General features: G+C 32.0%; 4 protein-coding genes across 11 annotated transcripts; 2 read left to right on the top strand and 2 right to left on the bottom strand.

Annotated features, from left to right (window-relative positions):
* Positions 1-10,984: 10,984 nt before the first annotated feature.
* On the top strand, positions 10,985-24,218 carry LOC103492948 (uncharacterized). 2 transcript variants are annotated; one of them, XM_008453547.3, is made up of 12 exons: positions 10,985-11,132; positions 11,800-11,889; positions 12,996-13,124; positions 13,378-13,675; positions 13,844-13,962; positions 14,761-14,893; positions 16,966-17,042; positions 17,348-17,545; positions 17,885-18,074; positions 18,173-18,345; positions 23,648-23,751; positions 23,829-24,218. In XM_008453547.3, the coding sequence occupies exons 1-12, from the start codon at positions 11,115-11,117 to the stop codon at positions 23,977-23,979; spliced, it is 1,680 nt and encodes a 559-aa protein (XP_008451769.1). In that variant the 5' UTR covers positions 10,985-11,114; the 3' UTR covers positions 23,980-24,218. The 2 variants fall into 2 exon arrangements, with proteins under 2 accessions (XP_008451769.1, XP_008451761.1); XM_008453539.3 differs by having other exon boundaries at positions 23,642-23,751.
* Positions 24,219-30,850: 6,632 nt separating this feature from the next.
* On the top strand, positions 30,851-36,534 carry LOC103492935 (uncharacterized). 7 transcript variants are annotated; one of them, XR_007821281.1, is made up of 7 exons: positions 30,852-31,231; positions 31,740-31,854; positions 32,072-32,710; positions 33,038-33,143; positions 35,065-35,126; positions 35,680-35,764; positions 36,220-36,534. XR_007821281.1 is itself a non-coding variant. In XM_051085397.1 (6 exons), the coding sequence occupies exons 1-5, from the start codon at positions 31,149-31,151 to the stop codon at positions 35,088-35,090; spliced, it is 969 nt and encodes a 322-aa protein (XP_050941354.1). In that variant the 5' UTR covers positions 30,852-31,148; the 3' UTR covers positions 35,091-35,126; positions 35,680-35,925. The 7 variants fall into 7 exon arrangements, 3 of the variants coding, with proteins under 3 accessions (XP_008451732.1, XP_050941353.1, XP_050941354.1); XR_007821280.1 differs by lacking the exon at positions 36,220-36,534 and adding an exon at positions 36,086-36,137; XR_007821279.1 differs by lacking the exon at positions 35,065-35,126 and having other exon boundaries at positions 30,851-31,231.
* A 736-nt stretch (positions 36,535-37,270) lies between these two features.
* LOC103492927 (DNA repair protein XRCC3 homolog) lies at positions 37,271-38,443 on the bottom strand. The gene has a single exon (XM_008453498.3). It carries the CDS (start codon positions 38,259-38,261, stop codon positions 37,380-37,382), a length of 882 nt encoding a protein of 293 aa, XP_008451720.1. The 5' UTR covers positions 38,262-38,443; the 3' UTR covers positions 37,271-37,379.
* Positions 38,444-60,782: 22,339 nt separating this feature from the next.
* On the bottom strand, positions 60,783-63,039 carry LOC103492920 (auxin-responsive protein IAA33). Its single transcript, XM_008453486.2, has 2 exons — positions 62,635-63,039; positions 60,783-61,115 (listed from the first exon to the last, which is right to left on the bottom strand). Exons 1-2 carry the CDS (start codon positions 62,988-62,990, stop codon positions 61,040-61,042), a joined length of 432 nt encoding a protein of 143 aa, XP_008451708.1. The 5' UTR covers positions 62,991-63,039; the 3' UTR covers positions 60,783-61,039.
* Between the last annotated feature and the right edge of the window lie 6,893 nt (positions 63,040-69,932).

The following is a 69,932-nucleotide window of genomic DNA, read 5'->3' as shown; positions in this document are numbered from 1 at the left end:
TAGAGGATATATTTTTAGAATACGAGGGTGATAACGATGATATTGTGAAATTAGCTTTAGTCTACTTTATAGAGATATCTTTGTTGGGAAAAGATAGGCGAACCAAAGTCAACATTGGTTTTTTCAAGATTGCTGATGATTGGAATACATTTAATAATTATGATTGGGGTCGGATTGTTTTTGTACGCACGCTAAGTTCCTTGAAAAGAGCCTTGGACAAGCAATATGCCAAGGGAAAGAAGAAATCAACACAGACAAAAAAATATACTATCAATGGATTTTCGCATGCATTACAGGTATGTGACTTCTTACTTCTTACTTCAAAATTATGCATACATTTAAAATTAAACGATCGTAACTTACTTAAGGATCGCATGATTTTGTGTTTATTTCTTTGTCCTAAATACATTTGCCTTTTTCTATTTGCAGTTTATAATTAAGACGGTCATTGAGATGACACCTGAAGAGGAGCAATTGAAAATTGCTTCAGGTGAACTTTTTGAAAACTTCTGCTCATCTACCATTATTCAGTCGAAGAATGGAGGTTCAAAAAGAGTAAGAGAAGTTGTTAATGATGAAGATGACTTCAAAAAGAGTAAGAAACAGAAGTCCAAGACTAAGATGAAAAAGGCTATTCGGAATCTCCAAGATCGAGTAGCGGTTGTTGAAGGGTAACTTACTAGTATAAAATCAGATATTGATGAATTGAAGGGCATGATGTCAATCATATTGAAGCACATTGGACTTCAAAGAAAGGTTAGGAAAGAAACTGTTAAGTGTATTGACGTTAGTTGTTTCATATTTGGTAATTACTCATACGTTAAGTTGCATGTTCTCGCTAATTCATTTTGAGGTTCCATAGAGTGACGAAGGAGACCGCAAGGTGTCTGAAGGCTTAGTAGATCATACATTAGAAAGTAAAGAAGTGGATAATGCTAAGACCGAAGATGTTGACACAGGCGATACCCCTAATTGGTTGAGGATGCCAAAGGAGGATGAACACATTCAACTTAAAAAGAAGGTTTGGTTCCATGTTCTTGCTAATATTGATGTTTAATTTCTATCATTATCCACACTAATGCATTATGAGCTTCCATAGGCCGACGAAGATGTTCATACCGTCGGTACACCTCCTTGGTTGAGGTTTAATATTGAGTTAGAGAAGCCAATCGATGTGTTGGAGAAGAAGGTTGATATTGGTTTAGAGGAGCCAATAGATGTCGTTGACGATGAGGTTCAAATTGAGGACAGTGGGAAAAAACTTCGTACTCATTTTGATGAAGACGTCATAGAGATATAACTATTTCTCCCTCAACGACCACACGTTCGGCCCGCTCGTAGGAAGTGTGCAAGTGTTTACCTATCAACCCCATTCACAACTCTACCTAAACGGTCTGTGACATCAACCACCAGCACCTCTCAGTCTGAACCAATTGTTTATGATCCTATGCACAAAATACTTGACGTCCATTTAGATAGACTTCGAGCTTGGATTACAGACAAGCGTACAGACGATGAGGTGCGTGAAACCTTTCTTGGGAAAAATCGAAGGTTTTTTTCAGAGACTTGTTTATGTGTCGCCGGTGGTTGGCGGATGAGGTAAGGGATTATCTTATCATTTATGCCATTATAATTTTTTCATTGTTATGGTTCTATACATTTACTGCTTACTTTTGTTTCTATTAGCATTTGGATGCACTTTTTCTTTTCATTCGCTTGAAGATTAAGGCAGCTGGGATACCTTCTTCTCAGAACTTCACAACTGCAGACACAATCTTTATGGTTTGGAATCGTCACGTTACTTTATGTATGTATTTGCGTTTGATATTTGTCTTTCGGTCTGATATTTGTGTTTGTATGTTTTTCTTTGCAGCACATTTTAGTTGCGAAGTGGCCCCTATACAAAGAATGTATTAAAGAGAATCGCCCGTTTGACTGGGAAGAAGAGTATAGGTTGGTTGACTATGTTGTCGGGTCAAAAGAGGACTTCCAAGATCCTTGGGCAAGTTTGATTACGTTTACTCTCCATTCAATGTCCATGGCAACCATTGGGTTCTATTTTGCTTGGATTTGGTAAGTTGTCAAGTGAAGGTATGGGATTCGCTTCCGTCACTTACAGCTGCCGAAGAGATGACAAACATATTACTGCCCATTCGAGAGTTGGTGCCAAAGTTGTTAGATAGTACTGGCTTCTTTGATAGGAGAGGTAGATCATCGACATACAAGGAACCTTGGCCAGTTGTCATTGTTGACTCAATTCCACTTCAACGAAATAATAATGATTGTAACGTATTCACAATTAAGTATTTTGAGTACATAGCTGCTGGTGTTGGTTTAGATACATTATGTCAAGAAAACATGTCCTACTTTAGAAAACAATTAGCATTTCAATTATGGACTAATACTCTTATGTATTGAAATATTTACATAAATCACAAGTATCAATTGGCTTTTCGATTATTCTCTATGTTGCATTTCAATTAGTATCAATTGGCATTTCAATTAGTAGTATCGATTATTCTCTATGTTACAAAACTACTTTTAGCTAAACGATCGCTTAATATTTTTTATGATTTTAAGAAGATCGTTAAGACTTTACTAAACGATCGTGTAAAGATATGTGCACGATCTTTTACATTAGTGTCATACATATAAACGATCGCTTAATACTCTTCACTTGAACGTTTAGGAAATCGCTTAAACATCGTTTATTAAGAAGATCGTTTAGACTTTACTAAACGATCGCTTAAACATATGTACGCGATGAGTATTTCTCTACACGAATGTTTTGTGATATGTATCTAAACGAATACAAATATTAACTCAAAAGTACAAGAACCAAATATATATTTTTTTATTTACCAAAAGTATTTATTCGCCCAAAGTTCCAGCACATATTGTTGTCTAAACAGTTTCATGTTTGGCACAGTTAGACAACCAAGGTCACTACCAGTTACAAGGCATTCAACAAATTTAGAACAGAAAATTCCACAATCCAATGAACGCTCTTTCTGTAATGTGGCCTTCGATCTGCGTATTGGCCAAGGGCCATATATGAAATGATCTGAATGGAGGTTGACTCCAATTACAATTGCGAGTGAGGCGATGCATCGTGCAGGCATTTGAAGAGCTTCATCAACAAGTTTTTGCTCAACATAATTTGGCATTGAGTCGAACACGTAGATCTTGCATTTTCTCATATCAGCTGCAATAGCCAACCAGTGTTCTTTTATGTTGATGCAGCAAATCACGTAGTTGACATCTCCCCACCCTGGTATTTGGTCGTAATCACCAACAACTATGTTGAAATAGTATTCCACATCTTTTTCTGTCCATATAGTTAGGTGTGTCGTTGGGTCTGTCCATTCAGCTTTATTATTATCTGGTGTCACCAAATGAGTATCGAAAATATGGTTCCAAACAATGCAGTCTGGTTTATTGATTCCAAGCTTGAAGAACAAGTAAAAAAATTTAGTCAGAATATAATGATGCAATTTAACTTCTATACAAAAAGAAGTTAAAGAATAACAACTTACTAGAAACGAGGAATGTAATATTCTAAAAGAACGCTTGCAAAGTTGCTTGAGATGCAGCATTTTATTCTGCAAGTGGGATAATAGCAAATCCAATGTCTACAAAGAAAAAATAAACGATCGTTTAGTGAATGAAAGGAGAGTATAAGCGATCGCTTAAGAAATGTACATGTGATCATTTACTTACTAAGCGATCGTGTAATATTAACTTAACGATCATTTAGTTAATAGAAGCGATCGTTTAGTTAATAGAAGCGATTGTTTGGGAAGAGTACTTACGTCTCCATGTACCCATGTGTTTTCTTCAAGCTGTCTGAAAAAGTCTTTCTTTCTGGTTGTGGAGACTACTTTCCTTTGTTCATGGGTTATTTTTCTTTATCTTTCCCATTGTAAGTATTCCTTCCATAATTTTGGATCCACTTGCCACATTGGATTATATCTATCTACTTCTCTGATTTCCACATCTGGGACAGTTATTGTAGATTCTGATATGATCTTAGTAGATGTTGTGGGTGGATTATCTTGTTCATCTTCATCTTGCACCTTTTTATTTTCTATTTTACATAGCTTTCTTCTCTTTATTGGTTTTTCTTGTTCATCTTTATCAGGCACAGTTACTGGTTCTTTTTCAACCAAAGTAACTGCTTCATCATTTTTTTGAATCTCAACCTGTTTTTTTGTTGTTTCCTGCAATGTAATCGTATTAAACAAGTAACAAACTATTAATTCAAACGACTACAAATTTGTTGTGTATACATACCAATTGAGATTCTTCATTTACAATTTGTACAATTTGATCCAATGGAGCCAATTCACAAAGAGTAAGAGGTTGACTCACAAGTGGAAGGGTGGTAATCAATTGTGGCAGGTCTGTTTCTTTCTGAATTTTAGCACTTAGACTATCCGATATATCTCTTATAGCCATTAGCAAGTCTGCATCTCTGCCGTCTATGCTTATATCACTACCACATTCCTGTTGATGTTCCCTAAACAAAATGAGAAAAAAATGAGAATAAGAAAAAAAATACAATTGTTAGGTATTTGTAAACTAGTAAACAATGAATGAAATGTTAACCTTTGGGTTTCCTCTTGATGTTCAGTATGTTGTTGTTCAGTATGTTGTTCTTGAACAACATACTCATTGTCATTCTGATGAGTATGATCATTCCCTTGATTTTCAGTTTGATTCTAATAAACAAATAAAAACGAACATAAAATTAAAAAAAATAATGTATTGTTAAACGATCGTGTATATAAAAGTAAACGATCGCGTTGATAAACGATCGTCTATCAAAGTTAAACGATTGTGTAACTTTGATAAACGATCGTCTATCAAAGTTAAACGATCGTGTAACTAATGTATTATGAAAACAAATTTTACCTGGACCAATCTCTCGAGCATCTGCTTCATTTCATACAGCTCCAATGACTGCTTTGTGATTGTGTCATCCATCCTACAGACTATAGAAGTCGGTGTGGATAAATCCTTACGAACTTCTTTTATTTCCTTCTTCATTTTCTTGTAGGATTTTGAATGACTTTGTTCTTCTTTGTCATTGGACTTCTTTGATCTGCAATGTTTCTTCTTGGTGATTGGATGCATTTCAGACTGGTCAGCCACTGTTTGACTTTGTTCTCTTTGGGGTGACAGTTGTGGAGATGAGTATGATTGCTCCAATGATTTGTTGTTCATTGCTCCAATGGATTCATCGTCCTCCATTTGCATGTTATCATCCCCTCGAATTCGACTCTCCATGAAAGCCTTCTCTTGGGTTGAAATCTTCAGTTTAGGTTGAACAACAGTCTGCAATGTAATTATATTAAACGATCGTGTAATTGTATTAAACGATCGCTGACAAGTTTTACTTACATTTTTGTTGTCAAATATGTTCTTCTGCAGCATTTTGTAAGATGGAGCTTGCGTACAATTCCATCTTAATATCCTAGGGATTAATTCCTTACTGTTTCTTGTGGTCAGGTGCTCATTTGTAGTTGAGAGTACTTCATAAGCAAATATGTTAAACTTTGATGTTCAATTGGCATTTACTTAAAGTGTATGAACAAATAAAAATCACCTGAAAAGCAAGCACGTAGCCTTTGATGTTGTAGTATGACACTGCTTTGGAACTTGTTGTCTTCTTCAGCTCGTATGCTTCTTTTTTTCCTTAGAGACTTGTCTTTAAACTGTTGAGCAGATGAGTGTAGAAGAAAGTTGACCAATCGAAGCTTTTAAATGCTTCTTCATCATCAACTCTTCCCAAAATATCCATGTCAAAATGTGTTTTCTTATCCTTCCCAACCATCACAGTTTCTATAAAGACAGCCAAGGCGACCTTCACAGCATCGTCATCATTTGTAAACTCAAAATTCTTGAAAATTTCCTCAATTTCCAAGCATGTTATTAGTTTCTTATTTTCTGATCCGAATAGAAGACTTTGTAGGCGCTTGCTATCGCAATCTTTCTCCAATGGATTGTTTGTTGGCCACAATCCAGTTATGATGTTGAATTCCTTTTGGGTAAAACGGACGTTCTTCCCCCAAACTGAGAAACAGATTCCATCTGCGTTACCGTCTTCAGGTATCTGCCTCAGCAAGAAATGATGGATCAATTGGCCGTTGAAGACCATGTTCACATTTAGCAATGGACCAAAAATTGTTTTGTCGAACATTTGCAACTGTTCCTTGGTCAGTTTATCCTTAATAAGACTGTCAATCTTGTGCACTTGGCATGACACAGTGGCAGGGAAATACTTGTCGCTAGGTACAGCCATCTTGAAAATATAGTTAATCGGAAAGTAATAACTTTAACAATCTGGAGAACTATATTGAAGACAGAAGTCGAATCCGAAACCCTAAACACTTCACAATAATAATTTAAGAACACAATGATAGATTTTCAAAACAGAAGTCGAAACGTTTGAAATATAAAGAAAGGAAAAGTGTAACGTTATAGTAGGAAAAGTTCGGGAAAATACCTTTTGATGTTGACGAAAAATATGGACTGAGACAAAAATGGTCTGAGAGAACAATGGACTGAGAGAAAACGAAGGTGAGTGATCAGTGCGGTTGTGTATTGCGAAGTGACAAAAAACGAAGAAGGCGGAACGTATATATCGGTTGTTTTTACCAAAGGGGCAATATTGTAAATTCGCGTACTTTTTTTGAAATGTTGAATCGCGGTTGTAAACAATTCGAGGGTGTGTTTCGTTGTTTTAAAAGATCGTTTAAAACTAAAACGATCGTTTAGTTGTTTATAATCGATCGTTTAGTTAATTTCAAACAATCGATTGGTTGTTTTAAACGATCGTTTAGTTTTGTTTGACCGATCGTTTAGTTTTGTTTAATTGATCGTTTAGTTTTTTTCAAACGATCGTTTGGTTGTTTTTACACGATGTTTTGGTTGTTTTTAATCGATCATTTAGTTTTGTCCAACCAATCGTTTAGTTGTTATCAAACGATCGTTTACTTTAGTTTTGTTTAACCAATCGTTTAGTTGTTTTCAAACGATCGTTTGGTTGTTTTTAACCGATCGTTTAGTTATTTTTAAACGATCATTTAGATATTTTTAAACGAACGTTTAGTTATTTTTAAACGATCCTAAAACCAGTTTCTTGTGTTCCTAAATGAATAAGCCAATTGTTATTTTCGTCTTCTTCATCCATCTGGAAGCATAGAAAGTAAGAATGTTGGGACAAATCATTAAGAAAACACATCATTAACAAACATTCATTAATTAGTGTAATAATTAGTACATTGGTAGAGAAATTTCTAATCTTGTATGCTCGACTTGTCGGTATATGAAATTGGATTGGTACACGTTAATCTGTTGTGACCTATTTGTTTACACCGACCACACTTATGCAATTTTGGAGCTTCACCAACACTTGGAATCCTCTTTTTCTTCGGTCGACCAACTCTTTTGACTACTTTTGAAGGTAAAACAGTCATATGTACGCAGTCTTCGCTTGTCTTCCAATCTAACTGATTCCCAACTGGGTAGACGGCCTCCGCATATGCAGCCAACAAACATTCATTAGTGTAATAATTAGTACATAAACTATAAACATTTATATTACGATCCCGTGCTGCAGCAATGGCATGTGAGCATGGTAGTTGCTCAGCTTGAAACCCCTTGCAAGTGCATTCTTTAGTCTGAAGATTTACGACCTCCTCCTTATATAAATCTTTGACATGAAATTGGTAACAGTCAATTGGGTTGACCTTCATTGTCAAAGCTCTTTCTTGTTTCTTTTGAATAACTAACTCTGCCCATTTGGTCAATGTAGACGTCACTTTAATGCCTTCTTCTCGACGCTCCCAAAACCAACGTTGTAGCAAAGCTCGAATATTTTCAAGGAATGAAGCAATAGGTAAATCTCTAGGTTCTTCCAGTATAGAATTCATGGACTCTGCTATATTTGTTGTCATCATGTTATATCGTCTTCCTGGGCAGTGAACACGAGACTACCGTGCTATTCCAACATCATTTAAATATTTTCCTGAACCATTAGGAAATGCAAGAAGATGTCTCCACGCTTCTACAAACGTTGATTCACGATATGTTCTCAATGCATTATAAAACAAAGTAGCAACCATGTCATTTTTATATTTATCATGCAAATTTTGACTCAAATGTTAGACACAAAGGCCGTGGAATGCAGAGGGGAAAACTCATGAAATACCCTTGGAGAAGCATGTTTTCCAATTTGTCACGAAGCGTAGATTAGGCACCTCCCCTATTGCACCTTTCAATTTTTTTAAGAACCACTGTATTGAGTCATCTGTTTCTCTATCAACTACTCCAAAGGCTAGTGGATAGATCTGATTGTTACCATCTAAGCAAACGGCCACTATCAACTGACCTCGATATATGTTCTTAAGAAATGTTTCGTCCATGACTATGACCGGTCTAATGCAATTTAAGAATCCTCTAACACATGGACTAACAGCCATAAAAAGATATTTAAAGAAACGATCATCTTCGAGTTCCATGTAAAATATTGTACCTGGATTTGTAAATTTGAGTGCTTCACCATATCTACGCAAAAGATTATACGACTCTTCAAGAGACCCTCGCACTCGTTCATATGCATTTTCTCTGGCATGCCATGCTTTCTCATAACTCATATTTATGCCATAGTCTTGCCTCATGTCTTCTATGATATCACGTGGTTTGTATATGCGACCGGGTCCCTTGAATTTGGACTTTATTAATTCTCCAACAACCCAAGATTTTGCTTGCCTATGGTCACGATTCAAAAACTCAAGAGAACATGAATGAACTTTCACATACTTTTTAATCTTGAATATATTTGAATCCTTCAGTCAACCGCTCGCAATCTCCAACCACACTTGTTGTCGATGCATCTAACGAAAAGAACCTCTTTTGTAGACTTTTTTACTACAAACTGAAAAAAAAAAATTCATTGCCAACACACTTAATCTCATTGACAAATCTCTCTTGCAAAAAAAGATTTGTCCTACATCCAACTCTTCACTTGTAGAGCTTTCTTCGAACCAGTCACTTCCTTTTGTCTTCAACTTCCGACTAGAGGAGCTGTAGTCATACCTTTTCCTTTGCAATCTTTTGTAGGAGCATCTCTTTGTTCTGAGATGTCAAACAATTCATTGTACATCTCAACTGACTCCCATGTAAAAGTATCATCTTTTGAATGATATGACTCATATGATTCCCATATAGCCGAATTGGTCTCTATCATGTTATCACACAAGCCAACATGAACTTCACCAATATCAACTTCATTCTCATCTAATGTATCCATTCCAATTGGAGGATGAGGGTTTAAATTTTGAACTTGGTTGCTTCCAGATACTGAATTGTAATCTTTGTTTAACACTTTCATGCTTCGGTTGCTTGTAGGTTCAAATGATAGGTATAGGGGGACCTCCAATGGATTTTCACTAAGAATATAAAACTTCAAATCACGGTCATTGCTTAACTCAAATGGAGGAGCTTCATTTTCCCCTTTGATCTCATATATACATCTTATCTTTATGTCGAACTTTGTAGGGTCAACTTCTGCAAGGTCATATAATTCATACTGTAAATCTTTGTGCGTTATTTCTTTACTGAAAACAATGCCTTTTAACAATCCTCCTTCATATTTTCTTCGTCCCTCATCTCATGCACCACCTTGACGCACTAAAATCCGAACATGTGCCATCCTTAAACTACCTTAAGTAGTTTTGTATCTTCAAAAATTGATTTGAACTTAAGAACCTACAAGATGCGTGCAAGATGTAAAGAAATAACAAAAATAACTGCAAGATGTGTGCGGGCCTAAGATAGTTACTAAACATGCAAAGAATAGCTCTAAATGGATTAGGAGGTGTACCAATTTGATTTTTAAATAAATAGTGAAAGTTTGGAACGTGCGAGATACGTGTGAGATGTGTGTGAGATACGTGCGAGATAAAGCATGAGGGCCTAAGAGAGTTACTAAACATGCAAAGAATAGCTCTAAATGGATTAGGAGGTGTACCAATTGATTTTCAAATAAATAGTGAAAGTTTGAAATGTGCGAGATACGTGCGAGATAAAGCATGAGGGCCTAAGAGAGTTACTAAACATGCAAAGAATAGCTCTAAATGGATTAGGAGGTGTACTAATTTGATTTTCAAATAAATAGTGAAAGTTTGAAACGTGCGAGATACGTGCGAGATGTATGCGAGATACGTGCGAGATAAAGCATGAGGGCCTAAGAGAGTTACTAAACATGCAAAGAATAGCTCTAAATGGATTAGGAGGTGTACCAAGTTGATTTTGAAATAAATAGTGAAAGTTTGGAACGTGCGAGATACGTGCGAGATAAAAAAAAAAAACCTTCATTCCTTCTATTCCTATTGCTTACTTCTCCTCTATTTGATCCAACTAAATCCACATCCTCTAGTTCAATTCATTTTTCACTACCCATTGAACTTTCTAAGAACCTAAAACCAAACTTTGAATATACTAATTTACGGCAAATAAGTCCAATTCCAAAAACCAGACAATTACGGATGAAAATAGCACCAAATACCCCAACCAAACATTTACTTACAGCAGATAAATTGAAAATCAGTTAGACATGAAACTCACCCAAATAAGAGAAAACGCTCGAAGTTGATTGAATGGTTCGAAGAGGAGCGACGAAATGCACTGGACAACGACCGACGAAGGGCAAGCGGCGATGGGCGGAGTAGGTTCAGGTGTTCTACGCGAAAGAAAAGAGAAGGGAAAGGGAACTATACGCGAAAGAGAAGGAATCGATCGTGGAGAGAAGGGAAAGCAAACGTGGAAGAGAGAAAGGAAAAGAAGGGCATTTTTGTCCATTCACACCAAAATTGTTCTAAAAGTCTTTCTTTTGATAACTGGTCCCAAAATTCATTTAAACCTCTTTTTTTAACCCATTTTTTTGCAATTTCCCAAAGATTAAGTGCTTTTTGTATGAGTGAAATTAAAATCTACAAAATTTCCCATGAATTTGAAATGCGTAGAGCTTTAAATAAGTTTCTTCTACCAATTCTGCCGCTCAAATTCCACTCTCTTCCTTACTTCCTTCTTCATTCTGCTGCGTTTCAATGGAGACTGACAATCAGGTGAATAAACCCACCCTCCTACTGCTCTAAATCTATCCATTTCATTCTCTTTTCTTGCAATTTACTTTTTCATTTTACTTCCCCATGCTCTTCGGGGCAACTCTGTCGCTGCTGATCTTTCTTTCTTTCTTATGCCCTTTTCTTTTTTCAATGTTTTCATTTCAACCGTACAGGAGAAAGTGTTTCTCAACCTTACTCCAGTTTTTGTTTGTTTGGATTCTTGGGCGATTTCTTCTGTTATAGTTACTTCTTTAATTGGTGGGGTTTTGATAGCTTTGTTATGTAGTGCGGGAACGTTGGGTTCTTGGGGCATCTTGGAAATGAAAATTTCTCTTGGTTGGTTAAATGGGTTCGTCTTGATTTCAGTTCTTTGTAGTATTTTTGTCCCTTACCTTTGCTTCTTTCTGATTGTCGTTTCTCATTTCGGAGTTTGAGAAGGGATTGAATGTTAAATTGTTATGGGTTGGTTTCTTGGCCATTTTTATGTTTTTTACCAAAGAATCGGAGTGGTAAAATCTTGCAAAGTCATGGAACTCTATTCACATATTTCTATGATTTTATAAATTAATCAGTTCAATAGAGCTTAGTCAAGCAGTTGATGTATCTCTATTCTAAAGAACAAGTGATTAGATATAAACTGTTTGTTGCATTTGCTTGTGTGTTGCAGACTTTCTCATCTGATGAAGTAAGGGATGATGACGGTTGCTTTATACTTCTTGCATTGGATCGAAATGACCATCTTTTCGACAAAAAGAAGGTGAAATATGAATTGCCAGATTTTGTTTGTTTACACTGCTATCTTGATCAGGAGAGTGCAGAAAGTGAGGGGAAGTTACAAGCAAAGTCTGAATGAACAAGGAGTACACAATTAGGAACTCAATACCTTGACAGAAAATTTTAGTTCATCTTTTTTCTGCATTCATCGACTTTCAAACTTTTTGATTGATAATTAATGATTAGATTGACACATTCATGTGAAGAATGAAGATGATTAGAATTATGCTCACAAGTCAAGCAATAACAAAGAAGAAACTAGAAACATGTGGTTTTAATGAAAAACCCTTGCTAGTTGCAGTATTAATATTATTGTTTAGCGAAAAGCTAGGACATCCATAAAAGAAGTTTCATGTGTAAAAAACGTTGGATCAGGAGTCCAACCTCAATATGCGAACCTTTACATCAAAGATTAAACATAATTAAGACAAGAATTAAGAATAAAAGTTTACGAACTTGTCCATATTTATTAATTGACTATTCTGACATTCAAGTGAGTTCTCTAACTAAGGGACTGGAGGTCCTTCCTTTAGTGTGCTTATATTTTTGGATGCCTGTATGTTCTTTCATTTTTCTCAATGAAAAGTTGCCTTGGACCTCAACTAACTAAAAACCCATGCTGACATTCAAGTGAGTTCTCTATGATGGACCCCTATTATTTATTTGCATTTAATCTTTTCGATCTAGATTTCCCAAGAAATTGAATAACTTTGAAAGCCTAAAGAACCTTTTTTGCTAATTGAATATTCTAGTATCCTGTTTTGATATCACAAATTGGGTTATAAGGCTTGGAGATGTCAAACCATCCAGAAAGTGTTCCCGCATAAAGGAAGTGCAAGGAAATGTCCCTTATGGTTTTCTATTGCCATTTATATTTTCTAACAGAAATACAATCAACAATCAACGTAGGAAGTTTAATCTATGCAATCGAACTAGGTGTAGGTACATCTTTTATCTCATTACATATATTTGAGAATGCATGTTTGATCTGTTGGACACCATTTAGTTTGGTGGACAGTTGGACACTGTATAATACTCTATTGTACGGTTGATTTACTATTCCTTATCATTTCTTACTTTTTTCTGCAGAAATTATTAGAAAGACAGGGTTTCATGTCTGAGAATCTCATTTTCTTGAAGTGCTCTATGTATCCTGAGGAAGTAGATACTGTACTGAAAGAGTTGGTACAAATAGCAAGAATTCTTCAGTTAAATGAGGTAACCTGAGGAGTTTCTCTAGGTCAATGTTTTCTTGTCTGTGTCCAGAAATATCTAAATTACTGCTATGCAAGAATACCCAACTAAGATTCATTTGTGCATTCTAGTGTTTTATTTATTTATTTATTTTCTATTTTTTATGTCTGTGAAGGTAAACAAGTATTTACTTGTATTTGAGTATGAAATTCATCTAATATATGTATTGATGAATACTAAATAGTAATTGATGGCTACTGTAACAATTGAGGTGCAGCTTGAAATGTATTTTGGAGAAAATAACGAAGGTACACCAGTAGATTTCTACAGCCCCAGGAATGAAGTGGAGGCCTTCGATACAATAATTTCTCTTCTTGACTCCTCTCTCTCTAGTTGTACTCCTGCCCAATTCAGTGTCCTGCAAGAATTACGCAAGGCAGTTATTCATATGATCCATGAGTATGGAAATGTACACAGCATGGACGCTAAAACTTTGGAAAACAGCTGTGAGAAAGAAAACTGTTTGTTACAGTGGGGTGAGAGCAGTGGTGTTAGAACAAGCTTGAAGGTAGCTTGTAAGTCTTCACCATTACAGTTTCTTGGCAATATTCGTATAATCCACATCTGTTGATGCTTGATTTGATTTCGAATTATTGTGTAATTATAAGTTGGTGACGTTGGAGGTGCACCGAAGTTTCACAATACCAAACAATTGTAATTTGCATGCTTTATTCTTCATATAGATGTTGAAGGTGCTGGTCGAGGAACCATAGCCAAAGAAGATTTAGACGTTGGTGACACTGTATTGGAGATCCCTCTGGCTATTATTATTTCTGAGGAACTTGTGCAGAAAAGCACCATGGTAAGTTCATTGCTAAGAAGCTGTTGTAGTTGCTAATCTTAAATTTTGAGTAGTTTAGAACTTTCCTGACCAAAAAATAGGATCAAAATTCAAAATTAATCCTGGCCTTTATGTCTAATGAATTCAATTCTCACCGCACAGATGCTATATTTCAGTTTCCTATCTCATCTTTAACAATGTTCTGTTGCTTGTGTAAGTATGCTTATATCTAGAGTTAAAATTGGTTTAAAATTTTTTTAGGGATTTTACATTTTCAAAATATTGCTAAGGAGAGAACTTTTCTCTCCATCAGTTGAAGTGCATTGACTGCGTTTTCCTCTAATCATTCATGCTTTAACTATTGATTACAATAATTTTAGACTTTAAGTGATCTGGTTGAAGTTGCACCTATTTTGTGCAAAAAAAATTTCATATAACCAACCATGCACAGTTGTATTCAAGTTGCTTTTCGTTGATGCAACTGCTAGTTAATTTCTTTGGAGAGGCTGGTGAGATAGAGCCTGGCCTAAGGCCTATAGATGAGGTACATTTCCTGATAGACCATTTCATTAGAAGACATTATTTCTCACCCCACTTGTCTTTGGATGGTCTTTGGATATGTGATTGAGATGTTGAGTATCGGACTATGGTAGTTAGAATTGCTATTTGAAGTGAATGGCCATAGTAGAGGTTTCAGTATTATTATTATTAATATTTTTATATTTTGAATTTGTAGCATTAATGTAGCGATAGAGGAGTTTGTAATGAATGATGACAAAGAGAAGATAGAGCCATAATGACTTTATGCTTCAATTTCAGTATCCCATATTATCAAAGGTTGAAGGCATGCTACCTGAGACAATGATGTTGTTATGGAGTATGAAGGAGAAGCACATTGTCGATTCCAAATTCAGGGTCTACTTTGATACACTACCAGAAGCATTTAATACTGGTATTACCATTACCTTTAGACTGTTCTCACTGAGTTTTGTATCTTCATTGTGTTCAGCATGAGATTTGGGTGTACACTTGTCAGATGATTGATTTTCCTTTTTGTAGTTTTTTCAGTTAGCAACTTAGCAGTTAGCACCGATGGTCTTTTTATGTCTATTGCCATACGGCATGCCTGTGTATAAATTGGTTTTGACCTTTATGTATGAATAAGGAAATAACTTGGCACCTTCTTTTCTTTGAGATGGAAACAAAATTTCATTGATGTAACAAGGTTTAAAAAGGGTAGTGGGGTTGTAAAAATCCCTTGCAATTAGAGAACAAATATCACAAAGAGTGATTACAAAAGAAAAATAACCTTAGCTTCAATCAAGTGACTGCTATGTTTAAAATAAGGTCAATAAGTGTAGTACCTCTCCCTTCAATTGAAAGTTTTACTATTCCTCTCAAGCCAAGTGGTTCAAAGGGAGCTTATAGTCAAGTTCAACCACAGAGATTTTGATTTCCTTTCGCCATAGTATCAAGTATTTCTCATGCCACCTCCCGTTGGAAGTTTACCTTTTTGGGAAATTTTCCTTTCCAGAAAGCTGTGATACTATCATGATGGATGTTTTTGGTGGCCAAAAAGTGGTGGAGAGTCTACATGGTAAGGAGCTTGTTGGGTCAAGAGGCTTAAGCCCTCATTGTTGCTGATCAGGAAAAACCAATCTCCATACTCGTCATCATTAAATATCTCATCGATGATAGGTTGCAGAAGCTTGTGTTTCTATCCCAGAGGATTGGTTCTGTCATTCGTTTTTGGAAGATGAATCTTAAGGCTGGTGAATCTTTCCAAAATTTATTCCAAAAATCATTTTCCAATCTTGAAGGGGCCAATGGAAAAGATGAGGAACTTTGGCTTTGAAATGTCTCCCCAAATACCTTGAAGTGACTGAAGGAATTGTCATTGGGCCACCAATCAAGACGAGTGGGACTTCAGTTGTCACTAATAAATTTGCTCCAAATGGGACCTCATCTGGCTATGAGAAACTGATCGTTTTTTCCCTGCAAATTCCCAAGGTGAACATCACCCTTAGAGATGGCACATGAAATCTTGTACCAAGTAACCAAATGAGGGGCGTTGGAAAATAAAAACATTTTCTTAATGGGACTTGGAAATCTTTTCGAGCATTTTGAATAAAGACATGTAAAAAATGAGAGTTTGGTATTCTCCTTTGGTGAAGAGGCATTTCGACCCTTTAAGATTCTAACTTGATTAAAGGTTGCAGCAGATTGAGTGATGGACTTACTAACGTCTGCAAAGTAGCTCGGCTTTGCTCCAATTAACATTGGGAGTAGAGGAAGCTTAAATATTCTGATGACTAGGAGGAGATTTGTAAATTTCTCAATGTAAGAGGAAGAGAATAGAGTGGTGCCTGTTTCTGGACTTCTCTGGAGGAGCATAGTGCATCCGTAAGAAGACATTATTACCTTCCTTTTCTGTATAGGAGATGTTATTTATCAGCTTTGTGGGATATGTAAATACAGAATTTTTTGGGAAGGGAAGAAAGGCTAGCTCTGTCTCGCACCCTCAAACATTAATGGTTAGTTCTTAATGAAGGAAAAAGAGCTTTATGATTGAATAAAATTTTTTTCCAATTTTCTATTTAACTTTTCAGGAAACCAGGGAATAGGAGTGTAAGGAAAATTCAGGTGAGACTCTACAAGTAGTGAAGCAGAGTTGGAAAATAATGGATATTGAGATCAACCCCAAGACAGATAATGATATTGGAATGAACAATAGCTCAGATACAAAGGAAGAGAGTTGTAGGAGATTTAACCTAAAAAAGAGTTCCATCATGCGAGGTTGTTTGTAATAGTGATTAAGGTGCATACTCTGTCTCACATGTTCTAGCCCTTCCTTTGTAACTAACTTTATCATTTCTACAGTCTTAACTTCTGAACACTAAAATGGAAAAATGACAAATAGTTTTTTAAGTCACCTAAACCTAAATTTGTTTTGAAATGTGTATGAAATAATTATTATTATTATTATTATTTTTTGTAGTCTAATATTTTAAAAAAAGTTTGCAGGGTTAAGTTTTGGAATTGGCGCAATGGCAACTTTGGTTGGAACCCTACTTTTTGATGAGCTAATGCAAGCAAAAGAGGTTAAGTTCTAACAAACATTCTCGGTCATTATTTATTTGTTAAAACACCCTCTAGTGGCAAATTATAGTTTCTATTCATTACGTAGTTGGAAAGTAATCTCACTACATTTTCCTCATATTTGCTGAGGTTCATGGAAGTCTGGATAAATGCATCTATAGAAATAAAGTGAAAAGATAAAATCATTTCTCGTCTGGTAGCACGTTTGTCCAATGTTTTTCTATTTCACTTTGATGGTCTACTGACTTTTGGATATCATAATTCAATATGCTGCTTTGATTTATACGTAATATTAACTTCTTTGCAGCACTTGCGCAAACAATACAATGAGTTATTTCCTGCTTTATGTAACGACCATCCTGCTATCTTCCCTAAGGAATTCTACTCATGGGAGGAGTTCTTATGGGCTTGTGAACTTTGGTATTCAAATAGCTTGAAAATCATGTTCCCTGATGGACATGTCAGGACTTGCTTGGTTCCAATTGCAGGTTTTCTCAACCACTCGGTATGTGTGATTCTTGCTTCTCATATCCCATACGTCATTTTCTCCTCATTGATTGGGGACTTGGGGAGTGATTTTAATTGTGAAAATTGTACGAAATGTAGTTCAATTTACCCGAACAAGTTTATCTTTAACTTCTTACCCCAGATTGATTTCCTCGTGTTTGTACTTTTTTACCGCAGTTACTTAACTGCTTATAGCTTGCAATTTTTTTACTGTCCATAGCTTCGTTTTCTTCGATGAATTTTTGCCCATTAAACTTGGATACCACTCTGATTTTTTCTCTCATTTCTGAGTTGTGTCACGTTTCTTGTTTGTTTGTTTGATGTTTCTTTGGGACAGTTGCATCCGCACATACTGCACTATGGAAAAGTTGATTCAGATACAAATTCCTTGAAATTTCGTCTATCAAGACCATGCCGTGCAGGAGAAGAGTGTTACCTTAGTTATGGGAATTACTCTGGGTCCCATTTAGTTACTTTCTATGGCTTTTTACCTGAAGGGGACAACGTAGATGATGTCATTCCATTAGGTAATTTCTAGTTCTGTCCATTATACATTTGAATAGTTCTTCCTTTTAATGCTTATCTTTCTTATATTAATATTATCATTGTTTATTTGTGAGTGCAGACATTGACTTCAGTGAGGAGGATAACAATAACGTCACGTCAGACTGGAATACTCATATGGTGAGGGGCACTTGGTTGTCGAAGAACCAAGGCATATTCCATTATGGTCTGCCCTCACCGTTCTTAGAGTGTTTTCGGAAAGCTCTGTTCCCTGGATTACACACCAACTGTAAGGTAATTTTTCTCTGGGTAATTGCGTTTGACAACACTTTAGGGATAATAAGTGTATAGCAACATTTTTAAAGAATTGCTAATATAATAAAACCTAGGTGATAGACTTTATCGTTGATAGACTCCTATTAGTGACCTAGTCTATCACTAATAGACTCCAAGAGCTAGATATAAATCTTGTTATATTTGCAAATTATTTTACATTGAATATTTGCAAGTATTTTGGGCCTGACTGCTGTCTTTTTTTTTTTTAATCCTGTTTTGTTTATTTCTCAATTTGTTACTTCAATGGGTAAATTTACTCGATGCTTGTAATAAGTCATCAGATTCGTAACCATTTGGTTTTTGAAAATTAAGTTTATATCACCAATAACTTAACAAGTTTCTTTATATTATTAGTTACTGTTAGAATTATTTTTGGAAAGAATAATATATAAGATTTTATTTCCTAAATATTTCCTAGATATTTTCTTCTTACTCCTATTGTACTTTATTTATTCTCTCCCTTTGTACCAATTGTATTCATATCAGAAAGTAATAGAACTAAAAACATCGTGGTTTTTCTCCCGGTTCTCGGGTTCCCACGGGTTCCCACGTAAACCGGTTTCGTGTTTATTGCTTTCAATATGGTATCAGAGCGAAGCAACAACGAAACCCTAGAAATTTTAGGAATCACCCAGACCAAAACAGCAGCCGCCGTGGACACCACCATGGAAAAACTACTCCACCGAATTCAGATGCCGCCAATCTATCCAATGGGCCAACCCCCGCTGCCGTTCGTGCAACTTTTCGGCCAGGAACCAATTCACGTGCCGCCTCTGTCGGGCGCGTGGGCCCATGCGCCGTCGGCCGTTAATCTCATCGCCCATCCCATCCGCTTCTACGCGTCGTCGCCTGTCCAACCATCTCACCCTTCCAGTCATCCGCCGCCGCAAGCGCTGCCCATCGCCGCCGGACAGCAACCTTCAAAACTGTCAAATCTGTACAGCAGTGCAAATCTGTCCGTTGACCCTTTACTGCAACCTTTCTGCTATAGGAACGGGGCTGACCAACACCATAACAGATTGTGGATTGAAGTGGGCGAGCCATCGGCACCCTCCGGTTATGGACAGCCATATGTTCATGGTCTCGGGATTAATCATACCTATAGGAGAATTGTCTTTGAAGTTAGTACATCCTTGGCACAGACTGATCTACCGATGTATTCCAAGAACCCGGTAATTTCGCTTCCTAACGTGCCTTCAAATTATATAACTAACTCTGTTGCCTTTAGTGCTCAATCCTTGACCCATGATAATGAGAAACCAATTCTCGTTTGTGAGCACTGCAAGAAACAACGGCATACCAAGGATCGGTGTTGGAAACTCCACGGTCGGCCCCCAACAGAACTTAGGGCGTACCGATGTTAGGGAGACTGCTAGCACCTCTCAGCCCATTTGCCCTACTGCTAGTCAGACCAACTCTCCTACTCTAAGCGTCATTGCTCAATCAGGTATGTCTCAGTCTTTTGGCCTTATTAGTGTTGATGGGACGAATCCCTGGATTTTAGACTGAAGGGCCACAAATCACTTGACAGGTTTCTCTCTCGGAGCATTGTCACTTATACCCCCTGTGCCGATAATGAGGAAATCCAGATAGCCGATGGCTCTTTGGCTCCGATTGCTAAAAAATGACAAATAGTTCTCTTTGACGGTTTCTCCCTCCATAATATGTTTTGCATGTGCCTAAGCTTTCTTATAATCTGTTATCTATCAGTAAGATCACCCGTGAGCTGCACTGTAAAACTACTTTCTTACCTGAGTCTGTTTGCTTTCAGAACTTGAATTCAGGGAGGACGATTGGCACTACCCTGCATAACAGGGGACTTTACATTCTTAATGATGATACCTCCGGTAGTAGTATCTCTACGACTAGTTTACTGTCTTCCTATTGTAGCACATCTGAATATGACTTTATGTTGTGGCATTTTCGGTTAGGTCACCTGAACTTTACGTATATGAAATATTTGTTTCCTCATCTCTTTCTTAAAAAATAGATGTCTCCACGTTATCTTGTGATGTGTGCATTCGGGCAAAACAACATCGTGTTTCTTTTCCCTCACAACCATATAAACCCACATAACCATTTACCCTTATCCATAGTGACGTTTGGGGTCCCTCCAAGGTCACCACCTTATCTGGGAAAAGGTGGTTTGTAACCTTCATTGATGATCATACCCGTCTTACCTGGGTCTACCTTATCACCGATAAATTTGAGGTTTCTGCTATTTTCCAAAACTTCTATCACACCATTGAAACACAATTCCATAAAAAAATTGCTATTCTTCGGAGTGACAACGGTCGGGAATTCCAAAACCATAACCTTAGTGAATTTCTAGCCTCTAAGGATATTGTTCACCAAAACTCGTGCGACTACACTCCTCAACAAAATGGAGTGGCCGAGCGAAAAAATCGTCACCTTCTGAAAGTAGCCCGTTCCCTTATGCTTTGCACTTCTCTTCCTTCATACCTGTGGGGAGATGCTATTCTTACAGTAGCTCATTTAATCAATAGAATGTCTTCTCGTATCCTCCACCTTTAAACTCCCTTGGAATGCCTTAAGGAGTCCTACCCCTCTACTCGTCTCGTTTCAGAGGTTCCTCTTCGTGTGTTTGGGTGTACCGCTTATGTCCATAGTTTTGGCTCTAATCGGACCAAATTTACCCATCGGACTCAGGCTTGTGTGTTTGTTGGGTATCCCCCTCACCAACGTGGTTATAAATGTTTTCACCCGCCGTCCAGGAAATACTTTGTCACTATGAATGTTACTTTCTGTGAGGATCGACCCTATTTTCCCGTTAGCCATCTTCAGGAGAAGAGTGTGAGTAAAGAGTCTAACATCACCTTTGAATTTATCGAACCTACTCTTAGTACTGTGTCTGACATTGATCCTCACCCTATAATCCTACCTACAAACCAAGTTCCTTGGAAAACATACTACAGGAGGAATCTCAGAAAGGAAGTCGGGTCCCCTACTAATCAACCGTCGGCTCCAGTCCATGACTTCGAACTTCCTTGAGACCAAGGTATGGAAAACTCTACAGAACCTTGTTAATAATACGATGAGTGAGAATGACAGGTCTGATGCTGCTGTTCTTGAAAATATGGAAGAAAAGAACCATGGTGATGAGACTGAGGTTAGAATAGAAACCAGTAACGATGAAGCTGAACAGGGCCATATAAGGAAACGTGATGAGTATGATCCTTCTCTTGATCTTCCTATTGCACTAAGAAAAGGTACTAGGTCTTGTATAAAGCACTCTATATCTAATTATGTGTCATACGAGAATCTATCACCACAGTTCAGAGCTTTTACTGCCAGCCTTGACTCTACCACAATACCGAAAAATATTTATATTGCTTTAGAGTGCCCTGAATGGAAGAATGCTGTTATGGAAGAGATGAAAGCTTTTGAAAAGAATAACACTTGGGAGATCTGTGCCCTACCCAAGGGACACAAGCTCGTGGGATGCAAATGGGTGCTCACTCTCAAATACAAAGCAGATGGAACTCTTGACAGACACAAGGCAAGGTTAGTTGCAAAAGGATTTACTCAGACCTATGGTGTTGATTATTCAGAAACTTTTTCTCCGGTTGCTAAGTTGAATACTGTCAGGGTCCTTTCTGTTGCTGTAAACAAAGATTGGCCTCTATATCAGCTAGATGTTAAAAATGCTTTTCTGAATGGAGATCTAGTAGAGGAGGTCTACATGAGCCCTCCGCCTGGTTTTGAAGCCCAGTTTGGTCAACAGATTTGTGAACTCCAGAAATCCTTATATGGCCTGAAACAGTCACCCAGAGCATGGTTTGACAGATTTACTACTTTTGTCAAGTCCCAAGGATACAGTCAGGGACACTCTGATCACACTTTATTTACAAAAGTTTTCGAGACAGTGAAGATTGCAGTTCTGATAGTTTATGTGGATGACATCGTTTTGTCTGGAGATAATCAGGCAGAAATTAGTCAACTTAAGCAGAGAATGGGTAATGAATTTGAAATCAAGAATTTGGAAAATCTGAAATATTTCCTTGGAATGGAGGTGGCCAGATCTAAAGAAGGTATCTCCGTGTCTCAGAGAAAATACACTCTTGATCTGCTAATCGAGACAGGTATGTTGGGATGTCGTCCCGCTGACACTCCTATTGAATTCAACTGTAAACTAGGAAACTCTGATGATCAAGTTTCAGTTGATAAGGAACAATATCAGCGCCTTGTGGGTAAATTGATTTACTTATCTCATATTCGTCCGATATTTCCTTTGCTGTTAGTGCTGTCAGCCAGTTTATGCAAGCTCCCTATGAGGAACACATGGAAGCTGTCAAAAGAATTATGAGATACTTAAAAACGACACTTGGCAAAGGGTTGATGTTTAGAAAGACAGACAAAAAGACCATTGAGGCATATACTGACTTGGATTGGGCAAGATCTGTTGTTGACAGAAAGTCTACCTCCGATTATTGTACCTTTGCTTGGGGTAATCTTATAACTTGGAGGAGTAAGAAACAAAATGTTGTGTCCAGAAGCAGTGCTGAGGCTGAATACAGAACTATGAGTTTGGGAATATGTGAGGAAATTTAGCTCCAGAAAGTCCTGTCTGATCTTTTCATCAGGAATGTGAGACTCCATTGAAGCTTTTTTGTGATAATAAAGTTGCTATTAGTATTGCTAACAACCCAGTTCAGCATGATAGAACTAAACATGTTGAGATTGATCGGCATTTCATCAAAGAAAGACTTGACAGTGGGAGCATATACATTCCGTACATCCCTTCAAGCCAACAGGTTGCTGATGTCCTCACCAAGGGGCTTCTCAAACCAAACTTCGACTTTTGTGTTAGCAAGTTGGGTCTCATTGATATTTACGTCCCTACTTGAGGGGAAGTGTTAGAATTATTTTTGGAAAGAATAATATATAAGATTTTATTTCCTAAATATTTCCTAGATATTTTTCTTTCTTACTCCTATTGTACTCTATTTATTCTCTCCATTTGTACCTATTTTATTCATATCAGAAAATAATAAAACTAAAAACATCGTGGTTTTTCTCCCGGTTCTCGGTTTCCACGTAAACCGGTTTCGTGTTTATTGCTTTCAATAGTTACTTTTTACCAATGTTTTGAAAAACCAAGCTAAATTTTGAAAACTATTGTTTTGAAATTTGACTAAAATGAAGTCTTGTAATATAATACAGGCTTTCAATTTATAGGATTTAGACTTTGTTTACATTGGTTATTATTACTTTTTTTATCTTAAATCCGTAGCTTCAGGGAAGCTTGGAAGGTGAAATAGATGTCCTCAGTGAACTCCTCTTGATCTTTTCTGGAATGATGGAAAAATTTGAGGATGAGGATGAGGATGAGGATGAAAGCAGGTAATGAAGTGTAAATGCAACTTCATTGAAGCAACTCTTTTCCATGGAATAAACTTGAATGTTTTGGTCTTTTGCAGGACAAGTACAGAATGGGATGTAAAATTAGCATTGGAGTACAAAGATCTACAAAGGAAGATAGTTTCCTCATGTCTGACTTCATGTCACGCTGGTCTCAAGACGGTGGAATTTGCATTATGCGATTGCATGAAAGAGGACATTCGAGGCTAAAAACACGAACCCTTCCAATATATGCTTGTTTCCGGTAAGCCACTCTTTAGATTTTTTTCATAAAGGAGATTTCTATAGGGTGTTTGTATTCCAAAATTAGGCCAAAAGTTGGATGAATGGCAAGTGATTGACTGATCTGATCATGTTGTGAGCTTTCCCTACTTAGCCATGTATGAATATTAAACAAATAGAAATTTTTGAGCTTATAAGAATGCAATTTTGACTGAGGCTGATTTCAACTGTTTCCTTTCTATGAAGATAGTGACTCCCCACACACAAAACAGAGCAAACTAGAGAAGCTTAATGTTTTATTTTTGTTGAATGGATGTTTCAATCATTTTAGGTACGAATAGTGATGCTTAATGCTTTACTTTTTGTATGTGGTCCATGTCATTTGCACCTAATAAACCTCATAAAAGTTTTTTGGAATTAGTTGTGGATGCAAATATTCTTTGAGTTTTTAATTTTGTTGTCTGAGAATGCTTCTCCAAAATCTCACTTGGGGTTTGGTTTTGGATGGCCGATCATAAGTTTGTTGGCCTCTCAATCGAAGATGTGCGTTTAATCACTTGACTTTAGAATGCCGAAATTTTGACATGTTTCTTAATTAGTTTAGTGAAAAAAAAAAAAAAAAGTTCTATCACCGTTATGTTTCTTCCATTAGATATTAATAATCTTCTTGGACAATAGTCCTATCTCATTTAAGAAAAAAAATTGTCAACATTCTTAAATGCTTCGTTTTGAAATTAAATGTTTCTATTCATGTAGTTTTTCAAAATTTTGACATTGTATCGTCATTATCAATGACAATTTAATTTGACAGTGAAAGAAACTTTAATAGTTATAACCCAAATAAAACTTAAATTTTGTAACCAAGTCCAATATCAATGCATATAAATGCACTTTCTGATTCTATCTTTTACTAAACCCATAAAATTTTATGTAGATACGAAAATATTTGTTTAATTGAGAGAGAGAGAATTGGTTCGTTCTTTTTTTTAAAAAAATATAAAAACTAATTAGAGAATCGTGCTCAATATGAGGACAACCTTTATTTCATATCCACCATAATGTAAAATTTAAATTAATCTATAAGTTACATTGAAAACAAATATTCCTTCGTAAAGTTCAAGTGTTTTTCCTACTCATAAAGTTGTGATTGTATTAAAAAAAATGTAATTCCCAACTCCACCAACTAACTTTCTTTGTCATCCAATGTGACAATGATAGATAATGGGTTGAATATTATTGAACAATGAATACCAACCATTTGTTTTCCAATTTATTTTCTTAAAAGTTTTATTTGACTTTTCCTTTTAAATAAAGAATTTTATAATAAATAATAAATTTTGTGTTCAAGGGTGAATGTAGTGGATCATGCCTTCAAAAAGCATATAATGAATCAAACTTTTAATATTGTAATTACTAAATATCTAAATTCTTTTAAAACTATCTAATGAGCCTCTAAAGTGTGATTATTGTTATCAAAACATAAATATGAAAAATTAGAATGTACTTATTCATCTTCATTTTCAATGTTTTTGGATTTGAATTTAGCTCATGTTTATTTATTTATAATGAAAATTTGTGTAGTCGTAATAAAATTTCGTTCATAATCATAATGGATCATATTTACTTAGAATTATCAATCTGTAAATTTTATTTTATCGTTATCATTTAATATCAAACATTAACGGTAGCAGTAGAAATGACAAATTCATACTTTCTATAATGTAATAGTAACACTAACGATAACAATAACAATATCACTTTTTAGTTTTCAAACACAAGTGGATTGATCACCATCTACCCTTCAAAGAATTATGTTTTTTTATTACAAATTTGGAAGTGGTCCACATATGTTAATACAAATACACAATACAAATAAACAACACCAAACGTAATTAAAATTGATCCACTTTTCAAATTATCATTGATTTATTACATTTCATTTGGGAGAAATGTGACATTAGTAACAAATTTACTAAAAAAAATGATTTAAAGTATATATAATAATATATCTAAAAATACTACAAACAACAAAGTCTTTTCAAATATAGTAAAATAAGATAACTTATTTATCATTACAATAAAATTTTACTTCTTATTAGTGATAAACTGTCTAAACCCAAATAGCAACAACCACCACCTCCATAGCCAACTATTGCCACCTCACTTCAACAACAATTATGGTCAATGGCCATATCTTACAATCAAACTTTAGGGCAACTACCTCTAACTAATATTGCATCTTGCAATTAATTATAATGACCACCTTTAACTCCAAACTTTGGCGACTACCTTCACTCATGATTAATGTTGACAACAACCACCATCTGTGACCGGCGCTCCATCAACAATATCAACAAAGCAGAAGCTTAAACTTTCAAAAGAATTTCCAAGCTCATATTTGAATTAAAGGAGTTAAATCGTGATTGGTCGTACAAATGACTCGCAATGACTGGATCACAAAAATTTACAAGCTGGCGAAGAAGAAACAGAAGTTCACAGAGTGGCACTTCAAATTGCCAGCTCAACGAAGCTGTCCCATTCATCTCCTCCTCTTCTGTTGCCGACGCTATTCTCTATTTATCACGCTTCCAAACTTACAACTTCTCTCACTTTTAATCCAATCATTCGTTCCCACGTCATCAATAATTTGATTAATTCCAATTTAACTTTGATTACGTGGCAAGTATTTGCTGTCACTCCGTCCAATTATGGTGTGCACGAGAAGCAGCTGATTGTTTTCATATTTTCGGCTGCCAAATTTTCCTAAATCTTATAATATTTTTAATCATGAATTTTTTATTTATTTTTCCTTTAATTTTTGGAATTTTAGATGAAGAAATTATTGTGAATAGATAAATTGTTAAAAATATTTATAAACTGTATTACAAAAGTGCAGATTTATATCGATAAGTTTTTAGAATATTAAATTTTGCTAAACCCTGTTTGAAAATCATTTAATTATTGTTGACATTTTATTTAAATGGTTGAATTATACTCAAATTTGTGGCTAAACTGAGATATAGATGATTATTAATATAAATAGTAAATATGTATTTTAGTTCTTAAGGAGAGTTTGTCTATTATTATTATTATTTTCCCTAATGTTCTACAACTTTCTAGTCCCATATGTGTCATTATTATTTATTAACTAACTCTAGTTAAGAGAAGAGTACGTAACTAAAACATATGAGTTTGAAAATAGTGATTCTTAGTTAACCATTTACTGACATTTTTTAACCAAATTTCTATAATGAGTGAAATTGGGTGAATGAATTTAATATTGAATTATGTAAGGAGGGATTAGTGTTGATTTAAACACCCTTCAATTCAATTAATATATGAAATATGTATCATCAACTCCTTAGAGTTTTAATCTTTCGATCTCATTTTGTAAGTTAATTTTAAATATAATTTAAATGATTGAGACTAATAGAGATTACACGTTAGTTAACGTTAAAATGCTATTTTACTCGCTATAAAGATTTGCAACTTATTTTATTTTTAATTTATATTATTTTAAAATGCCTAATTTTAGTTGATATACTTTCAATAATAAATTGCACCAATGACTAGTTCATGGACTGAATTTTTTAAACTTTTTTTTTATTGTTTATTAACATTTCTATTGTAAATTTTAGAATCATATTTACATATTTTGTTTTCTTTTAACCAAAAAATTATTATTATTGTTTATTGAATTTTTTTAATAAAAGAAAAATACAGTTTTCATTTTGGTTAATACATTTTAAAATATTACATATTTAGTCTTTCGATTTTGAATTTATCTCAATTTAGTATAGATTTTACAGTGTCACAATTTACTGTTAAACTTCGAGTTTTATTTTGTTTGACAAAATTAAAACAAAAGTAAAATCTCAAATATATAAATATATAAATCTAGCCTGATAAAACTCAATAACTAAATTGAAACTAATTTAAGAATGATAATAATATGATAAATAAAAACTAGAATTAAAATTAAAAAAACATATTTTTTCTAACATTTTGACTTGCTTATCTTAATTTAAGAATTATATGTATAAATAAACACATACTAAATTGTGTTTAAAATACCATGAAATGAAAAAAATGTTGATAAATATAATAGCACGTTATAATCTACTAGTGATATAAATAGATATTAGCGAACTATCTTTTGAGTTTTTGAAAAGATCCTTTTCTAATATTCAGAAATAGGATCATACTCAAAAGTATGAAAAAGAGGGGTATGATAACCGCCCACCCTCCTCTGATTTGTTCTCTGCTCCGATAGAAAAAAAAGAATGCTAATAGGAGGCAGAATCCGAACAAGAAAAAAACAGAGGTTCAAAGCAAAGCATTTGAATTGAGTGGAGTGAATTTGCTTTTGGTTTAATATGGTATCGATAGCTATAGTAGTTTTTCCAGTTTGTCGGTCCCCGATTATCAGTTCTCGTTGGCCCCGGCCTATAGGAACCAGGCTATCCATCGCTTTTAACCCTGTTTGCATAGGCTCGTGCACTTTTTATAGATGTTTCAAACTATTTTATAAAATAATTGCTCTATTAAAATACGATTTTTTTAAATAATCAAAATATTAATAGAAAATAGAATATATAATTTTTTATATATTTATAATTATTTTGTTATTTACGATAATTTCTTTATTAAAATCATATATATATATATATATATATATTTTAAATTTTTTGAAAAATAAAATGGATATAGAGTCAAATGTTATTTTAACATTCTTATTATTATTGAGTATTTATTTACAAATTTGAGTCTCTTTGGGAAATTGCCAAAAATAGGTTAAAAAAAGAGATTTAAATGAATTTTGGGACAAGTTTTCAAAAGAAAGACTTTTAGGACAATTTGGGTGTGAATAGACAAAAATGCCCTTCCTTTCCTTTCCCTCTTCCACGTTGCTTTCCCTTCTCTGATTCGTTCTCTTTCGCGTATAGTTCCGTTTCCCTTCTCTTTTCTTTCGTGTAGAACACTTGAACCTACTCCGGCCATCGTCAGTTGTTCATCGTCACTTTTTCATCTTAATCTTGGACTTCTGTTTCTTACTCTTTTTCAACTCATCTTCATCGTTAACAACTTCTCGTACTCTTTTTGAACCACCATTCTTCGACTGAATAATGGTAGATGAGCGGAAGTTTTCAAAAAGTTCACCTGAAGCAATTTTCAATTGCTCCTCTTCAGGTGTCATCTCAATGACCGCCTTAATTATAAACTGCAAATAGAAAAAGGCAAATGTATTTAGGACAAAGAAATAAGCACAAAATCACGCGATCCTTAAGTAAGTTACTATTGCTTGCTACTTACCATTGGCGAGTCAAACACCTGGCTTATAGTTTGGGACTTTGGTGATTGTTGGCACACCCACCTCAGCATTCGTGGTATGGCATGATCGTTTACTTTATCTACACCACATCCAATGATGGTTGGTATAGACTCATATGCCCAAACCTATTCCACATTTGACAAACAAGTTTAGAAAGTGCCACAAGATATATATAGATATATAAACAAGTGGTTATACAATCGTTTGAAAACAACTATACGATCATTTAACATAACTAAACGATCGTTAAAAAGAACTAAACGATCGTTTAAATAACTAAACGATCGTTTAAAATAACTAAACGATCGTTTAAAATAACTAAACGATCGTTTCAAATAACTAAACGATCTTTTTAAAGTTTTGAAGTAAGAAGTAAGAAGTCAAATACCTGTAATGCATGCGGAAATCCATTGATAGTATATTTTTTTGTCTGTGTTGATTTCTTCTTTCCCTTGGCATATTGCTTGTCCAAGGCTCTTTTCAATGCACTTAGCGTGCGTACAAAAACAATCCGACCCCAATCATAATTATTAAATGAATTCCAATCATCAGCAATCTTCAAAAAACCAATGTCCACTTTGGTTCGCCTATCTTTTCCCAACAAAGATATCTCTATAAAGTAGACTAAAGCTAATTTGACGATATCATCGTCATCACCCTCGTATTCCAAAAATATATCTTCTAAGTCGCTAACGTAAACACAGTCCTTGTCTTTGAAAAACTTCTCCAACAGTCGACTGTTCCCACCCAACTGAATATAGTCCTCTTTAGGACCCCATAGTCCAGTTACGATGTTAAACTCTCTCCTACCGAAAGTACAAACAACGCCCCCTAGTAGGAAACTTATAGAATCCTTTCCTTCATCTTCCACCTCCCTTAACAGTAAGTAGTGGATGAGTGGCCCATTGAAGACAATATTTAGGTCCAAAAAGTGCCCAAACTTTGTTTTCCTAAATAAGGCTAATTGATCGGGTTTGAGTTTGGCCTTAATATTATGTGTTGTCTTTTCCAAATGAGACAAACAGCTTACTAGGGAATAAAAATGATGGGAAGGATTAATCTTGTAGAAGGGTCCGTCGGTCGATGTTGAAGTCGATGTCATGATTCAAGCCAAGAAAAAGCAAGTATATTGAAAATGGGTTACAGATAAAACTCACTGAAATAAGAGAACACGCTCAAAGTTGATTCTTAGGTTCGAAAAGGAGAAGCGACGAAATGCACTGGAGGACCGACGACAGACGAACAGTCGGAGTATCTTCGAAGAGCAGAGCGGGAAATTTGAAAAGCCAAAGAAAGGAGATGTTTTTTTTTTTTTTTACTTCAGGTGTTCTATGCGAAAGAGAAGGGAAAGCGAACGTGGGTAGGCGAAACAATCAATAGAGAGCGATAGAAATTTAATGAAGGGCATTTTTGTCTATTCACACCCAAATTGTCCTAAAAGTCTTTCTTTTGAAAACTTGTCCCAAAATTCATTTAAATCTCTTTTTTTAACCTATTTTTGGCAATTTCCCAGTCTCTTTCTCATAATTATTAGCTTCTAAAAAGAAAGGTGGGAAATTGTGGAAGAAAGAATCAACACAACCACAACAGAGACAACTCCATCTCTGTTTTCATGTCTCTCTGAAGCTTTGCCTCTCTTTGTAGTATCCATCTTCCTTCTTGCTTCTCTCAAGCACCCAACACACAAATTTCTCAACAATCAAACCCTTTTTACCTTACAATTTCTTTTCCATTAAACCAATACTTCTTTTTCCCATTTTTTTATGATCTTTGATTTCACCTTCTTTCATAATCTCTGCTCTGTTTTCTCCCTCTTTTCCCCACAATGTTAGTTGCAAATAGTTTCGATTTGTGGAAGAAAGATGGGTTCTTTTCTGCCGCTGAGCAGGTTCAAGAATCTGCCGATACGTACGTTTTCTTTTTCTTCTTTTTTTTTTTTTAAACTGTTCCTTTGATTTGGGTTTTTCTCCTCTTTTTCTCTCTCCATGTTTGATTGAGTTCTTTTTCGATTTGTTTATAACTTATTGGGTCAGTTTTATTTTGGTCTGTAATGATCTGGTATATGGGTGTTTTAAGTTCTTATTGTTAGTTTCTTATTCTTCTCTATTCGTTTTTTTTTTTTTTAATTTTCAATATGCTTAAGTTTATGTTCTTTGTTTTCGTTGGGTGGGTTTAGTGATGGTTCAAGAACCTAAATTTTATCCCCCAAAGAAGTTTTGTTTTCTATTTGCTGGATTTGGAAAGCTGCTCTGAATTCTGTTATTTTATATGCTTAATGTGTGTAAAGGTTTTTTTTTTCTTTTTTTGCTTTCTTCATTTGTTGACCATTGCATAGGCCTTGAAACTTTAGCTTGTCAAAGTTGTTTCTATTGCCTCCTTCTCCTATATTGATTCTCCTATTGACTTTTTATTTCAGGATGGAGTTTGCATATAGGACTTGGATTAGAGAGAGAAGAGAAGGGCTAAGTCCTGATGATTTGGACGAACTCCGTCGAGAGGTTCAAACGGCTCTTGGTACAGCCAAATGGCAGGTAGGATATGTAAATATCACATAAACCTTCCAAACTCTAATTGAATGCTAATTAGGATTCTTAGATGGGAGGTCGGATGTATAACTAGAGTGTCTCTTAGCGTAAACGAGTCTTGTTTGTTAGTCAAGCTATATTTATACATTGATTTATTTGAACCTATAAGTCTACTTTTTATACATCGCAATAATGATTATTGTTTTTTCCTATTGATAATTAGCTGGAAGAGTTTGAGAAAGCTGTTAGAGTTAACTGTCGTTCCAGAAGTGAAGAACATTTGTTGGAAAGACATAGACTATTTATTGCAGCCATTGGAAATCAAATTTCCCATGTTGAAGCTGCTTTAAGAAAATCTTATGACAAAGAGGGCAGGCAGCCACTTCGATGGGTAAATCTAAATGAGGAAGAATGCAATGATTTGGCTACATTCCTCTCTGGTGTATCGGAAGTACCACAAAGTGCAAAAACTGAATCATCTTTGTGTAGGTCTTCAGCAAAAAGTTCTATATATGAGAATCATGAACGAGTAGTGGCAGATATGAATCCTACTTCTACTTGTAGTTTGAGTAATTCCTCTAAAATGAAGGGCAATAAATATGTTGATGCTGTAGATATAGACTCATCGAAAGTCAAAGATCTGGAAGTGAAAGAAAATTTTGGAAGAGTAGATGATGCACTATGCAAAATGGATAGATCAACAAAGGTAAGGAGAGCAAGTCCACCAACTGTTCCTGACCTGCAAATTGTAATTGTGGATGAAAATCAAGAGAGAAAACAGTCTATTACAAGTTTGGAAGTTTCAAGAAAAGGAAAATCGGGACCAGTCTTCTGGAAACGCGGATGTGGAAAATTTTCTCAGGTGAGAATTGCAGAGAACTGCTTCAATGTACTAGACTTGGTTGTTTGTTTGTTAGTTTTCTATTTCTTATGTGATAGGAAACAAAAAATTTTGTTGTTTTTTGGCTGTTATCTTATACTGTGTAGCTATAAACAGTATCCATACTATTGTGTGAAATAATGAGGCACGAACCTATATTCTATCATTTTTCTGTGATATGTATAGAATATAATCTATTCCAATTCCAAACTTTCATTTGAACATGAAACAAAGTATACTTTGTTATGTGTAATTGTGCCATTGTGGGTTCCTAAAGAAATATGACTATATCTGCACATTTTCTCTCAGCTTTTTGGTAGGGTTCAGCAGCGACAAATGTACAGACCCTGGCATCTTCAGCTTGCATGTTCTGTTCAATTTACTCTTGCTTTGATGTTGACTATATTCTTGATCGGTGAGTTTCTAATTTTTCTCCAAGTTGTTTGGCATTCTAGTTTTATAACTTTACAAAATTTGGATTTGTATTTGAAACATGTTATTTATGTCTAGAGAATCTTTACTCCAAGAAATTACATGGTTTTATATTTACGTTCTTTCTGATTAGTTGATAAATTTGGGGAGATCTTATTGAGTTATTGTCTAATGCTTGACTATAATCCTCTTATAGTGGGAATGCCGTGTGACTTTCAGAATATTGATATGTAATTCATTAATCTCATCACGGGAACTCAAACTTTTTTTTTTTGGGACAGAACTTTTGGTTGAATTAATGAAAAAGAGATTAATGCTCAAAGTTACAAACACCCAGAGGAGTGTAACAAAAAGAAAATCTGATTACCAAAAGTAGATAGAAATGATTACTAAAGACCATATGGAAGCGTCAAATTCAAATTAATATCCTTTAGAGAGGAACAGTAAAAATGATGAGATAGAGTACACCAAAGAGATGGTTTGAAATGAGCTGATTCTAAATGGTCTGCCCACAAACAACATTTATCGATTCCATATAAATCATCTAATTTCTTTGCAGCCATAATTCAAAAATCAATGCCCTTTCAAGGTCAAAAGAGGTCATTTAATCTACTATTTCCAAAGTCAAGTTTCTTTGTTCTCATTTAATAATAAAAAAATGTAGGAGCAAGGTAAAGGATGGGCCCTGTTTCTAATATTTGTTTAGGAAATGATAAGGGTATGGGGAAGTGATATCTTTTAGAGTTCTAAACATTCTATTCTTGGATAAAAGGTTGCATCGATGGGTGAATTTTCCAACATTTTTATTTTTTAATGGAATTCCTAAAAGTCATGTAAAGGCTTCACAAACAAGATATTTCATTTTTCATCAGAACTTGAATTTTCTATCCACCATGCCTGTCCTTTTGTGAAAGGAGGTTCTTTATACAATCTACGCTAACCCTAGATTTTTATCTTCGAGGTCAAGGTTGAAGAGGTCTTTTGAATTTTCTTTGGAAAGCCCTGGACACAGGACGACCTTGAACAGAATCTGTTCTGTAGGTTGTACTGTTGTGTCCTTAAGTTCTAAACCCCTAGACACATGCATTCTTAAAAGGTAAAAAAGTTTTGAAGAGGCAGGCAGCTTATGCCCAATACCATCAAGTGGTCGCATAAAGATATGTCCTTGTATGGTTGTAACTTAACATGCAGAGATGTGTATTTATTGACGATTGGAGGAAGATATTGATCATCTTCTTATGGTTTGTTGTTTTCCCTCCCAAAATGCAAAATTAGCTGGAAAATATGGTACGTATTCTGGGCAACACAACATCTTGAAAAAAATTGATAGATGCAACGATAAATAAGAATTAATAAAATAAAAAACTTGGTTGGGGAGGGGGGGGGGGGGGGGGGAGAAGAGGAGACGGAGATCTTCAAATCCAAGTACAAGAGAGGTATTGCCCACAATGGATGACTTGTGTGTTGGCATTTGGATCTGACTTCTTCACTTTTTTATCTTCTCTTATCTCAATGTACTTGTATGATTTTGTAAATCACTGACAAACTGACTGCAATATGTGCATATCATATTCAATTAGTCATTCTTTATTGCATTAAGCAAGTACCTGTTAGCCTTCAGCTGATACTATTCAATTCCTATTTCAATTAGCCATTTCTATACCTCTCTTTGTGATTGGTTTTGCTGGTTCCCGGCTTACACACCATAAGAGTTGAACTTAAGAAATCATATAATGTTTATCTGTCTTATGATGGTTTGATATGTCATGAGATCATAATTGATGGATATAGTTTCTAAATTCAGATAATTCCATACACTGTAGTGACTATATCCCTTTGGTCTCTTTATGCAAATCTTGCTAATGAAAGTTCCCCTTTATTGTTCTTTCCAATATTTTTTGCAGTTCCCATTGTTTTCTATTCAGCTTGAAATTTTGAGTCGATTGTACACTGTAGATCGTAACAGGTATGCATGCACTTATATTCTATGTTTTATATAGGCCTTAGAGAACTTAATTAACTTGTGAAGGTTTTCACGTCCCTTGTTTTCTTTTGATTACGCCAATCGATGTTATATTTTGATCCTTGATTCAAGCCATAGTAACCACTAAAGGAAAAATAAACTATTAAAACTTGGGCTAAGTTCTTGAGACAAAAAAAAAGTTCTTATACTTGTCATAAGATTATATTTCATTTTATCAACTTCTCATAGATTAAGGTGTTGATTGCAAGGTTTACATGGCACAGCCTAGCAGAATTCCTTAAGATACCACAAATTGAGATATAGGGAAGAGAATGTGAACTTTGCTAGGTCGATCACTCAAATTTAGATGCTCAAAAAATCTGAAAACTTATCCTTTCTAAAGGGCACTATTGATTTGATCCTCACTCTGCTTCTTTTTCTTCTTCTTATTATTTTTGAGTTTAATAAGTGGAGTTGGAGAGATTCAAAATCTTTGATCTCTAAGTCGTATCTTTAACCACTTGAGTTATGTTTACTCATTATTTTATTTACACAGGCGTTGAACACGCGGTTGAAGAACAATAACATAACATTCATGTGCTGAGTTCCATACCACTATCCATTCTCAAAATGGGAATAAGGTATGCATTCATTATTGTTGCGGCTGCAAAGTTTGTAAATGTCTGGTACTATGGTTAAAGTGTTAAATATTACATAGAACATTGCCAGTGTAAATAAATACATTCGAGGTTTATGTCATTATCATTATTTCTTTAAGTATAGATAATTTTTTTCATTCAAAGATAGTCTTTGTAGAACTGTTATTGGTGGAACACAAAGGAAAAAACTACAACAGAAATCCCAAAAATAAACAAATAAATAAACCCCCGAAACGAATACGTCTTGCCATTATTAGTTTCACACTTGCCAAATAATCCATATTCTTGTTGTTTCAAATACAGAAGAGTAATATTACAGTGGAGGTCCTCCTGATGCATGTTATGTCGATCAATTTTTGTGTATTCATGGAGTTATTTACTACCTCTAAGAATTATGATTTTCCACTGTTCGTTTACGTGAACTTGGGACTACTTAGTGCTGCACTTGCAGCCTAAGAGGGCAGCACACTTTGGGGTGCCGAGGAGCGATAATCATCTAATTTCTTAACCTAATGCGATTGGACTACTACCACAATCAGAATGCAGTGACAATGGAAAAGTTTGAAACTGCTGGATCATTGCAAGGAATAGAAGAAAATGGTGGCAACTTATAAGGGAGCACATTTAAGAAGAAAAATCAGCTTAATATGAACGTGATTGTGCACTCACAACAAGAATTGATATAATATGAGTGAACTACAATTGAAAATTTTGATTGATATAATATGAACTGCGAGTTGCTCGGTTATAAATTTTTAGGATGACCTTTTTTCAAAAGTTCGAATTATAAACTTGTTAGGTATCAATATATTTTTGTACCTACACGAATGACAATTGAACAATAACAAAAGTTGGAAAGACTAAAAAAATGTTAACTCCAATCTAATAAAACCAAGCTAAGAGTTATAAAAGGGCCAATGACAAATGGTCACATGTAATAAATTTTAAATTTAAACAACTTATTATGTATTATTATTAAAATGGGCAAAATAACAATAATAATAATTTCTCGGCTTTAAAATTTGTCCAATTTTTCTTTTCAAAAGAAGAAAAAAAATTGTTCAATTTCAAGTAATGTACTACTTTCAATATATCTTTTCTTATAAAACATTTTGTTATCTATGAAATCTATCTTTATATTATGTCTTTTATTGAGTCAAAAGCTTTACTAATTAGTAATTGCCAGTATAGCTGTATAGCTCAGGGTCGGTTGAATTGTACCCTAATTTTACAAAAATATCAATAAGATATCAACGACGATTATTTCTAGAAAATTTATTAAAAAAATCAAATAATAAAAGAATCATTATATAAAATTTAAACATGTTAGCATGTTTATTATGTATTGTTATATTTACATTAATAACATTTTATTAATTATATTTTATGTTTCGTGTATTTATCAAATAATATAATAAAAATGTCAATCTCTAAAACTCTAAGAAAATGTGTCCTCGAACAAGAAAAAACAATCAATCAAAACGAAGGTTACACAAAGCTCAAAGTTCTTCCATTCATCACAACCAAATCATAAATCATTATACAAACTTTAGTTCTTCCACACAAAATCAATAAGTTCATATACAAGAAGATGTCATTAGCTTTCAACTCCCACAACTCCTTCTCTGTTGATTACATACTCACAAGATGATTTAGGCAAATGTGGTGCAAAAACAACATGAAGCCATCTTCTTGTTTTTCTTCTTTGTACTAATTCACTTCCATTCACCATCCCTTCACCTTCCCCCACAACTTCCTCATTTCTTGACAGAAACAATCTTGAATTGACACAATTAGCCCACGCCAGCCCTAATGCCGGGCAAACCCGTCTCTCCGACGAACACAAGAACTTCAAATTCCCAATTCTCAAAGCATTCAATCCATCAGAAGAACCCATCAAATCAACCACCTGATTCGTCAACACAACAGCCAAAGAATACTTCTTAGCCAATAGCTTCAACTTCCCAGAAATCTTGAAAAACAGAGACGATCTCCTCTTGAGATCAGATGGGGTGTTGTCAAAATCAGAGCGAAACAAGGCCGCAATCGAATCGATCACAATAAGCCTGATGGGTAAATGGGAATTTCGATTTTCAAGGGAGGATTCTATCTTGGGCATTATGTCGAACAGTTGGTGGGCAGAGTGAACAGGTTCGACAAAGATGTGATCGGAGGGATTGGAAAATTGGGGATATGACGAGGAAAATGCTTGGGAAAGCTGTTGAAGGCGTCGGAAAGGAAAAGGGAACTCGGTGTGGATGTAGAGAGATGAGGCGTTGAGGCCGCCATTGGAGAGAGGGAGCTGAGCGCAGAGAGAGAGCTGGAGACAGAGTTGGGTTTTGCCGCAGCCGCTTTCGGCGACGATCTCAGTGAGGGAGCTACAAGCGATGCCGCCGCCGACGGAGCGGTCGATGGTCGGACAGCCGAAGGTGCATTTTTGGGTGGTTTGAAGGAGATGGAGGAGATTTTCCGGCGTCATTTCCGGTTCTCAAAATGCCGAGTGAAGATGGAGGGTCAAAGTTGGAGGATTTGAATTTTGGTGTCCCCTCCATTTCTCTTTCACAACTATGTTTTTTAACTTTATGATTACCAATTTTGAACTAATCGGGATGGTTTTTCTAAAACTATTGTGCAAACAACTTTAAGTTTAACCACCTTTGATATAGTTCTACATGTAAGGTTACAAATTGATATTTGTACATTCTTTTTATACTATTTTTATATCAAATTTCTTATTAGACTGAAAGTATCCTTACAAAACAAACAAAAATCCTTTGTTGAGTGTAGAAATTAGAGTGGAAGTTGTGGACCAACACAAATCCTTTGAAGGTCATCCTATGGAATTGTTAGTACATATACTAACTTTTAATTTTTTTAGGTTTTTTAACTTTATTTTCACGTCTTCATGATCCCTCTTATTCAGATATGATATCATATTCATGTCCTCCTCCTTAACTTAGGATATGAAACATCCATTTGAATGAGGAAATTCATGGAAATTTATTTCCTTCGGAAATATATATTCTTTGAAATCTCTTGTGAGAATCTCTTAGATGAGTTCTAATTTATATGCTTTTTTTTTTTGTTTGTTATTTTATTCAAGTTTTCAAGGTTTTGGAAGTCGGTATTCATCCTATATACATTCTTTTGAGCCTTCTAATGAACTCTATTGGTATTTCGATGAGAGTCAAAATTTCATGGATGTCCTCATACTTTGTATCGTTGCAATGTTATTGTAGGTTTATACTTTTTGTTAAGTGTAATTATCATTCTATAACCGACAATCTTTCTTATCATGTGTCTAGAGACATTGAACATCGTCAATTTGGTTCAAAGACCCTCTCTTATACATGAATGACTTTTTAATAATTGATGAATGTTTTTTTTCCTTCATGTATCCTAGATTAAACTATACATACATTTTATCAGGTCGAAGAAAAGGTATACATACATTTTAAAAATATTCTTCAAACTCTCTCCAACTTTTTTGTCTTATTATTCATTTTTCTTCGATTTCCAAAAATCAATATCATCCATACAATGCAATAGATATAAATTAACAAATTTAATATTTAAAAAAACTAAAAGGAAACCTGAAATATTAAAAATGAAGAAAATTAGTGAAAACAATTAACATATACTAATTAAGTGTAATGTAGATGTCCAAACTTAGTGTAGTTCTCTGTTGCTACCAAATGTGTCATTTTTCATGAAATCCAGGTGCCTTATATGTACACATTATTAGTCTTCACGTAAAGTTACCATCTACTTTTCATTTTAATTATAAATAGAGACATCCGATGGATCTCGCAAGTAACACACATATATTAGTGAAAATTACGAAAAGGTGTAAAGATACGAGAAAATTTTGGAGATTTTTTCTGATTTCCATTTTAGTTACTTATTTATTTTATTACTATTACTATTATTATTATTATTATTATTATTATTATTATTATTATTATTATATATTGAATAAGAAATTTTGGAACCAATCACAAATTGCCACATCATTTACTAAAATAATTATATTTGAGATTAACTAAAAATTGGCATATGTCCCAAATTAAATTTAAAGACAAATTGGACAATTCTAATGATGTCACGTGTCTTTATTATGACAATTGAGTCAAATTAATTATTTTGGTTCAATTAAATATTATTTAGTTAGGTTAAAGTTCAATTGAGCCCAAAAATAAGCTTAATTTAGTCTAAAATAAAATATGACCCAAATCCATGTGATTGAGCCCATGACTATGGTCCATGGACCAGAACAGGCTCAAGTCCATAAAAGCCCATCAGGGAACTCTATAAATAGAGGAGTTCTCTTCATTTGTGATGGAAATTTTTTTGACTCCAGAAGGTCTAGAGAGAATTTTCCTAAGAGATAGAAGCCTCCTAAACTCCTGAAGTCGACCACCCTCGAAGATTGAAGCTTCTTTGAAGATATAAGCTTTCTTCCAAGACTCCAACTTCAAGAACACCTTCGAAGATTGAAGCTCCTTTGAAGATACAAGCTTTCTTCCAAGTCTCCAACTTCAAGAACACCTTCGAAGATTGAAGCTCCTTTGAAGATCCAAGCTTTCTTCCAAGTCTTCAACTTCAAGAACACCCTCGAAGTTTGAAGCTTCTTCGAAGATACAAGCTTTCTTCCAAGACTCCAACTTCAAGAACATCATGTGCTTTGCTTCCTCAAATCAAGCGTAAGCATCCAACCGAGAGAGAATCAGAGGATCAAATTCTAGAGATCGAACCACATCGCATCAAATCAACATAAATACAACATCAACACAAGTTCAACTCCACGAATCAAATTTCTTCGAAAATCTCGTGTGAACAGTATGTATATTTCCATTTTAGTTACTTATTTATTTTATTACTATTATATATATATTTGTCTATTTAGGAGGCGTTTGTGGGAAGGGTTAGGTTATGAAAAGATTAGTGTTATCATAAACCTAGTTTTATCATAACTCTTGTTTGGGGAAAGAGTTCGATGTAGTTTTATGATAAGAGGTGTTTGGGGGAAGGATTATGTGGGAAGAGTTATGATACTGTTATGAATAAGATGTGTTTGAGGGAAAGGTTGTGTGGATATGGTTAATAATAATTTTATTTATTTATTTATTAATTTTTTTAAAATTCACATTGTACATATACCAAATAAATTATTCTTGCATATTTTTTATTACGAAAGCATCGAACCCCTCTTATTGCATATTATTTTTTTTCTATGTCTAATGTTATTAAATTAGTAAATACAGTTGACCAATTTCAAAATAATTTGCTAACAAATTGTACTAATTTTATTCTAAGTCATTTTTTACAAATACAAACTAGTTATTGTGTATTTGTAATTAGTGATAGCGTCGTATATTTGTTTTAACATATTTAATTACGTGGTCTAACGTATATGCTCATATTTATATTCATTAATTAACTTACTTATTACGTAACACTTGAACGCCATATTGTTCGAATTGTTACTATTTGCATTAATTTGAACGAAACATTTTAAACCGAATTGAAGGAAGGTAGAAGAGACAAAAAGAAAACATATGCATAAACAGGTTACAAATCATACAAGATTCAAGTACTGTGCATACGAAAAAAAATTACTAAATTAGGAATACAAAGTATAGTAAAAAACATAGTCCAAGTGAAGTAAGAAAAAACAAACAAGCCAGCCAAGGAAAGACATAAACTATCTGGAGATGTCTCTTAGGAGGACTTTACAAAAGTTCTTCCTCTCATCGTCAGTCATCTCTATGAAACCCTGTATGTCGTCCATACGAGACATCAACTGTCTTTGGCTCAACGCCCTATCCAGATTGCTAAGGTCAGGCATCTCATGCAATAGGCGTAAGAATTTCTGGCGAACATGGGAGCCATTGGCAATGTCGCCACGTGGAATTCTTTGGCGAACATGGGTGTCATTGGCAATGTCGCCACGTGCCTAAGACGCGGAGTGACCGACATCCTCAAAATGGGTTAGTTTTTAAAATAAAATAGGAGTCGCCACCAATTATTTTTACAGTGTGATTGGACATCAAAATACAGTAAAAACCTTTTAACTAAAATCATTAGAAAATGGTCTGCAAAAACTAGAATTGAGTTTGAGAGTTAAATGTGTAAGGGGAAGGTGTTAGCACCCCTTAACACCTACAAAAATTGTGACCAAATTTCAAATCTTGAATTAAAAATATTATTTGATTTCTTTTAAAGCTAATGTCTTATTTTATCTCTCATTACTCTAATATTTGAAGCAATGACCTCATAAAATAAGTGAAGAGCATTTCATCAATTAGACTATATTGAAGAAAATATTCTCACCTCGAGAAAGTAAAAAATTAGTATAGTTTCTCAAAATTCATCATAGGAATAACTTCTAATAAATAGATTTTTTTTTTAAAAAAACATTAATTAAAATCATTTTTCTTGGGATCAAATCTTCGACTCCCAAAAACGTGATCCATCACCTCAAGAATTCTAGAAAATCGAAGTGCCAAATTTCCTAAATTCCATCGTAGGATTTTATTTAAGGAAAACGGTGTAAGTTATTAGAAAAGATTGATTAAGAAACCTTATGAAATCATAGATTAAATTTTGATTGTTCGAAAAACATAAAAAATTATAATTTTAAAAGAAAAAGGTGTCGGAATGATTTAAAAATGTGTTTTGTGAAAAATTTTAAAACTTGGAGAATTTTAACTTACAAGGATTTTAAAACATAGAAAATTTTAATTAGAAAGAGTTGAAAATTTTAGATAGGAAACAAAATGAGGCTTAATAGAACAATTAGATAAGTAGAAACAAAAGTAAAAAAAACATCATAATAAATCAAGCAAATATAAAATAACATATTGAGATAAAAACATATTGAAGATCGATCTCGAACTTCCAAAGAATCAACTCTTCACCTCAAGAATTCTTGAAAATCGGACTCCCAAATTTTCTAGATTCCATTGTCGGTTGTTTTTAAAGAAAAAATAATTTAAAATGTTAACAAACTTAAAAATTATTAGCAACAACATATTAAATTGACCACAAAAGAGGGAAAAAAATAAAATATTAAATAACATATAAAAGACAAGAACATATTAAAGAAGTAATAATTAAAATGATAAAAATATTAAAGAAGCAATAATTAAGATGAGAAAATACTAATGAAGCAATAATAAATGCTATATAAAAAAGAATTAAATAAATAAAAATGCAAATTATATATATATAAAATAAAGCTTAGAATAAATTAATAAAGGAAAGACATAATAATAAATAAAAAATAGATAACAACAAGGTAATGAAAAAATGTAATAAAAAAAACTATAAAAGAGAAGCTTACAAGATAATAAATAAATAATTATAAGATAAATAAAAGTAAAGAAATAAGAACAATAATAATAAGCAAATATTTAATAATTTAGTCTTTTTTTTTTTTTGCATTCTTTTTATAGAAGATCGAAGAAAGATAAATAAAATAATTAAAATAGTAAGAATAATGAAAAATAAAGAACTTTGAAGGAAAATAAACAAAATAATAAGAAGAAGAGAAAAAAGAAAAAAAAAAGTTGAAATCTCAACGCACTAAACTCATTTGTTGTTGAGGTATGGATCATTGGGACCAAAACCCTACCATACACTTCCAACTAAGTTAAAGTTTTTTTTTTCTTTTTTGTGTGTTGGATTTTTGGCATTGTAGGAAGAAAGATGAAGATTAGGGGTTGCTAGAAGAGAAGATAAAATGGATGTTGTATGTCTTTTTTCTTTTTTTTTTTAAGAAGGTATGAAAGTTAAAAGAAGTATGGGGTATGAAAGTTAGAGATTTAGATGAAGAAGAGAGGATGTGAAGGTAGTAAAAATTTCTAGGTTTTTTTGTGTAACCTTTTCTTTATGTCGTGTTGTGTGTATGAAGAAGAAGAGATTATTTATAGTCAAAATCATTTCTTCAAATGGCTAAAAATTCAAAATGGTGGGATTTTTTCCATTTGAAAATAATACCAACTTTAGCATTCATATCAAAATGGCATAGAGCTCTTAATAACCAAAATCAAATTAAAAAAAGTTACCATCTTTGATATTTATCCACCTCCCTTAGTTACCCTAACTAAATGGTTTAGTTACTTTAACCAAAATACCTTCAAAACTTAAAAAGTAGTTAAATAACAATTTTTTTAGAAAAAGGTACTTAATCACAAAATTAAAAATGAACCAAATTATGGAAAAAATTAATCTAACAATGTCAATCCCTTGGCTATACATGGATGGTAACTCATCGTTCCCATCTGGCATGTCATACCCTTCATACACAGCAGGCTCGTTAAGCCTGACATTGACGAATGTCTCAGCAAAGCGATCCATCGTCCTATCGTATCCGCAAGTTCGTAGTAATAGGGAAAGGGTTTGTTAAGGAGTCCCTTCGCTGCAGGATGCGACTGCATAAAAAACAGGACCACTTAAAACTACTGATATGAAAATTGTCAACTAAATGTACAATGCGCAAGTAATGTCATTTTTATATTATTTTTCTTACCCTAACCCAGTTATCGAAAACTTCCTTCTCTACAATTATGCATTTTACGTCATCGTTTCAGCCGAACCCACTGCACACGTTGACCCCTACATTTTTGCAATGACCTGGAAGGTCTGCGTAAGTGCTTTTATTCTGCAGTATATTACAGTGGTTACGCGAAATGACATCCAGACAATTTTTTTGTCATCATGCATACCAGTTGAGCTAGGTAACCTGGCTGGAACGTACCACTATCGAACTTCCATCCCTCAGTGGACACCAACTTCTCTAGACACTCAACAAGAGTGTCCTCCTCTTCCTTCGTTTATACATGTTTGGGGGCATGAGGCGAGGTTGCCATACTAAGAATGGCAAATGACAACAAATATATGAAACACGTTAGCAATCTCAAATTTTCACATTCACGAGACACAAATGACTTGCAAACAATATTAGGACACATACTTTGTAATTTGCCAATTGATGTAAAGCATGCATGCATACATTAGATATGAAAAAATACAAAGTATAGGTCATTTAAATTATCATACAACCAACGGGTTCCAATTTAAAATTGTTTTAGCTAAGCATTACGCAACTGCCATTCAGTGAACATCGCTTCAGCTAATTTATCGCGCCACTAAGATCACTCATTTGTGGTCTCAATGTACTGAATGTATTCTGCAGCGGTGGTTCTCATGTACATTTAGTCCCCCTCGTCAACGTCGTCAATATCTTCACAATTGGTCATTTCTCTGTTTATCAAATTGTGCAGCAGGCAACATGCTAGGATGGTGCGACATTGCACTTGGAGGGGATGGTACAACTTCCACGATGTATTGTCCAATGACCCTTCAGAACACCAAACGCGCGCTCAATCACATTTTTTGCCGGAAGAGTGTTTTATATTGAAGTATTCATTTTCAATGGTTGGGGCATTTCCAGCACCATGCCACTCTTGCAAGTGGTACCTCTGACCTCTGTATGGGACGAGAAATCCCTCAGCATTTGGATAACCCACATCGCACAGATAGTAATATCCTATTACGAAAACCAATGGTTTATGCGCGTTCAATATGGAATTTCAAAACGGCATGGTTGGATGAAACATTGTAAATACCCTTTAGCACTTGCAGTCCGTTTTGTCGTGCAAGGGCATCCCGGAGAATCTGCAAGTCTGTTGCGGACCATTTCCAACCGGCCAGAACCTATACAAAATCCCCTTTTATGTTGCAGATGCCAAGTACATTAGTGGCAATTTCTCCCTTACACGTTCTGAACGTAGGGCGATCTACTACAAGCACGTTGACCTTTATGTACGTCCCGTCCAACGCCCCAAGGCAATTCTGCAGGTTTAAAAGTACCTAAAATTTCCTACAAAATATTTACTAAGTTTGTTATTTCACTATCCATATACATTGTCAAAAAATCCCTATTAAGCATAAAGTTAGTATATGGAAGTTACCTACAACTATTTTTTTTTAAAAAAAAATTAAAACGTTGCCCACTTGTTTTACATGTCATGTTTGAAAGAAAAAACATAATTTGTTTTTCTTTTGAAAAATGTTTATTTTCGTGAGAAATTATCGAAATTAAAACTTGTAAAAAAAAAAAGAAAAACTGTTTATAATATTAGTTAGTAATTTATTTTAATATAAGACAAAAAATTACAGTAAAACTTGTTTTAAAAGGGGTTTAGTGGTTAAATTTAAAAAAAAAATGTTACTACCGTTGTACAAGTATGTGTCGTAAGGAATGAAATATTTTAAAAATAGAATGTGCTACAATTACAACTTTACTATGTGTTTAATCGTTCAAGTTTGATTTTTTTTCACAACTTAGAATGTGGTGAAATTTACAATTACAACTTAGGACAATTGCAATTTAGGACAATTAGTTAAACGTTTTTTAGAATGTGGTGAAATTTGAAGTATATTACGTCTTAAATGTTGTTAATTTAATTACTTGGGCAACTTAGGGGCATCTTTTAAAAACAACAATTTCAAAATTTTTAACTTTTGAAAAAAAATGTGAAGTTCTCATTTCTATTATGTTTCAATCAACGAAATTCACGTTTGACGCCTATGATTGTTATTTAACACCACTAAGAACATTAGGGAATTTTTTTAAAAAAATTTGTGGTCAAATATTTTGTTACACTAATGTTAGTGGTACTAGTGAAATTATTTACATTGGGATGGTAATTTTCGAAAGAATATGTAATGGCCGTGCATGTCAAAAAATAACATAAGTTTCAAACTTTATAAGCATAGAATAAAACAAATAATACAAAATTTATTAAATAGGTCAAATGTCCGTAAAAAACAAAAAATTACAAAATTACAAAACCCAAAATTTTTCCCCTACAAATAAAATTAAATTATACAATTTTAATTTTAATGAAACAAAAGCACTACAAATCGAACTTTGAATCTACAAATGGCTAATTCGTAGTACCTCTTAGAAGGATGGGATGACCGCGGACGTTCTACATAAAAAAGTAAAGAAGTTACGAAACGATAAATACCGAAAGGACGAGAAGTATTTGCAGCAGAAATGAAGAAATAAAAAACAAAAAAGGAACGATTACACACCTTGTAAGTAGAAGAAAGGACCTGAAATGAAAATTCCAAAATGTAAGACATTAAAAAAACAACATTCAAACGTAAAAATGATTTTTCGAAAAATATGTTAAGGAGCCTTGGAGTTTAGAAATCGGTTCAATAAGTTGAACCAGATTTCATTGTAATGGAAACATCAATTAGAAGGGAAAGAAATAGTAGGACCTTAGTCTTCCCTTTGTAATGACTACCTTAGTCTTCCCTTTGTCCTCAACAACAATAGTAGGACCTTTCCATTTCCCTTCTTTCCTCTTTTGAATTTTCTCAGATCCAGAAGATGAAGGTACAAACCTCCTCTTAGAATGGGCAACATTTGCCTTTTGTTTGATCTGAATAGACGGTTGCCCAAACATCTCTCTAAGAGAGTCCATGATCTGACGTGCAATGACCATGATCTCATGTTTCTTGCTTAGTATGTCAGACATACTAGCCAAGATGTGGAGGCGAGCCTTTTCATTGGTCTTTGTCCAATGGTCATATGCATCCCTAACACTTTGGGATGAATGTTTAGTGGGGAAAGGAGGACATTCCTCCATTAAGACGAAGCTTAGATCAACGATAACTAGAATTATATTCAGTTTCGATTTCCAAGTCGCATAATTTTCACCGATTAATTGATCTTTTTTAAGCAATGCAATAATTGAGGAAGACATGCTGAAATAGCAAACAATTGACCATATTAGTTATCTTTGTCTTAACCCATTACATAAAACAATCCAATCAATTCAGCAAAAACAAACAATCAAAGAACCCTAATAAAACTAATGATTTAGTTTTTGCAACGATACTTCAAAAGTTTAGAACAAAAATCACCGAAGGGTGATCAATTATTCTTCTTCTGAATTGAGACAATCTCAACTAATTACTAATACCAGAATAACTCTTATTCCTATAGTTCTTAGCTATCGTTGTTCGGTCAAGAATTCATTAACTAACTTAATTCATCCTGTAAGTGTGACCCTACCATTTTCAGATCCCAGAGGTACGCTTCAAGAGGCTACCATTAGGAAAGACAACTGTTGAAGATTAACCTAAGAAATCCTATCCATTTCTGGAGTTTGCGATGTTCCGACTTATATGATCAAGCCCTCCGAAGGGATGGTCGCTCCAGAACGACACGCAGGCGGATCATAGAAATCTCACGGTGCAACCTAATGGAGGAGACCGTAGGATACGTTGACACGCGTCCTTCTCCCACTTACTATGAACATTTCCCCTATTCACCTTGTTATTGATCCATACAAACACTTTCCGAAGGGAGGCCGTGCCCAGGGCAACATGAAACCGAGTATGGATCTCACGTGTGAACTCTTAGGGACGTGAAAGCAAAAAATTGATATATCATATATACCATTTTTCTCCCACTAAAATGTTCTATTAATTTAGGGTTTAGTTGCACTTAGCTAAATTCCGGCTAAATGAATCTAACTAAGTCTATTCTTATTATAACACTTATAATAAAACTTTACACTAAAGTTTCTAGGTGTATTAAACCATTTAATTTACCTAGTGACATCTTATGCTAATAGGAATAAGGTTAATTCAACGCCGGTTCCGGGTCAGTTCCCAGGTAGGAGGTGTTCCGTAAACCGTCAACTTAAGTACCCCCAGCCTTAGACAGAACTTTATCGGTGGAGTTCCCTTATAACCTTAAATCCTATTTGTCCTATTTAGTTTCATTAAACTAAAAATAATACTTAATTCTAATCCTATTAGAATTAATGTGATCTTAGGTCTATTTAATTTTAAACAATTTAAAATTAAACCAAATTAATCCTAAGATCCTATATTTGCATGCAACTCTTAATTATAGGTTGACGGTTTCTAATAATCAAATTTTATAACTATTATAAAATTAGTTAATCAGTCCTATAATTATGCATACTATGGTTTAAATAATTAAAATCAAATTATAATTAAATAAAACCATATTACATGCATACATTATATTAATATAACAATTCTATTAAACTGTGGATGTAATATGCACAATGCAAATTAATTTTCATCTTTTATTAATATAACAATTAGATTAAAAAATATGAAAATCAATCAAGCATACACAATACATTAATTTAAATATAAAAAATTATATTTAACTAAGTAATGTCATGCATCATGCTTATTCAATTTCATATATTTAAAATATCAACATATTTTAAATTACTCATGAAATTCATAATCATGCATTAAAACCATACATTATAACATTTATAATATATAAAAATGCATGAACATGCTTAACCTAAGGTGGGATTTATCTAAATGACATCCATAAAGCATTTAAATAACAATTTAACCTGTAAAATTGGTCTCTAGGATAAAATAAAGCAATAATTACAATAATAAAGCCTTAAAATATCCTAAAAGCGCTTTCAAAGCTCCAAAACCGGCCTCAAAACCTTCTAAAAGCTTCAAACCGGTTAAAAAATGCTTGAACCGGCCTAAAATATGAAGAACCGGCCCAAAACCGCTTGAACCGGCACCATATGAAAAAACCGAAGCCGAACCGAGCCGACCGCGTCGAACCGTTCGTACAGCCGAGCCGAACCGAGCCGTCCGTACAACCGATCTGAACCGAGCCGTCCGTACAACCGCGAGCCGTCCGTACAAGTGCTGCCGAGCCGAGCCGCAGGAGCCGTCCGTACATCCGATGACGTCATCCCTTCTTCAACCTCCAAACGTGGAATTTTTTTTCGCTTCGGTTTCCGTACAGAATCGAAAAACTCTCCGTTGATGGCCTTCCGGTTGTTCGTTTTGGGCAAATTTGGTATAAAAAAAAAACTCATAAAAACACCCCTAATCCAAAAATTGGACTCTAAATTACATATTTACAAATTAAAATGCCCAAAAACGCAGGGGCCTTTACATTTGATCTTATCAAAATAGTAAATCTATGGCCAAAATTACAGAAACATTCAATTGCAAAAACCACATTCATAATGCAGAGATCCCACCTAACCAATGCAAATTTTTAAAATTCTTAATTAAAATTGAGATGGCTCTCATACCAATTGAAGGGATGAAAACCCTTTACAGCGAAAAAAATACAGAAACTCAATTTTAATTGGAACCTTAAAAATACCAATACATTGGCACTTTGAAAAAAATACAGAGAAAAAAAAACTTACGCTCGTTGACGACTCTGAATCTACCAATCACCAAATTTTGGGGCACCACCACTTGGAAACCTTTCTATTCTCTGATTGAGATGGTTTGTGGGAACCAAAATTGGAATAAGGGAATGGAGAGATTTTTTTTTCAGAGAGAATGGATAGACTTCTTCGCATAACTCACTCCTGTAATTTTTTGTTACGCAAAAAAATTCCCTCTTCTTCCGAAGAAGAGGGAAGTTAGAGAGAATAACTGGAAATGTGGGAAAACCACTCACGTTCCTTATTAATTTAATAAATTAATATTAAATTAATTAATTAATTATATTAATTAATTAATTAATTAGTTAATTAATTAAATCATATTTAATTAATATTTCATTTAAATCATATTTAAATGAATATCTCTCACAAAACCTATAGTTTTAATTTAATTAATTTAATTAAATCAAATTTATTTAAATCAAATTAAACTAAACTATTAATTAATTCTCCAATTAATTAATTTCTAAATTAAATATCTTATATTTAATTTAATCCATAATTTGAATCATATTCAAATATAAATTTCTCTCATAACTTATAGTTTTAATATGTATCATATACACATTAAATTTTAACTTATAGTTTTAATATGAATCTAATTCACATTAAAATATATTTGAACTTATTCAAATATTTTATTCTCTCATAATTTAATTTTGAATCATATCCAAAATTAAATTTATATAATAAAGTCTAATTAAAATATAAATTTTATATTATAATGTATCAATATACATTATATTAATTCCCAAAGTAAATTTGAACATTTCAAATTACAACCAATATAAATAAATCTCATTACTCTTTATGAGCTAGGAAGGGGACCTAATGGACCTACAGATCAGAAGCTACAACGATATGAGATTAATTGGCTAAACTCATTAACCACATTAATCAATATTCGTTAACTGTGTGTACACTCCACTAAAGACTCACAGCTGAACTCTTCTCACAGTCGATATATTTCTGTGTCCACGGATATAGACCAATACCAGTAAGTTAGTCATTCACAAGTGTTCGTAACTCCAGCTGGGTCAAATTACCGTTTTATCCCTGGGTTACCTCTAGTCCTTAAATACCAGTGCTCCTCTAATGAACAACCTGTTTATGGTCCAACCACTAAACAGAAACCCCTCTCGTGCCATAGAGAGGGTAGGGCCCTTTGTTCAAGTCCCGGAGACACCATTTAAGGGAACACTTATCTACTTACCCTAAAGGTGGGAAAGAGTGAATTCCATCTTGTGTGATTATGTTCCCAACTCTCCGCTCGGTCTTGTCCCCAAAATGATAAGAATATTGAGTCGGCAATCTGGCCACTCTCACTCGTACAAATCAAAGGACAATCCCTCGCAAATAGGAGTTCATAATACACTCAGGATTAAGACTAAGTTACTTAGGTCATCCTAATGAAATAGCAATCCAACTAGTTAACGGAGTTACATCTAGTGATTATTATTTTGTGGTCCAGTCTTATGCAAACTCATTGCATAGGATACCCTCACTCGCATGTCACATACATGAACGCATTTGATCAATGTGTCTGTATCAAATACAAAATGAGCCGTATCCATAGTGTTAACAGGATAAGGTACCCAACTTTAACCCTATACTATAGACCCTTTAAGCTGATATTGAACATTAATCCCTGTATGTCTCTACATACTGTTCAAGACTCATCAAACAGCTTAGCATGTTAGTTTATTGGATTTAGGTTATTAAGACAAAACTAATAAAATAATCAATAACACTTATTGAAATTAAATAATAAAACACTTTATTAATGACGGTCAATTGATTATATTTACTATCTACGAGTTTTAGGACATAAAACCCAACAAGTATGACTTCCCACGAAGTATTGTCCAATGACCCTTCAGAACACCAAACGCACGCTCAATCACATTTTTTGTCAGAAGAGTATTTTATTTTGAGTATCCATTTTCAGTGGTTGGGGCATTTCCAGCACCACGTCACTCTTGCAAGTGGTACCTCTGGCCTCTGTATGGGGCGAGAAATCCCTCAGCATTTGGATAACCCACATCGCACAGATAGTAATATCATGTTACGAAAATCAATGGTTTATGCGCGTTCAATATGGAATTTCAAAACGGCATGGTTGGATGAAACATTGTAAATACCCTTTAGCACTTGCAGTCTGTTTTGTCGTGCAAGGGCATCCCAGAGAATCTGCAAGTCTGCTGTGGAACATTTCCAATCGGTTAGGACCTATATAAAATCCCCTTTTATGTCGCAGATGCCAAGTACATTAGTGGCAATTTCTCCCTTACATGTTTTAAATGTAAGGCGATCTGCTACAGGCACGTTGACCTTTATGTACGCCCCGTCCAACGTCCCAAGGCAATTCTGCAGGTTTAAAAGTACCTAAAATTTCTTACGAAATATTTACTAAGTTTGTTATTACACTATCCATATACATTGTCAAAAAATCCCTATTAAGCATAAAGTTAGTGTATGGAAGTTACCTACAACTATTTTAAAAAAAAAAATTAAAACGTTGTCCACTTGTTTCACATGTCATGTTTGAAAGAAAAACATAATTTGTTTTTCTTTTGAAAAATGTTTACTTTTCGTGAGAAATTATCGAAATTAAAACTTGTAAAAAAAAAAAAGAAAAATTGTTTATAATATTAGTTAGTAATTTATTTTAATATAAGACAAAAAGTTACCGTAAAACTTGTTTTAAAAGGGTTTAGTGGTTAAATTTAAAAAAATGTTACTATCGTTGTACAAGTATGTGTCGTAAAGAATGAAATATTTCAAAAATAGAATGTGCTACAATTACAACTTTACTATGTGTTTAATCGTTCAAGTTTTATTTTTTTCACAACTTAGAATGTGGTGAAATTTACAATTACAACTTAGGACAATTAGTTAAATGCTTTTTAGAATGTGGTGAAATTTGAAGTACATTACGTCTTAAATGTTGTTAGTTTAATTACTTGGACAACTTAGGGGCATCTTTTAAAAACAACAATTTCAAAATGTTTAACTTTTGAAAAAAAAAATGTGAAGTTCTCATTTCTATTCTGTTTCAATTAACGAAATTCACGTTTGACACCTATGATTGTTATCTAACACCATTAAGAACATTAGGGAATTTTTAAAAAAAAGTTATGGTCAAATATTTTGTTACACTAATGTTAGTGGTACTAGTGAAATTATTTACATTGGGATGGTAATTTTCGAAAGAAAATGTAATGGCCGTGCATGTCAAAAAAATAACATAAGTTTCAAACTTTATAAGCATAGAATAAAACAAATAATACAAAATTTATTAAATAGATCAAATGTCCGTAAAAAACAAAAAATTACAAAATTACAAAACCCAAAATTTGTCCCCTACAAATAAAATTAAATTATACAATTTTAATTTTAATGAAACAAAAGCACTACAAATCGAACTTTGAATCTACAAACAGTTAATTCGTAGTACCTCTTAGAAGGATGGGATGACCGCGGACGTTCTGCATAAAAAAGTAAAGAAGTTACGAAACGATAAATGCCAAAAAGACGAGAAGTATTTTAAATGCAGCAGAAATGAAGAAATAAAAAACAGAAAATGAACGATTATACACCTTGTAAGTAGAAGAAAGGACCTGAAATGAAAATTCCAAAATGTAAGACGTTAAAAAACAACATTCAAACATAAAAATGATTTTTCGAAAAATATGTTAAGGAGCTTTGGAGTTTAGAAATCGGTTCAATAAGTTGAACCAGATTTCATTGTAATGGAAACATCAATTAGAAGGGAAAGAAAACAAACAACAAAGCATATGAAGAGACAAAGTAAAATGTACAGACGACACGCAAGACAACAAAGAAAATGAATAACAGTAAGTAAAGTTATCTAACAACATTAACAGAAGATTCATAGTGGTCGAAACATCATTGAAAATATTTGAAAATTGGTAAGGTACACTAATATTGAAATAAACATACATTAGAAGGGAAGGAAAAAAAATATTACATAAGACAGAATAAAATAGGTAAGGTGCACTAATATGGAAAGAAACATACATCAGAAGAGAAGGAAACAAACTAATTCCATAAGAAAGAACAAGACAGAAGAAGGGTAACGCGGATGGACAATGATGCAAATATGGAAAGAAAAAATTACATACCAAATAGAAAAAAGCAAAAGACAGAACAAGGCAGCAATAGAAATCCCAAAATGCGTGGTAAAACAAAAGAGGAAAGGTGAATATATAGGGATGGATGAGGTAGGTTATTATGCCTTTAATGACCACACACCAAAAGAAATTAGATAATCTCTGCAAATACAATGTAAAAGCATACAAAAGTGACAAATTTGGTCAAACTCTAACCATTGGCAATACCCTATTTACTATAGAAAGGGTAGATTGTCAAATACATTGAAGGGACAAAACAATCTGCAAATGGTAGGTTTGGGCAACCAATATTTCTCCCCATAACAACAGTCAGTCAAGATACATGAACAAAACAAAGAAGAAAGTACATAATGGTAGTCATTGGAAATAACAATCCGAGGCAACAATGAATTCACAGTTCGCACATGAATGGGCCAAAAGTTATGATCCTCATAGAGCCGAAACAAACAAGAATTGAAGGAAAAAAAATTACAAGCAACCATTGCACACAATTGAAGACAGTGGAACCAAAATACATGAGTACAAACATATACTTTTCAATCTTTTTTAATTGAACCGAAAGGAAGAAGTATCACAGTCAAACTTTTACAAAATGAAATAAATAATGCATATTCGTTCAAGTATTAGCAAACAAATTAACAATTCAGTCAACAACAACAGTACTCATCATCAACTATCCAAAAAAATAAAGAAAACATAACATTAGTGTTACCTCCCTACCATGCTCCACTCGAACCGATTGCCATAAAACGATGAGGCGTGTAGCATCGGTCCAAAATTAGTAAAGGAAAACGTCGATCGGCAAGGGCAACGTCGAATGACAAATCGACAAGTGGAGCAGCAAGAGGACTTCGAATCAGCTAAACCCGAACATGCATGTCCACGAAGAAGTTCGATTCAAGATGTAAGTGAGCATTTCCGAGGCAAGGAATGGTCCTCGTCGGTCAACGAAACCTATAAACCCTAAATCAAAACGTTTTGATTAAAAATATTCTTTCACGTGTATGGATATTAAATATATAAAATTTAAATCTCCAGAATATTGCCTCACAAGAAAATTAATGTTCGGGAGTTATTAAATCTTTTTATTTTACCTTATATATAGATTAAAACTAAATTACTACTGTTTAAAGAAAAAGAAAAAGACAAATTAGTTAATTAAAGAAAAATTAATTCAAATGTCAAAACTATCGAAAATATTTACAAATATAACAAAATTTAATTTACAGATACTAATGTACGACAATGATAGACTTGTATCAATAACAATCAATATCACTAATAGACACCAACGACAATTTATCAATATCAATAACTTTTGAATTTTCGCTATATTTATAAAACATTTTATTCTTTTCACTATATTGGAAAACAATAGGTAATCAAACAAAACGGTGTTAGTCATAAATTAAATGAATATTATTTAATATAATTGAATGAATTAAAAGAAAAACGTTTATTATAATTAGTTAAAAGTAATATTGATAATTAAATAATGTTTAATTATAAAAAAAAATTAGACAATATAAATATAAATATATTACTTAAAAATGTACTAGTTGCGAATTATTAATTTTAAATCATATATCTATATTTAATTATGGATGAGTTATAAACTTATGATTAATTAAGGAAGCAATTTTCAGGGTTGTGTAAATCCAAATCTCATACTTTCTCTTCCTTTACACATACAATAAAATATTTTTTAAAATATAAATTATCACGTTACAATTTTTAATTAGGTATAGTAGAAGCTACCCTATAAATATATGTAACTTCGATTACTCTAAATTTTTTTCATTAATTAATACCATTTCGTTAATCTAGACATTTAAACGTTAGAATTTGATTTTTGTTTAAATTATAATAATATAAATCTAAAAAATTAATAGTCGATAAATTGTTTGTTTGTTGTTGATTATAGAAACGAAAGCTATTATTAGTCATTGCTCTATAAATTTTAATTACATATTCACATGAATTCTATATATTAACAATAATAACTATTATAAATTTATCCCTGATTTTGATAAAAATTAATTTCCAACAGCTAAATTTAAGATTATATATATATATATATATAAATAAAAAATGAAACCAAAATGATAATATTAAGAAGAAAAAATATATTTAACAAACACATAATTTACCGGGACATTTACAAAAATAGCAAAAATAATAATAATAATAATAATAATAATAATAATAATAGACCCATATCACAACATTTTCTAAATTACAAAAGTAGCAAATTTAAAAGCGGATAACCCATCTAATAGTCATCTGATATCATTAATTACTTGTCATATTCGCAATATCCACAAAAGATGTGCTATGAACTGTTTTTTTTTTTTAATTTTTTTTTGTCATATGAAATTTGCCTAATGAAATATATATTAACAATAATTAATCTTATCTTTTAACGTTCTAATAATTTATTATCACGTGACAAACTATAATTAAAACAAGGAAACGTGTGCAACAAAACTAGCACATAAGTATTTTATTTTATTTTATTTTGGAGTAGTTTTAGGATAGTGAGTTATTGGGTATTATTTTGTATTAATAGCATTTGGGACCAAAAGAAAAAGGAGGAGACAGGAGAATTAATTAGATAATTAAATAGATGGAAATGGGAAACCAACATTTATAAGTTTTGACAAATTTATAAAAAAAGAAAAAAAAAAAGGCTGTTTATACGTACAAATCAACAGTATAATTATTTAAAGCACATGCTTTGCTAATCCCTATGCTCCCAAATTTTGTCTTTTCAAACCAAAAAAATTTGCATCCACTTACAAATTAATAATAACATATTTAAAGTGTATATTTTAGTATCTATCAAATGTATCGATGATATATCAAGTGTATCGTGTGTATTCGAATCACATGCATTCGTGATTTTTTTCATACTAACTTGATTTATGTCACTTTTGCAAAAGCAATGAATTTAGATTAAGAATGTAATTTTAATATTTATTTCGTCCAATCTAGAGGGAGAAGTTTCTCATTTTTCCAAATAATATACAATGTTTTTTCTTTCATAATTATTTTCAAACAGTTGTTAAAATTTAAATGTCCTACCTTCAAAACACTATTATATATTCTTCTAGTAATGTTTTTTTTATTGATTTTTTTTAAAATTCAAAATGGCTTTCATTTTTGTCTTCTACAATTATTGAAATCACTATTTCTTTATTGATTTTTTTAATTATAAAGTCTTCAAAACAATTTTTGAGAATGGAGTTTTTTTAAAAACAAAATCATTGTTTGATGAATTAATTAATGTGGATATCTATGATATGGGGGTTTGTAGCTTAATTCAATTTAAAATTACTTGGGATCTATTTGATAAAGTTTTTTTTTTTTTCCTTCATGTACATATTTCTCATTTCAAAACATATATTGAAGCAATTTTGCATCCATTTTTTTTTATATATATTAGATAATGCAAACTTTTATAATTATTTGTATGTATTTTGTACTATATAACTAATATTTATTTAAACAATAAAATAAGAATAAAAATGGATGAAGCAAAAAATAGTTGTTGAGACTAAAAAATATTATCGAGTAGAAACTTACCTAACTTTAATCTTCTCTTGAACATTCTACTAAAGTGAATAATTGAAGAACATGTGAATATATATTTTAATTTTTGACCATAAAATCTTTAACTTACTGATTTTATTATATGACTTTGAACGTAATTATTTGCCTAAACCCAAAAATGGTTAATGGATTGATTTTCTTTAAAGAAGGAAAAAAAAGCTCTTTGTTTTAGTAATGAACCCTAAAGTATAGATACTAATCATGAACTAAACAAAAGAGAAAATAATTTACAGGGAAAAATGGTTGAGATATTTTCAAGTTCATATACAAATACTTTTTTTTTTTTTTTACATTTAGTTATTAAAGAGTTCAAATGAAAAAAGTTGTATACATAAAACAAGATAATTTAAAACTTTTAAAAAGTTAGAAAGACCAAAATTTAAAAAATAATTATTCAAATTTTAGACGTTGAATTGTGTATTTTTTTAGGTTAAAAGAAACTCCTCCACGATAGTAGATTATAAATTAATTATAGTCGGGAGAACCAAGCTTTTCCTTAAAATAAAGTAATAAAATAGAAGTATATTAGAGCTTTGAAAAAGTATACTTTGTCAATCTAAATAATTCATTTAATTTATCATAAGGTGAGATACTATTTTCAAATATAAGTAAAATAGTTTTTAAAATAAATAAAAATTATATCGTAGTCTCTATTTATCTCATGATAAATAAAGATAGCGTAGTCTATTGTCGTTTATTATAAATAGACAAAAATTTTGTCATTTATAATAACTTCTTTAAAATTGATTTTGATCAAGATTTAACTACATAGAATACAAATATTATATAATAAAAAATTTAAAATGGATATAGTATGGTACATAAAGAGTATATCTTTTAGCTTTAGAAAAAGTATATATTCTTTTAGGGTGAATTAGCATGTAAATCGTCTAAATGTCCCTTCCATAATCATTTCATTTTTCTTTTCGAAAATTATAACATACTTTCTCTCAATTTTTTACTATGGCTATTAATTAAAAATTATAACTTTTAATTTTAGTTTTCACTTAAAAAACAATAAAATTATAGAAAATTTGTATGGATGGCAAAAAAAAAACAATCATTTACAAAATATTAAAAAAAAAAACTTAATTGGACTAAGAGAGAATTTGCTGAATTTTACTAGAATTTTAATATTTGTTATTTTGTAAATCAGAAGCTATTAATTAGTTAAGATTTTTCAACTTTTTTTTTGTTGGTACAATTGAATTAAAAGACTTGAAATCACATATATTCTGGTCCCTGACATATTTGTATATTATTTGAAACAGAAGGTTGAAATTGACGGTTTGATTTCTTAAACTTATTGCTAACTGATACATCCTTCTAAATCCAAAATTAAATACAATCTTTATTCTTCTCTCTCTCTTTCCACAAAAGTCTTCAAACAAAAATTAAAAAAAATAATCTAAAAGTATAGCTGAATTTGTTGAGATATTATAATCTCAATCAAATAGTCTAAATCTTCAAATCTCCTCCCAACAGCTGAATTCAATAAACAAAAAGTTTTTTCTCCTTTCAAATTGAGCACCAACTTTTTTCCTTAAAAAATGCAAAAGTTGGGAAATAAAACTATGACACATTAAACTATATATATAACTCATCAAACAAAAAAAAAAAGTGTAATCTAATTAATTAATATTAGATAAAAATGAGTATCAGTAGTAGTTGATATGTACTTCATTTGTGACGAGAGACATGAATCATATACCCCTAACCCAACAAACAAAAAAACAATCTAACTAACTAAATAGAATTTTAAAGTAAGAGTTATCTCAGGGGTAATATATATATATATATATATATATATATATATATATATATACCTTCCTTTTACTTTGGAAGATCAAATTCTCTTCTATTCCTTGTAGATTTTACTTATTTTTTTTAATATAAGTTTCTAAACCAACGGTGTGTAATGAAATATGTTACAAAATTAATTGAACATCGTAGAATAATATAATTAATAAGGGTGGCCTTCTTTATTAAGCTTAATGAAGTCATTAATGTTATATGGACCAAACTAATAAATTTCTTGATCTATCTTTGTAGCTTCATTCTACAAACAAAATTCCAACAAGTTAAAATAAATGGAAATGTTTTTAAACTAAAATTTTTATTTCTACCATTAATACACTACTTTAGAAAACTCAACCTAAACTTTATTTTAGCTCGATCTAAGTTTTATTTTAATTTTTAACGTTATATATATACTCCTTGGTATTAATTACACCTTCTGAACTTTTAGCATATGTTTTTCTTAAAATTTATATCATCTTTTTTGTTATCTTTCTACCCTACATCATTATTATATAGTATAGGTTACATATGTTTCGAATTTTAAATGAACCAATATATATTACCAAATTTATAAAGTATGTGTTGTACTCTTCCAACCTCAAACTCAAATGTTCCATTCTCTATTTTTTATGTATATTGTAAAAGCAATTGTTTGTTAGATAATTATCCCAATTTTAACTAATTAACAAAAAACTTATCTCAATAAGATATATTAGAGGTTGGGGATTAGTAGTTGTACCCAAATACCTCAACTGGTAATATGGCATCCATGGACCTTTATCATCACACCCCAATTCTAAAAGTTTAAAATAACAAAAGTGTTCAACTTTTTTAATATACACTTCATTATAATAGAAGAGGTACAAAAGTCACCAAACCCTATTTCAAGAAGTGTTTTTTTTTTTTTTTTTTAACCCTAAACTATGAAGTAAAATAATATCTATCTAGAGGAACTCTGATGTGTGTTAAACAATAATTAAGAGCTATAATGCATCACTTTCGATCTTGAAGCATGATAAGGATGTTAAGAAGGATACCAGTTAAGTTGGGATGTTGTGATGCATCTACCGATTTGTCATTCCATGCATCCAAGATAATAGAAAAAAAATTAGATTGAGGGAGAGAGGAGGATGGCACAAGAACATATATAGAATTTTTATATATTTAATATTATAAATATATTATGTTTAGAAATTATTGGATTTAATATTTTGATTTAAGTGAACATAGATAGAAGCATTTATGTTCAATAACATTAAACAAAAGGGAAAATCTTATTATTTCTTTCATTACTGTTTTATTATTTTGAAAGAAAACATAATCATAATAATGATAATATTAATTAATACAAATGGCTCTCATAAAATATATATATATATATATACTCAACACATAATATTAATTTAATTTGCTCTTCCCCTCCTTGAATTTGCTTTTACCGGCAGTATTCGAATTCTCTTCGCCACTCGCACAAAATCACTGTTACACACACACAAATTTCAATATTATTTTCTTATTTACATAATTACTTTTTAGATAAGATATAAAAAGAAAACAAAATTTGAAAAAATATTAATTGATTAACAAAGACTATAAAATAAGTGAACTTTTTTTCTTATTGTGAAAACCATTATTTTAAAAATATTGAAGCAAAACAAGAAAAACATTTAAAAACTATGAAAAAAAAAAAGGAAATATTATAGTCTTAAACCTTAAACATGTAACTTAATAAATATTTTATTTTCTTTTTCTGTTGACACCTGCTAGTGGATTTTATTATTATTATTATTATAGTTCTTATATGTTTTTTTTTAAAAAAAAATTAAATTGTCATGTTTTTCCCTTTTTTGAGTACACAACTCTTTCTCTTTGATTATATTTTTAGTTTCTATACATTTTCAATTTGAAAAATTTTTATGAAGAAAAATCTAAAGAAAAAATATATTTTTCAGAAATAAAATATAAAATTTTTATCAAATAAATCCTTACATTACCCTGATGGAAGAAATAACTATCCATACTTCTTCCAGTACTTTTTAGAACAAAAATATGAAGAGAATTTTTTAAAAAAATAAGGAAAACCCCTTATTTATATTGTTGGTAATTTTAATATAAAGTGAAATTTAATATTGAGTTTTAACTCTATGATATTTCTTTTTTAGAAAATATTATAAAATTAAATTAAAGAGAACTTTGTTGCATCTCTAACCTACAGACCTAGATGTGTTTCATTCGATTAGAATTCATAGGAGAATTTTAAGTTTGGTGTGATCCAATTGCAACCACTCAAAAATTGAGGTCTCCTCTATTTAACTTTTTGTATTAACTTTGTAAAAGAAAGGGTTAAATTAAACTTAATAGATAATTTTTTTAAGTTTTAGAAAAATAGCTTGATTTTTTAAAACAATCCTAGAAAATGAAGAAAAAAACAACTAAGGGAAGAAGTAGAGTTTGCAATCTTATTTTTCGAAAATTAAACAATTAACAAACGGATTTTTGTGGGATAAGAATTGTGTTTTACTGTCTTATAAATTATGTTGGTTTTCTTTCCAATTTTATAATGTGGTTTTTCCAAATCCTAAAAATAAAAATATTAGAATATATACATTTTTAATTTTTATAGAAAATTTTGAGATTTTACCATAGAATTCTAATTTTTTTTTATATATATTTTGTAAATGTTTTGAGTCTATTTACAAACATAATTTTCGTAAACTAAAATTAAAAAAATGAATAGTTATCAAATTGAATTGGGTTTTATATAATTCTGTTTTTGTTCAAGTTGAAGTATACAATCTCAACAAAATTCAAGCATAATGAGATTCATAGCCAATTAGCAACCTCAAAATTTTCAAACAGATCATAATTTTTTTTAAAAAAAAAATTATATATATATATACACACATATATTAAGAAATAGGGAAAATCCCCCCAAAGAAATTAAACCTAATTGAAGAGAGAGAAAGAATCCTATAGAGAAAAGAGAGTATATACTAACTTCCAATTGAGATCACCAGCAAGAAGAAGATCATTTTCAATATCCTCATAAGCAACGATATATCCCGGCACCGCGTTCGTCAGGTCCAGCCGCCGCTCCCCGGACTCTTCACCTTCGTCGTCGTCGTCCACGAACATCCGTCTCAAAGCCTTCGCCAAGCTCTCGTAGCTTCCATGTTTGTGGAGGCTGATCCGCTGACAGATCGCTCTCCCTTCTAACACCACCGTCACCGGCGGAATCACCGCCGAAAAATCCTCCTCCGCCTGCTGCGGCGGACCTACTCTCCTCTCTGCCCATCGCGCCATCTTGAAATACTCCGCAGCGGCAGCGGCAGCAGGGGACTGAGTTGCATTCATCAGATTTGAGTGAGAGAGAAATAAAAGAAGAAAGTATTGGGTTTAATTTGTTTTGCTTTGGGAAGAAAAATTCTATATATATATATATATATGAGAGATGATAAAAAAAAATAATTAAAAAAATTTTAATGAGAGAGATAACATAAATGTCGGAAAGGAACTAGTTAGATAAGTGTCCAAAAACCGAACCGGTGAATTCGAGCATGTGAATAAAAGGATTATTTTGAAGTAACTATTTTCTTAAACATTATTTAAATTTATATGATAGAGAGATGAAGATGTATCCAATCATATTATCTATACATCGATATTATCTATACATCGAGATATATATATATATATATATATATATATATTTATTTGATAATAGAAGTCTATCGATATTATTTTATATGAATATTATGAAAATTTATAATATTTAAATTTTTGTCCTTTTAAATAATTTACTTTAGAACATTTTTAAAGGAAGAAAAAAAAAAGATCTTCCTAGTGCATTTAATGAGCTATAGAACATACCTACATGTGATTGAAATTGATAAAATTTTAGAAAAATGATATTAGAATTTCTTTTAAAAAAATTATGAGTTTTGGTTAAATGATTTAAGGGGTAATTTGCTTATTTGTTAAACTTTATTTTTCTTTTATCAAATTTTAATTTGTTTTCTATATTAAGTGAGGGAACTTTTTCTCAAAAAAAAAGAATAAATAAATAAATACGTGAGTGAAGTTAACTAACGAAAAATTGAGTCGGGGATAAAATGATATTAATGTTTAATTGAAAGTGATACAAATAACCTAATAAATTTAGAGTCATTAAATTGATTTTCTTTTCTAAAAAAAATTACTAGCCTCTAACATTATTTTCTTACCGGTAACATAGAACAAAAAACTAAGTTGGTTTGAAATTGTAGGATGAAATAGAAATTAAGTTTAAATATCAAGATTAAAAAAAATGATAATTAAGGAAAGCCACTACTAGGAGTGGAGTATAGGAAGCAATATTTCCTTTTTTTTTTCTTTTTAATTTTAATTTGTTACAAACATCTATCTTTATCTTCCATGTTTATTAGATCGAGATGTGACGTCTATAAATATTTGATTGTAAACATATTTCGAATGAATAGTCAAGTGTTGGGTCTATATATAATTAATTAGAAAATTTGAAATTGACCTTTTGATGATGACAAAAATCGTCGGCATATCTTTAAAAATGTGTCGGTTTATCTTATGTCGACGAAATTTAACTGTCAGCATAAATCGTTGACGTAGGCCTGTCGGAAGAGCCTTTGTCGACGACGAAAAAAAGACCATCGACGTATACTGGAACTACCAATGAAAGTGAACAAATGAAACTATGTCAACGCTAGAAATTAACCGTTGGCGAAAGGTATATTCACCAACGACAAAAAGTGTTTTGTGGGCATTAATTATGCCGACAATGTAAGAATGTCGTAGGCATATCTACGTATTGTCGACAACATTTTTTGCCAATGGTGTAGATCTACTATGCCTATAGTCATAATTTTCATCAGTATATCCATGAAATGTAGACACCTTAAATTAGTGGCGTGGGCATAAGCCTATGTCTTTTTTAAAAAAATGTATAATATTTTATATTTGTATTGATTTTTCACCATCTTTTTGGTTCAAACCAAAACACAATTCAAAATATAGCAAATACTAAAACCATAACAATACCTACTTTAATTTCTTGAAAATCTAAACCTACAATTACAAACTTTTCTCTACAACCAAAACATGTAACAATTTACCAAACAAAACAAAATTATAACCCAACTAATAAACCTATAAATAACTACATTTTAAATTTTAGAAAATATCTACAAGTAGCAACCTACAATTTATCCCACATCACAAAAAACAACATATATATATATATATACACTCACATTTCATACTACATCTAAACTTACAATCATGAATTTTTCTCTACAACCAAAACAATGGCAACTTACAAAATATAACTAAATAAGTCAACTAGTAAACCTACAAATACGAATATAGAACATAAGTCTCAACCTATATTTCATCCCACATTCAAGAAAACAAATATACATTTACATTTCTTCATACATTTTAGACAAACTTGCATAATAAATGAGAACATCTCCCCAAAAAAAAAAACATCTCAATTGCTACCATAACTGTAGAATAACACAAATGCTCAAAAAAATGCTATAAATTGTTTGATTAATTCTTTCAATTAAATATTACAAAAAATACTTAATCCGTTTCATTTTTCGAATAGAAAGAACTATTAAAAAGGGTAAGAAATTGCGTGCAAAATGACAAATGAGCTTAATTTAATATTTTTTATTAAAAAAATAGACTTCTTATGTATGAAAAAAAAAGTTTTTGAAAATTATGTAGGCATACAATATTGAATTCACACTGTTTATAAAATCAAACAATGTGAAACGATTATAAATTTGAACAAAAAATGAACAACGGGAATGCAAAAATCGAAGAAATATAATATTATAATAAATTAAATTAAATAAATAAAAAATTCTTTCTGCTAACTCCAATTTATTTAGAATTTTAACGAATATGTTACCTATAAATCTATTAAAAACCTTTATTTATAGACAAAATAGCCAATATATAATAGATGCAATCGATACTTAAAAATGTGTTATATCGAGATACATGAACAATAAATGAATTAGTTATAAATTGTATTTAAAGATATACACTAGGATGAACATTTATTTTAACACACATTATCGTAATATTTATAATACTATTATATATTTTGATCATTTTTAATTTAAAAAATTCAAAGGCTCGTTAATATTCTAAAAAATTCATCGGATACGGTGAAAATTATGGTTAAAATTGAAGATATAAAATAAAAAATCGAAATAAATATTTTTAAAGATAAAAAAGAGTTAGAAAAAACAAAAGTTAAGAGTAAATCAAAATAAACCTTAGCTTTAAACTACAATATAAGTATTAAACTATGTTTTAAAAAAACATTAATTAATAAATGCATTCATATTCAATTTTTTTAAAGAAAATATTAATTTATTTGGACTCCAACATGACTCATTTTATACTTATAGTTACCTATTATTATATTTGAAATTTACAGGGAAAAGAAAAAAAATCCTTGACAATGTGACAGCTAATTAAGTAGTCATATTATATATATATATATATATATATATATATATATATATATATATATATAAAAAGATGGGTGGGTGAAAGTATGTTTGCTTGTGAATGCAAAAGAGGTTGTCTCTAACTAAATTGATTTAAAACTAAAGTATAGAGACCTACTCAAATATAAATTAATAGATCACCTAAAATCCTCGAGCTACCATAATAATAAATGGATCCAAAATTATATATCGTTAGAGTGATACAGAGTTATGTCGAGTTATATTATTTTATGAATGTAAATATTTTTTTTATTATTATTATTAATAAAAGCGAACAATAAATATGACTATTGAATAACTACATATAATCTATAAATATAACTTTTTTAATAAAATAAAATAAAACCAAAAAAACATTTTTCTCAATAACTACATATAATTTATATATCTCTTTTATAAAAATTTGTTAGACACATAGTTCATCGTTGGATATTGTGAATAATGTGTTGCATGCTTCCATAAAAGAGTAATTTGTTATATTCTAGAAGATAATTGTCCGAAAAAGTTATATACTAAAGAAAATAAAATTGTAATTTATATAAGCCTATTTAAAATTACTTAAAAAGTGTTTTATTTGTTTTCTAATTCGTGATTATTTTATCTTTACTATATATGAGGTTATTTGCTAGGAATTTTCATAATTTTAATAAAAGGGAGGAAAGGAAGGAATTGGAGTTTGATAGAGCAAGAATCTTAAGCCTTATAAACTAATTAATTAAATTGAAATCGAACTTAAAATTTTTAATATACATTCAAAATTTTATGTGAGAGTTGAAGTAGAAAATAATAGTAAAGTCTATTTTATTTCTTTTATTATAATTTTTCGAAATCTTGAAGTCTTTAATGAAGAATGGATTTGTTTTTTTAAATGAAGTTAGCGTATACATATCTATTACAAATAATAATAATAATAATTTTTCTAAACTTTTTTTTTAAAAAGGCAAACTATTTCAATACTATAATTAAGATTTTTTTTTTCTTCTTCTTCTTTCTATTTTGGATAGTTTTTTTTTTTAATAATAATAATAATATAAGTAGTAATTAGAAAGAAAGAAAAAGGGTGTGGGATTTGTGGGAATGTGCGTGAAGGAAACGCAAAAGTAATTAATGAAATGAAATGATATAATTGATAAGTAAGTAAGTGAATAAATAGAATAGTTAAATAGAAATGCATGAGGGGGTGATGATGAGGTTAGCTCCGTTGCGGTCGCCGAACGGAACGCCTTCTACTTTGACCTTTACATGGTCGTCGCCACCCTTTCTTTTTATTACTATTATTATTTTTATTATTATTATTATTATTATTATTCTATTTTATTATAATATTATTAAATATATACTCATTATATTTATATTTAATATTTATAATATTATGTATCGTTTCCTTTACACTTCATCTATGACATATGTCTTCAACATACTAATCCTTAGTGTCCACGTGTAGTTTTGTTAATAAATTTCCATTTTTTTTATTATATTTTCTTTCATATTTATGTTTTCTATGTCTAATTTTATTGGACATGTATTTAATTTTTTTTAGTGAAATTAATTTTTAATTTATTATTTAAATTATAAATATCCTAAATATTTTAGGGTTTAGTGTTTCATTATCTCATGTCTAATTAGTCTTAGGTGCTTGATGTCAAAAATAATTCATATGTCTTATGGTAAAAGTGAGTTTAACGAAATAATATTCAGAATGAGTGCCCTTTTATCTTAAATTTGAGAAAGTTGAATCCCCTATTTCTACAATTGTTATAAAAAAGAAATCACTTATCTTATCACTTCTATGTGTCTTAATGTCCATGTGATTTCATATCCTAGTTGTCAAATTATCTTTAAACAATGAATTTTTTTCTTATATTATATTATATTTTATCTGACATCAAGGTTGACAATATTTACTATGTCATTGAGCTATGGCTATTTTGATTGTTACATGGTTTTTCTGTTTGATAGAATATTGTAATCCATGTGTTTTTTTTTTCACGATCTTAAAAGAGGAATTGACTTGAATAGAAAAATATTAAAACTATTTACAAAATATAGCAAAAAAATTTAAATAACCTACAGAAAGGTTGATGAATTTTACTATATTTTGTAAATAGTTTCAATATTCTGCTATTTTTTAGAATGTCTCATCTTATATTCTATCACATTTTAATTTTTTATTTTCAAATATCTAAATTAAGTCTTTTGTGTAAAAAAAAGAGTAAGAATAATACTAATTTTCATTCCATGAAAAGGTATAATGCGAATATTAACTAAATTTATAGAGAAAATAATCCTAGGGATCAATATTTAATTTTGTTTAGCAAAAATTAACCATAATGATAACACAAGGAAAGCGTAGAAACAACCAATGAGTAGAGATAATAGAAACACAAGTCATTGTTAACCCAATTCGATGACACAACATCTACGAAGGGGTCATTGACCAAAGCATAGAGATTTTATTACTTTGAATTATAAATCATAAATGCAACCTTATGATCTTTAGTATAAAGTTTACAATATTTTGTATACTTCAAGTGATGCAATTTACACGTAGAAAAATCTATCACTAGAATAGTTCAAATATTGTTTATATAAAAATCTCCGCCTTAATCATTTATCTCATCAATCTTCATATTAAGGAACTGTTGCTGAAAATCTCCCCCTTAATCAAGTATCTCATCAACATCAGATTAAGGTTTATTACTTCTTCATCACAATGAAGATCATTTCAATCTTCGGCCTAACGTTCATCATAGGAGTATCCAACAGATTAGTCCAAGCAGAATCATTTACTTATTTGATTCTTCTTTGCGTTCTTGCTTCATAGACTTAGTTTTTCTTTTATAAGCACTCCAAAAAAGACGAATGAGAGAAAATATACTGACCTATTCTACGAACAAGAAAAAAGAAAAAAGGTCTTGACTTAGAGAATCTTTTCTTATATTGAAATAAAAAAATAAATTAAAAAAAAATATATTCTTTTAATAAACTATTGTCTTAAAAAGGGAAGTTTTCTTGAAAATCTTCTAAACAAATAATTCAATGATTTTGGAAGACGGGTCCACCAATCATCTGTTTAGACATTAGCTTATTAATCTAAACAAAAACACACCTTGTTTTAATAAAAGATCAACCAATGATCAAACTTCAACGTTTATGTTTAGAAATTCATAGACCCCAATGCAATCTACATTGAAGCTTTTAAGTGTCAAAAGTTTTATTTTTCCCAAAAATTTCACAACAAAAAGAGATCGACATTGTGTAAATATATTTTCAATATTTATAAAGGATATATTAATAGACTTTTGTTAAAATAAAATCAACAGCAAACGAACTAATTTTGATTGTTTGCGAGGATTAGAACTAAAATAGAATAAATATCAATATATAGTATCTAATATATATATATATATATATATATATATATATATATATATATATATATATATATATGCTTATTTTTAAATATGACAGAAATTTCACTTTCACTATTTTTTATTATTTCTATATTATTTTAAGTAATCCCTCTTATTTAGTGAGGTTTTTAGGTTTTTTTTTATTTAGGAAAAACAAACAATTATTAAGGTATTTTGTAACTATTTTTTCGTATTCAAACGTATGCCTGTTTTCTCACACTTATTCATGATTTTTATATTTCACATTTAAAAATTTGAATTTATGTAGAAAAAAAAATTAATTTTGAAAATTGTTTTTTTAAAAAAAATATATAAAAATAATCGGTAATATATTTACACCT

Source organism: Cucumis melo, chromosome 5 (genome assembly GCF_025177605.1).
Source record: "Cucumis melo cultivar AY chromosome 5, USDA_Cmelo_AY_1.0, whole genome shotgun sequence".
NCBI lineage: Eukaryota > Viridiplantae > Streptophyta > Magnoliopsida > Cucurbitales > Cucurbitaceae > Cucumis > Cucumis melo.
Note: the sequence above shows the minus strand (reverse complement) of the source record. Positions and strands in the feature narration are given on the sequence as shown.

Excerpts from the sequence above, each read along its gene's own strand:
- LOC103492948 (XM_008453539.3), top strand. Across the intron at positions 13,125-13,377 it reads GAATTCTTCAGTTAAATGAG|CTTGAAATGTATTTTGGAGA; the intron begins GTAACCTGAGGA and ends ATTGAGGTGCAG. Across the intron at positions 13,963-14,760 it reads TTGTGCAGAAAAGCACCATG|TATCCCATATTATCAAAGGT; the intron begins GTAAGTTCATTG and ends CTTCAATTTCAG.
- LOC103492935 (XM_051085396.1), top strand. The coding sequence starts at position 31,149 with ATGTTAGTTGCAAATAGTTTCGATTTGTGGAAGAAAGATGGGTTCTTT. Across the intron at positions 31,855-32,071 it reads TTGGTACAGCCAAATGGCAG|CTGGAAGAGTTTGAGAAAGC; the intron begins GTAGGATATGTA and ends ATTGATAATTAG. Across the intron at positions 32,711-33,037 it reads GATGTGGAAAATTTTCTCAG|CTTTTTGGTAGGGTTCAGCA; the intron begins GTGAGAATTGCA and ends ATTTTCTCTCAG.
- LOC103492927 (XM_008453498.3), bottom strand. The coding sequence starts at position 38,261 with ATGACGCCGGAAAATCTCCTCCATCTCCTTCAAACCACCCAAAAATGC.
- LOC103492920 (XM_008453486.2), bottom strand. The coding sequence starts at position 62,990 with ATGAATGCAACTCAGTCCCCTGCTGCCGCTGCCGCTGCGGAGTATTTC. Across the intron at positions 61,116-62,634 it reads GCTGGTGATCTCAATTGGAA|TGATTTTGTGCGAGTGGCGA; the intron begins GTTAGTATATAC and ends TGTGTGTAACAG.